The following is a 68,815-nucleotide window of genomic DNA, read 5'->3' as shown; positions in this document are numbered from 1 at the left end:
TTGGCAGGCTAAAAGTCAATCAGAGGCATAAACGTAGCACAGAGAAAGAGACTCAGCTTAGCAAGAGAGCAGAGATTGTCCCTGACCACATGACCTTTATGGTCCCTTTCACAACCTGAGCCACCAGAAGGAGGAGACGGGACGTCTGAGATGCCTTTTCTGTTGTTTGCCTGCTTGTGTGTATGTCAGGAGCGGTGTACGTGTACGGAGAAGCTGTCTGTGACACTTAAACCCTCTCACCATCAACTCTGTCCACAGCCTTTGCAGCCTTTAGTGCTGCGAGCAGCTCGGTGGTAAACGTGTTGCTCTGCTGTCTTTTTCCCAGCTCTTATCAGCCCAGATAGCCCTCAGATAGACACTCACACCCGCACAGTGAGAGGCTCAGCTAGCCACAGCAGCTGATGGAGCTGATGCAAGGCCGCTATGACGACAAGAGGACAGGGCCTTATCTGTCGTCATGGTAATGGCCGTGATGGAATGATGACAATCTGCTGCTGGTTTCGTATTTTCTTAGCGTGACTGCTAGCATGTATAACCTGTGCAGGCATGTGAGCGCAGAACGATCAGGTGTGCTACGATATCCACACGCAAGAAAACTAGAAAGTACAAGACCGTAATGGCGTGCTTTGGCAACTGTGTTGGACGTGTTGGTGTCGAGCGGCCTTCTCAACCAGGGAGTCGACACAGACAAGCAAATGATCACGGTCATGCAGAAACCGCAGGGAAGTGAGTTTATGTCGCTGGCCCGTTTTTTGACTCATCGTGCTTTCACCACGGTGTCTTTTCTTTCCGACAAATATGACAGATGCATATCAAGCTGTGCAGCCTGCTCAGGGGAGATAAGGACCAGTTAGGCGCTGGGGTTGCAACATCCCACTGAGCCAATGAGTGAGCACAACGCCTTTTTCATACCGATCCTCAGCAGATAGGCCTGCAGTGAGAGTGTATGCGTGTGTGATGCCCCTGATAATTTCTGTCTCCACTGAATTCTGGCATCTACTGTGTAATGGCTGCAGGTCTGCTGCATGTGCTCCCGTCCTGGTTTGAAGTAAAACAAAAGTTAAATAACGAGGGACTACGTCTACTGCATAGATGTCAAGGTTATCGAGGTAGTGCATGCTACAGATAGAAGTGGTGGTAACTGTAACCTCTGCTTAGACTTAGAAAAGAATCAAATGTTGATACAGTGACAGATGTCACATCTTTTTTGTCGCCTGTTTGGATGTAGCAGAGCTCTTCACATCCACAGTTTTGTCCCTTACAAATAACACTTTCATCGTTCTCATTGTGGTCCTTAAATGGTTTATTCATATCACGCTTTTTTAAAATGAAGCACACTGTCTTTCATTGGTTGTTCCATCCTCTTGAAAGTGGCCTGTGTATGTGTCCCTGTCAGTGTTTGTGTATGCCTGTCTATATGAACCTGACTAGTATTGGGTAAACAAAGCCATAGACACAACAAAATCTCGTACTGCAGATAAGCACTAAGAAAAATCATCCAGGAATGCCCTCACATCATGTTGTGTTTCTGCGTGAATGGCGAGAGCTGGACCGAGGCGAGGCGAGGCCGACTGGCTCCTTCTGTGGGGTTTAGCGACCGTGTCAGCATTTCTCTGGTGTGCCTCTGCATACAGGAAAACTAGAAGCACCTGAATACCTCAGTGCATTAAGAGCGGCGGTGCTTTGTTGTGAGGACAACTTGGTCCATGAGAATGAAGCAGGCTTGACAGTGAATTCAGGGCAGCCACAGAGCAGCTCTGTCACTTAATCCACCACACAAGCAACCATCGTCAGTCTACAATAGGGAGCTGAACAGCTTGGGATTCTGAGCAGGGCACGGCAGGTCTCTGTGGGCTTCTCCTGTCCTCCACAGTCCTCCCGTTCTCTGTCTGGTCATCACTCCCTGAGGGAGTGTCCAGAGGATCCATCCAGGGGTAGGCACCTGGGTCCCATCCTCTCACTCCTGGCCACTGGCCAAGGTGCCCTCGACTCCCCCACTCATGCCTTTCTCCAGTTACCTACCGGTGAAAGCGAGTGGAGTGGCGGGGCGGGGGCCGGGAATGGCGAGGGACATTATATGGGCGCGGAAGAGGATGGCTGGTCCAGACGCCCACTCCCCTGAGCCCTCCCAGGCATTAGAACTGTACTTGCTCCCCGGTTTGTCAATGGGAGCCTCCAGATGAATGGGCTCATTTGTCCTCAGACAGTGGGGATGAATTTGTCTGTCGGAGCAGGTGGGCAGGAGGGCCTCAGCACAGCAGAGCACGGCATGAATGAGAGCTGAACACTACCTGTCCCAGGTGAACATCCTGAATGCTCCCTGTCCCAGGTGAGAGGAGACTGACCTCATTTTCAGGGTGAGTCGAGGGAGGGGAGCTCTGCATGTCCACACCCTGCTTCTGACAGTTACTCTTTTTTTTTTTTTTAGCAGATTACAGCCACTCGATTACTGTGGAAAAGAATGTGTGAACTGACCAGAGTGGGAAAACGGTCAGATGACTGATGCTAATTCATATTGGTCTTAGTTTGAATTTCTGCAAATTCATGTGATTAGAGGAGCTGAATGGTGTCAGGATTTTGTATCCGCCTCATTTCAGCAGGGATTGTGTGCAAACAGAGGAACCCAGAGACATTAGCATGGCAGTAACACCCCGTCAGCAGAGCGAGGCAAGTGGATACCAAGTTAGAGAGGGGATAATCATCTGGGAGTTCAGCATAGCAGCCACAAAGACCTGTAACTCTATGCACTCATAAACATTTTTCATTATCACTACACTCTACTCAGAAACCTTTTTTAAACCACAAACTGTGGCAATAAGGTCTATCTCAGTGATATGAAACACTTTCCCTGTTACTTTCACTTCTCCACTTTCATATTTACAAGCTACGCCACTGATGCCGGAGAAAAAAGTCAGAAAGTCGTAATAATGTGTTTCTAAATAAAGTCAAAATGTTATTTTTCTTCCAATTTATTTTTTTTAAGTTTGAGTATTAAATGGTAAACAAACCTACATTTTCTTCCATGTTTGATGCTACAGGCATAAAAAATGTCAGCCACTCATCCCAAGGAAGCTTAAAGGGATGTTCAGATTGTTTGTAATGTTTAGATGGCGGTCAGCCCACTGCCAGTTTGGAGAAGCAGGCAGGAGACTCACATAGATGCTAACTAATATTTCAGCCTCCTAAAAAAAAAGGCCCACCTAAAAAACAATAACATAAATTTAAGAGTATGTGCTTTACCTTGCAGTCAGACGGCCCTTTCCCACAGAACTGAAGCCGTTCTCTTAGCTTGTTGTAAACCCGCCAGACTCCATTGACAAAAAGAGTAATTTTACCTTGCAGAACAGTTTGCTGGGTTACCGCTGCCTCAACCTCTGAACCACAGACACATTAGTGTGGATCTGAACTAGCCCTTTAACCAAAGTCACACAATAGCGCAAGCAAACCAACCGATCGAGGCAGCGATTACTGTGTCCTGCAGGGTAAAATGACTGTTTTTTCAATGGAATCTGGTGGCTTTGAAGCAAGCGAAGAGAAAGAAAGAACCGCTTCTGTTCCCCAGTGACAGAGCAGTGTAAATATTACAATTACAGCCTCAAACACAGGTTGGCCTGTTTTCAGGTGGCTAAGATACTTGTCACCACATCAGTACATTGCTTAGCGACCTTGGCGGGACTTCTCCAAACTGGGGGCGTACTGACCAACACCTACTGTAAGTAATACACCAACTATTGATTAGCGCCTCACATAACCACACTTAAAATAATCCAAACTATCCCTTTCATATCTCTTATGGTCAGCGCTTGTGTCTGTGCAAAGTTCAATAGCTCAAATAATCCAACAAATAATTAACAAATGTATAATAGCACAGCCAGTGGAAGCCTGATGATACCTGACAGGATGAAACCTTGCAGAGAATTACTCTTAAACACTGTACAGACCAAACACCCCTCATAATCAATCTCTTTTTACTGTCTCTGTCAGACCTCTATGGTCTTAATTGGTCCTAATAGTGCACCATAACTATTTCCTGTTTGAACTTCTCACTTCCTGTTTTTTATTTTTTCACTGCTTTGAAAACATGCCCTCAGTCAAGCTTGGCATGCAGCTGTAACCTCAGGTCGCTGCCTTTCAATGACGGGCCTGAAGGGGGAGGAAAAGAAAGGATAGCATAGCGGTCATCGGGGAGACATAAATGATGCAAGATCAAAACACTTTTGACTTTTTCTGACAAATTTCTGACATTCTGAGAGATCGTTGGTGAGATTGAGCACTCTGACGCTGAGGATGCAGTTGTTTCCTGCCAACAGAGGTCATCAGAGATTATCTGCTGTCAGCTTTGCGTCTCTTTGAGTGACAGCTATTACTGTCAAAGTTTTGCTGATCAAATCGTCGCTACATGGTGCGGTTGATTGATTTTAAAAGTGGTAAGAGTTATTTGAGTATCTGCTGCAGTTTCTATGAATAGTGATCACCAGGTGTTTTACTGAATGTACCCACCTTTTTCCTGTCAGAGGGGTATTTCTATGAATTTCTCTTGATCCATGAAAAGAGGAAGTTCACGCGTGGGTCTTCACACACACTCATTACATCTCGGGAGCCACACAAGAGCTTAGTTTAGCTTATTTCATGCTTCATCACGGCGTAGAAAAGCTTAAGTTCTTTTCTGGGGAAGTCAACAAACAAGCAACTTACTGTGTGACTGAACTTTAAATAAAGTTAGGAATACATGTCCCGTGTTTGTATTATCTAAATACTGTTCTGTCTTGCAGCCTTAATATCCTTCTAGGGGTCTGAGGAAGGAGGGATGCTTTTTTAGTTAGGCCCAGGCAAAGGTCAACCCCCGTTGCAACACACACACTAAGAGACCTGCATCTGAACCGCGCTCCACTTCCTTTCATCTTCTGTGTCTCTCTCCCTAACTCAACTTTGCGAGGGGATGGTCGGGATACCTTTTGATTCCGCTAATTCAATTTGATGCAAAAACAAATACGCTGGGGGAGTGGGAGACGAGACAAGAAAAGAGTGGGAGTAGTGTGGGGGGGGGGGAATGAAGAGATAGAGGGGAGTAACATGGAGCTCCGAGAGGGATTGAGCGTTGGTGGTGGAGCTGGGGATGAGGGGGCTTGTTCGGGACAAACGGAAGAGCAGAGTTTTAAAGAAAAGGAGGTAGGGAGTCAAGATGAGTTGAAACATCCAGTTCCAGGTTGAAGTCATAAACCTCTCGGTGCTCTGATCTAGGTGGCCACCATGCTCACCCCGCCGACGCATCCGAGATCTCTCCTCTTCATCACTTCTATGGAACACCACTTTGATAGTGAAGATAAGTAACATCCTATTTTACGGCTCTTCTTCGTGTCACATAATTCACGATGTGAGTTAGGAGTGGGGGAGGTCTTGGTCACTGTAGCTGTTGGTCTAATGTGGCTTAGTGAGTGAAAAGTACACAAAACCCTCGTATTGCAGAGTCTGAATGAATTTAATGGAGTAGAAAATGGAGCAGTGATGGCACACGTTGACTACCAAAACCCTTAGCCAAGCATTCGTTTCAAGAGCAAGTGTGCATGTCATGTGCCTGCTACCTAATGTCTCTTCAGGCCTGGGAGACTAAATGTTGCTCTGCTCTAAACAAACACCGCCTCCGCGTCAGGCAGGAGTAGCTTTGTCGCTCACCGTCCTGTTATGCATGTACACATGCGTGTTTGTGTGTGTGGGGGTGTGTGTGTGTGTGTGTGTTTGTGTGTGTGTTCAGACGACGGCAGCTCTGGGAGTCGCTGGCCTGGCAGACTGCTGTATTATTTTTGGGAGGGCTGTCCCTTCCCTCTGGAGGGCCTCATTGAAGAGCGCTGGCTCTCTCCGTCTCCCCCTCTCAGGCTCCGGGAGTCCGGCCAAGCCCGGCCGAGCAGCCTCGCTGGCTGCAGCAACACACAACCCACCGGAGCCGTGGCCTGTACACGGCCCAGCACCCACAGCGCTACGCTACACACAGATGGCTTGACTGCTTATTGGCAGTGGAGCGTTACGTTTTCACTGGTGTTCAGCAAGTGGATCAGGGGGGGTCCCTCCCACCCCCTCTCTGAAAACAGACACTCAGATGCAGCGCTCCAGTCCTGTCTCCATGCGTGAGCAGCCAGTCGGCGATGTGGGTGCTATGGTGCGGCATGAGCTGACAGCACGGTGCTCCGGCACAAACGCTGGCTAACAAACCGGCACCTACGTAAATCTCTGGATAAATATTATTTCCAATTTGAAGCGATCAAGCCTCTGGGAAACCCCAGCAGATCAACCTCCACAGCAGTCTAGCAGATGTGAGCAGGGTGGAGGGTTCAGGGAGGGGTGGTAGTCCACTTTTAGCCTGGGCTGTTTAATCGGATGGTTTGTGCTGTGGGCGTGTGAGGGTACGCTGAACTCAGTGATGATGACCTCAAATTGGCCCTAATCGAGCAGACTCATTAGTGGCTGGCTACGTTCAACGTTCCCTCAGCCCCTTTATTTTACTTTAATCGTCCAAACGGGAAGGAGAGACAGAGTGACCAACACAGACAGAGAGAAAAAGAGGAGAATAAAAACCAAACAGAAGAAATGGGAGGGTGAAAAAAGATAAACAAAACAGAGAGGAGAAAGAAAAAAAAAAAAAAAAAAAAAGAGGACGAGATGAGGGAGCAACAGAGTGGACGCCTGCTTCCTGGCTGCCTCAGCTGCGTGCACATCTGTGTGAGAAGGGTCTAAGCAGACCCCCACGTGTTTGCTCAGGTCGCCTGATTGCCTTTCCTTCCTCCTCTCTCTCGCTCTCTCCCACTAAAGACCTGCTGTCCTTCCTCTCACTCCAATCACCACAGCCAAGAGAGAGAGAGAGACGAGAAAAGGCTCCCGCTGAACTGCACTCATGACTCAGTATTTGCCACATACAAATTCACTAGAAAATGTGCCTGTTAGAGAGGACGCGCATGGGTTGTTCGGTTCAATAAGGGTGTGAATTAGAGTTTGTGTTTGTTTTTGTTTTTTTCCCCCCCGAGTGTGTGCGCGCATGAGCATGTGGGTACGTGCATATGTATGACTGTGTGTGACTCCGGAGCCCTTCGTTGGAGTCTGCTGTCTGGGTACAATGGTCCAGCCCGGGGGCCAAAGCTCCACAAAGAGGCCTTCTCTTAACAACAAGCCATCACAGATAGAGGAGGAGCCTGACCAAAGCATTACCACGCTTAAGGGATCACAGAGCCTCGCTTGATGCATCTGATATCACTTATGATTTTAATAATCAAGCGCTCTTCATTAAAAGGAGTTAGTGTGATGCTGGATGCTCGTGTGTGTGTGTGTGTGTGTGTGGGAATGATAGAGACAGACTAAACTCAGGAGGCAGTGACAGATTATACTTTAGTATTAAACTTTATTTCCTTTACTTTTGTGAGATGGAAAAAATGATAAAAACATACAGCTCAAGGACTTTTCATCTAAGATAGGTCAGTGTTTTTCTTTACGTAATAACCATGAAATTGAACTCATAACAGTTTCCATGTGTCGTTGACGAAAGCTTTAAGAGTGAAAATAAATTATCGTAGCAATAATTATAACATCAAATATAACAACAATAATAGCAATTAAGCATTTATAAACACTCTATTTACTGTGTCTTTTTTCCATAAAAGTCCATTATTAAAAACAGGTGAGCGTTGTGGTGGTGTACAATCCAGCATGTGAGGAGAGCACTGGTTTGTGGGTACTGTAGTCTGCGTCGGACTGGTTCGTAACAGAGGTGTAGCTGTCGGCCACTCTTTAGACTTCCAGCGCTGGAGAGTTTGTTCTGTGGACGGCAGCCCGGGGATGGACAGGGTGCACGTATCTCAGTGTATAATGAGATAGCCGTGAGGTGAGAACAGCGGTTCTTTTTAAGACCTCCCATGAGTCTCCTGTTACAGGGTCAAGGAGAGGTGGGTACCAAAGTGACTTAGTAAAAATAAGCAAAAAAGAATGACAAGCGTCTCCATTCACTCCATTCCTGTTAGCCTCAGTCACCCAGGGACGAACGAACCCCTCGTCGCATTAACTCTTCACAGAGTCCGCTAAAGTCCTGCCCTGCAGCGTCCCATCAGTGAGGTCAGGCATGACGCGACCTTCAGTCATTAAGACCGACTGAAAGTCTCTCCCCTCCAACCACTGTACATGACGCAACGTGTCCACTCAGCTTTCGACGCGATGTGGAGGCCATTTAGTGTTAATGGCGGCGTGGCGGCTCCTACGGGCGGAGGAGTTCTGCGTCTGGAGGAGCTTCAGTGAGGCTCAGCCCAGACTGGCGAGCGATTGGAGTGGTGGGGGTGACCGAATGAAGGGTGAATGGGCGTGGGAGTAGGCAGCATGTGTCCGGAGTGGCCGAAGGGGGGCAGGTGACCCATGTGGGTCATGTGGCTGAGGCCTGGCGCGCCGCCGAAGGGAGAGGCCTTGTCCTGCATGCACTTGGAGAGCTCGTCGTAGCCGTCCCCTGCTCGCTTGTTCCTCTTGGACTTGCTGGACATCTTGCGGTTGCGTGTCTGGATGCCTTCCTTCTTCATGGTCAGGGGTCTGTTGACCTGTGGAGAGCAGCACATTAGCTCAAGACAAGCCGCACAAACGCTTCATAGACACTACTGTCACATTACGCTGCTCAGAAATCTATTGTGCTTTTAGCTCCGGCTTGTTTACGATAATTCAAAATGTCACCAGAAAGATGTCACATATTGCATTTCCAAGTCGGATTGACATGCTTTTCTTTCATGGCAGCCCAGTGTTAGGAGTTACACCAGTGTGAAATGGATGCTATAAATAATGAGCAGCTGTTTTGCATACATAGCTCCATTATAAGGCGAGTCAGGGGCGTTTTTCAGCTTTTGTCTAATTTAAAACCAAACAGAAACGTCCTGGTCAGTATGAATGCATGTGGATGGAGCTGAAAGGAGCAGCCTCAGACAAATCCTCATCAGTGTAACCGACGCCGTTACACTGAATGACAGTCCCACCCTGCAGCCTCTCCGGGGAGTAACGCCCCCCATTGAAACAACGATGGATTAATAAAAAAAAGACGACCGGTGGGTTCTGCTCGACAGGGTGAGCAGGCTTTGCCTGCACACTCTCACAGTCTCTCTGCTCCTAAATCGATAGGAGCTGTCCGCCCACTTGACCAGTTAACGACCAGCACCGCTCTCCCCCTTCCTCCCCCCCAACCCCAAAACCCCACACTTGAGTGCATTTTTTTCTTTTTTTTGTAAACTTACATTGTGCAGTTTGAAGTAAAGGCCGCAGGCGTTGCACACCGGGTCTCCGTTCCCGTTGCGCCTCCACAGGGTGGTGGTGGTGGTCTGGCAGTTTGCGCAGCAGGTGCCTGCACGTCTAGCAGCGGACTGGAGGAAGCAGAGAAAATACATCATGAATAATGAGCCATTCACGCGTTGTTGGGGAGGTCAGCGCGGGCTGCGGGCTGCACCGAACACAGTAAATATCACGGCCATGCTGCCTGCAGAGGGCTAATAATCTGTGTTACGTTATCAAAGCCACAACACCGACTTTGCATGCAGGTTATTTGTGATTTCTGCCTGAGCGCAGAACCAATAAGAGACATCAAGTTTTTCTTAAATTAAACGGCGGCACGTGGATTTTCGTGAGGTTTCTACTTTGACCGCAGAACCATGTGCAGAAAAGCATCAAAAGGACTGGAAAAATGACTTAACTCCTCTATTAAATCAGTCGCATGTACGCAGACCGCTACGACCATGATCAAATTTTCCTATTTGCGCAATAAGATATGGGGACATTTTTCTGGAGAATGCCTGATTCTGTACACCCCACGCCTGCCGGTAATGATCATATTTAATGAATTAAAAATAAGCACGCTGGTATTAACAGGTTATAATGCACGCCTTGTGTAAACCCTCTATTTATCCTGATCCAGGGGCGGGTGAGGGGGGGGGAGCGGGGCTACAAAGTCGTGTAAGACCCGGTGTCCTGCCTGGCAACGTGCTCCTGCGTCCATTGCGGATCAATTCTTCACACATAATAAGAAACATTAGCTTTACATGCAAGAACCCTCCGGCTGTCTTGCTTTGCAGGCAGCATCCAGTTTTGTGTTTTTTTTTCTTCTTGTAATTAATTTCAGGTGGACTCGTTGCTGCAACAACAACAACTCAGGTCATTTTTCCTGCGAAATAAAATACGCAACTTTTTTTTTCCTTTCTTTTTTTTTTTTTTTAAATAATAATAATAATATTCAAAAACAACTGCTGCGCGTGTAACACCGCAGAAGAACATAAATCCATTTATTTTCCAGTCCCCGCCCCTCTCGGTCTGTCTCTTCACACATAAGCGGCTCCTCCAGTGTTGTGATAATCTCTTTACAGTATATGTCAGTCTGGCTGTGGAGAATGCAGCGCGCTGGTTGAAGGCGGAAACAGCCGGGAGCCTGACTTCCTTATCTGGGCCGGGCAGATATCCGGATAGGAAACAACTGGATGCCCCTTTGAACACAACTCTGAAAAACACTTGAGCTGAAAATGCAAAAGCTACAGCCACACATGGGCCGAGCCAGTGGAAAATCTAATGGGCTGCTCACGAGGAGGAGCGACGTGGAAAACGCGAAAATATACATGTCATCAATATATATATATATATATGTATTTATAAAACTAAAAGGATTTGGTGGTTTTAGAATATCTTTAATGATTTAAAGATGTATTTGCCAAATTCTATAAACCCCTCAGTCATAATTATCCAGGGTAAATAAGGGATCCCTCTTAATTAAACCAGCACTAAACTTTTTTATTATTCAGTATTTGCTGTTGAAGTAATTAATTTGTAATATTTTAGCTACACTTCTTTCTCTTTAATTGTTATTATTTGTTTTCTGTTCATTTATGTATTCAGTCACCGATACAGACATCAGCCCATCAGGTCCTGCTAACCAATTAACCACTGACAGAGAAAATAGTTTTAATCTATTTATTTAATTCAACTTAATGTTGTTTGTGGCTATTTTTGAATGTCCAGACAAAATCAACATGTCTGGATTTGTTTGTTTGTTTGTCGACAAAGATTCAACTTCAGTAAGGAAATAAAGAAATAGGAATAAAACAGTTATTTCTGTTAAAGGGTTCAAAAAATACTATAATAATAGAAAAAGATTAAAATAATGCATGTGCACTTAGATAGATAGATAGATAGATAGATAGACAAACTACATGTGTTTATAAATTGCTTCATAAATAACCTTTAAAACCATAAAATAAATAATCTGTGGCTCAGAGAAATGTGTCCGGCTCCTGCAGGGTTAATGTCAGAAGTGTCTGTGCAGCTCTGCAGCAAAATGTTTTGTGTCCTCGCTGCTTTTCATTTACTCAAGCATGGTGTTAACTAAAGCAGCATGGGCATTGGTATCAGTAACAGTATCAGAAGTACCAGCAATAATGATAGCGGGAACAATGGCAATAGTAGCAGTATTGTAACAGGCCATGAAGGCGGATCATCGGGGGGTGAGAGGGACAAACAATTCCAGGAAGATCATAGGGAAAATATAACTTTCCTGGAATTGTGCTGCCAGCATCTGCTTTGTGCTCATATTTGGGTGCCTTCTCTCATAGTGAGGTGATGGGAGGGGAGGGGGCGAGGACTCACCAGTCTACGTTTGGGCTTGATGAGCGGCCGGTTCTGGCCGTTCATCTTGTGGTAGAGCCCGCAGGCGTTGCACAGGTAGTGGCCGGTACCGTCCCGTCGCCACAGAGGAGTGGAGGTCGCACCGCAGTTTACACATTCACGGCCCTCTGCATAGAATTCAAGAGAGGGAGACAAGAGGAAATTTTATATAATTAAAAAATTCACTCTCTGTTCGAGGCGGCACGCAGCAGCTGTCCAACCGGAGCAGCTCGTGCAGCGCCGGACGACCCCAGGTGGCCCTGTAATATGAAGTCAAAATCTGTCTCATGACGGCGACGACGTCCATATCAGGGTGCAGGTGTGCCGAGTGTGCACGGCTGTCATGGACACAGACACCTCCATGTAAACCGATCCAGAGTGTGGAGGCCAGAGACGGCCAGAACATGTCCAGAGGTGTCCAACAAGAAGAATAAGACACACCATCAAATTAAGACTACATTATTCATCAACCCAGTGGGCACCCATGAGAGGAAACATAAGTGTGTGGTGGTGGTATTAAATGTGCCGGACAGTGTTGCAGCCTTTGCATGCCAGTTGTCTGCAATTAATAATATAGAAACGCCGTTCATCAATGTAAAGTTTGCGCCTTCCTCCCTGACTTCCTGCACGTTCTTGTGCTCTTCTATTAAAAAAAGAAAAACCTGCTTTTGTAGATATTCCCAGGCGCTCTCTCTCTCCTCTCCCATTCAGGTTTGACTGACTTCAAACAGCCTGTTGCTAAACCGACTCATTTAATTCAAGTATCCCTCTCTCCCCAGAGCATCATCTCATTATTCCTGTTATAATGCCAGCGACACCCACAGTCCCACCCTCGCTCTACAATGGAATTTGACCTGAGCACAAAAAAAACAAAAAAAAAACACTATGTTCCTTTTGAAATGCACCTCGCCTCTTCCTCTGAAGTGTTTCGCAAGCCTTGCAACCACATTAAAGTGGTTCATTAGCACTTAAAATATTCACCAGCAATGACTGATGCATTATTTCTTATGCAATGTTTAAAGTGTTGAAATAAGAAAAGAGAAAAATGGGAAGCTTGCAAAGGTAGAGTGCAGAGGAGGAGGAGGAGGAGTCCTGGTTTGAGGCTAGTTCAACAGGAAGCTACAATACTGTAAGGTATATGTGCTGACAGCTGAAATGTCATTGTGGCATTTTGTACAACAATCAATCACCATTACTGGCACTGGACACCGACTTTGATAGATAAGAGCCTTTTTAATGCCGTAGCTGATATGTTTGTGTTACTGATTCAGGCAAAGTCTGGCCAGCTTCTCTCTAAATGTCACCGTGTAACATTTCTCTGCTCCAACAGCTCACATTCGCTCAGATTATCAGGCAGCGAGCGTTCCCCAGGTGCATCAAAACACACGGGCAAAATGGATGACAATGCTGATAATTACATAACTACATTTGGAGCAGGTTGTTAACAGTTTAAGAAGTCTGTCCTCGTCTTTTCTTCTTTTTTTTTTTTTTTTTTTAGGCCCATTAATTCAAAGTGTAACAGCTGGAACAATGCAGGGAAATTGCAGACCCATTACCAGACTGAGCTGTTTTTCAAATGTCTGCACATTAATGCCAGACATAAAGTTTCATAAACATTCCCCTGAAATATATTCCTCCCAACACATGCAGCCTATTGAATCAGGTGCTCATCCAGGCAGTCAGATAACACACCGTGTTGCATTATAAACACATTTTCCAGCTTTGAGGAAAACCAATTATGTGCATTTTTAATGAGGGCTGCTCATATTTAGAGCATGCATATAGTAGTGCAGCAGTGTTATTAAACACACTTTCATCTACACACAGAAGCAGATCCATTGTGGACTCCACTTCATGTCAGAGCACTGGGCCAAGGCCATGCTTAAAAACACAAACAGCAGGACTCTGTCGCCTGTGCTTTGTTAGTGCTGGAGGGGGGAGACGTGGGCGGGTGGAGGTCGTGATTTGTTCACTTGGAGGTATACAGGATATGGCAGGAGCCAGGGCGTCGTGACTCCTTCATTTTTTAAGTGCAATAAAGGCCACATTTGAAAGAAAACAAGCCGATGGCACGAAGGAGAAGCCCTCTGGCTGTCTGAAGGCAGAGCTGTGAGGACGATCTGAGTAAATCGATTTAAAAATGCTGCTGAAACATTTAAAAATATATATATATCTAACAGCGTTTAAACTCTGCTCAGACAATAATAAGGGCTTATTTTTTTCCAAACCAATAACAACAACAAAAAGATACACCCTATATGAATAATTGATTAGTTTAATGGGGTCTAATCCCACTTTCTTTTCTTTCAAGAAACGTCTAATCATGCGCATAAAGGCACCACAGCTGGACATTCAGTAAATAGTTGACCCCGATTAGTCTGATGAGTTTCACCCAAATGGTTGATTCCCCTCTAAAGTGGCCCCGTTGAAGTGGATGGTGCTTAAAAGTGGCGGAGGAGTGCGATGGGACAGAGATAAGACTTGTCAGGGCAGGTTTTTAATGAAGTGGAAATTAAATCTCTTTTTGTGAGTCACCCGCCGGAGCAACAAATCATGTTTGTGGGAGTTAAATTAGTGCAAACCACTGTTGAGAATTAGAAATTAAATAAAAGGTAATACATAGTAACACGTGCGCAAATTCCTGCGCGTTAATGCGCGCACACGTCTGTAAACGGAGGGTGTGACAGCAGAGCTGGCTGTAATAATATTAGTACACGGTGACAAACAAAACATTTGTCTGCTGATGATCGATTTTGTAAACTACAGTGTGTAACTATAACGATCTAATCGGGCCTTATCGACGGTTTTGATCTGATGTGAGGGAGAAAATACACACGTGAGACTCACCTGAGCTCGACCTGGCTTTGCTCTTGCATTTGGGCGTAAAGCTGGAGGAGGACCCGCCGAGCAGGCTGCCGGGGTGGAAGAGGCTGCCGCTGTACTCGTGGGGGGGCAGGGAGTAGGCCGGGTAGGTCGGGATGGGGTGATGCGTGGCCGGGGCCTGGCTGTTCATCGAGGCCAGGCCGCTGCGGAGCGGACTACAGCTCTCCATTTTCATGCCGTCCGCCAGCGACACCTGGTACTTGATCGACTCCTTCTCGTCCATCCTGGTCGAGGTCGGAGAGGTTGGTCCCGGGTCCGGGGACACGTCTTTCGGTGGGGTAGGGGGGAAGCTGTAGAGGTGCGGGCTGGAGTGCGACGCCGGAGTGAGCGACGACACCGGAGCCGTGCCGGTGCTGCTGCTGCAGGGGTAGCCGGAGCCGGTGGTGTGCAGGCCGGGTTTGCTGAAGTGGCTGACCGCCCATGCGTTATGGTGGTGGGCTGCGGACAGGGCTGCTTTCCCGGGGTCCAGCCAGGGAATACCAGGGCTGTGGATGAGGTGTGGTCGGCAAACCTGGTTCCCAGTGAGGCGAGCTGAAATCCAAAATAATGTGTTTTTTATTTTTACGCCTCTTGGACGCGCCAATCCTGCCCCCAGTTTGCAAAACAAATACATTTACCTTACCTGCTAAATACTCAGAATTACTCGAGTCAGACATTTAGCTTCAGATGGCCACTGGTAGTTAATTTAAAATAACAGTAATAATAATAATAATCTCACAAACGGTTAATTATCCAAAAATAGTTTGCCATTAAATGACAGCAACCTCACACGTCCTCCCAGTTTAAGACAGAAGTTTTAGGGCCTACTGACAAAAAACACAGCGAAAGTAGCTCCTCGTCAGGCAGTATCTTTTCATCGGCTGCAGCTCTCGGACTAAAGATTGTTATTAGTAAATTTGCGGTTTTTATTTTATATCCGGGAAGTGCCTCTCTCTCTCTCTCTCTCTCTACTCTCTCTCTCTCCCTCCAGAAACCCCTGCCCCAACACAGAGGGGTTAAATGACATACTTCCCTTTCCTCTTGCTGTCATTTGCTAGAAATGAAATTCCTTTTAAGTTGGTGAATTGTCCCAGAAAAGTTGAGACGGAGTTTGTTATGCATGTTGCTGCACACTGCATGAATTGTTAAGCTTATAGTTTCTGTACCAAATTAATTTACTCCACAGCCTCACACACAAACACACACACACACACAGCTTATAATTCATGCTCTGTTTGGACATTATATAAAACCCTAGAAAAACATGCTATTTTTTCCCCCACAGCGTCTTTCCTCTCTTTCCCATCACACTGCTGGCTGCGAGCCTGAGCGCTTCTTACCGTGTGCTTGGCTGTACGTGACCCTGGCCCGGGAGTTGGTGTAGTAGGGGTTCCCTTGAGAGTCCAAGTGGTTCAGAAACATGTCAACTTCGTCCTGGGGCAGTAAAGGCGCCATGGGCTCCATGTAGTTGTGGCTCAGACTGTGGTGGTGTGAGTCCGGGTGCTGGCTGTTCAGCACTGCGTGATGGTGCGCCATCCACCGAGACTGATCGGCCGCTGCGACCTCCATGGCTGAGCTGGCCGTGTCCTTTCCTCTCAAGACGTCTCTCTGCTTTGCCGGGCTACTTTTAGGCTACGTTTACCTCCAGGGTAAAGAGAGTTATTAAATCCTCCTTATAATATAGTTCCTGAGCTGTGAAAGCCTCGGTTGTGTTTAATAACTTCAGAGATAGAATCCTTAAATAACCCGGTCTCTTTTCTCCTCAGTTATACCTGCAATGACACGAAAACAAAAACGTTAATTCAGCACTGTGGTCGCTCCACTCCTCCTTCCGTGCACACATGAAGCTTTTAAATATATTTTTATCTAACCATAGCAGCTTGCACGTGAAATAAACTTTGCACACTTCAGGCTCCTAAAGATTAAAGGTCGAAAACAAAGTCTCGGTGTCGAGGCAATGCATCCCGTCTCCGCTTAAAAGAAGAAAGAAAGAAAAAACAAAAATACAAATGTGTCCTCTGGAAAGGCTACCTGTTGCAATTTCGATCAGCTGACGGCAAATGCAGCTCGGATGAGTAAACCTCCTGATCCATGCAGTGCTCAGGCTCATTAATGAGATGTGGCGCAGACTGATGCGCCTGGCGCCAGTAAATTCCCATATCAAGCCACGTGGGGCGGAGCCTCGGCCGCAGCCAATCACAGGCAGCGCTGCCACAATTGGCTCGCCGCATCCCTTTTCTCCTTCTTTCAATTTCCATTTCCCTGCACCGAAAAACTAAAAGACTTATCAATCAGCGGCGTAATTTCTCGGGGGTCTTTCTCTCTCATGAAGCTCGCACTGAATGAGCAATCGGCCCCTGATAATCTGCTTTCTTTTTTTTTTTTTTTTTTTAGCAGCAGCAGTTATAAGCCTAAAGACAGACATCCAGCATGAAGGGGAATTCAGTGCGCACAATGCATGGCTTACTAATATAAAGGTTTGGAAGGAGTGAGCTACTGTGAGTCGCCTTCACCTGTGTGTGTGTGTGTGTGTGTGTGGTACGAACACACCTGCAAAATATTTTAAGAATAAAATCCTGACTTTTTGGGTGATATTATGTGGCACTCATTTGCAAAATGTTTTATTTTTTTTCTTTTTCCTCCCTCTCTTAACAGTTCAAGTTGCTGATTGAGCCATACATCACTGACAATAATTGCAAGTGTTGTTTTTCGCATACTGCTGTTATGTAAATAAACATCACCTCTAAAACCAACAGAGGAGGAGTCGATTTATGACCCCGAAATCGGCCCCATTGTTGGGAGCGCCTAATTGTCTTTAATTAGTAGCAGGGCATTCCTCTTGTGAAAACAGCGGTTTTGTCTCGGGGACAGAGCAATCAAACGCGGTTTGCATGCTAATGGCGCCTCTTTACAGGCTGCTTGGTGGCACCAGGGTTGGGCGCAGAGGCCTCACCTGTGAAAACCAGTTGGTCATCGTCAAGGTGTCTCTTAACGCCCTCATTTAAAATTCACAACACAAACCAGTCCCCCGAATAGAGGCGTGTTGATTTTATTTGTTGTTCTTGATATTGTTATCAATATTATTATTGGCTGCCTTGAAGGACGCGAGCGTGTTTCTGCCAGTGTGGTTTAAGAAAATGGCTTATGAAGGTGGGCAGCGTGTAGATGTAGATAAAACTAGAAACAAAAGCTCTTATTCTGTTCTATTCTGTTCTAATTAGTGGCAGTACGTGCGTAAAGTGGTTAGTCCGTGCGCACAAATCCATGCCTGCGCCCATAAAGATATAGGTCTTCTTGTGTGTGTGTGTGTGTGTGTGTGTGTGTGATTGACAGGGAATAATTGGTGGGTGCACGGAGCCCAGACTGGCCGCCACGCTGACGCCTGGACCTGACGTCACAGAATCACGAGGGGGGCTGGGAGTTTGCGGGTGTGTCACGTGAAGCCCCCTGATACCTGGGAAAGAAAAAAAAAAAAAAAAAAAAGTCTCCAGGTAAAAGACCCTCTCATAGCTGTGATGACACGATGCCCACATGCAGGTCATCAGGGCGACAATCACCTTGTTGTACCTGCCCTGTAAATACAAGTGTGTGTGTGTGTGTGTGTGTGTGTGTGTGTGTGTGTGTGTCAGTCATCAGTCATTAAATCACTGGCATCTTGCCAGGCAGGGTGAGTTGATGAGCTCAGCCCTTTGAGCTTGTCAACTCCTAAAATCAACAAATTAGTGCATGTGTGTCAGCAGAATAACTGAGATTCCAGTTGGCAGGTGGAGTGAGAACACGCTCACCTTAACATTACCTTAATAAGACCTTTTATTTTATTTTATTTTATTTTTTTGCATTATAACGCAAAAGGGATCAGTCATCAATAATAAACACCATCTGCACGTCTAATAAAAAGAAGATGTTTTAATTGCCGTGAGCCCGAAGCAACAACGACTCCCCCTGTTCCGGCGTGAGCGGATGCAGCGAGTGTTTTCTGGTGTTTCTCTCTGTCCTGCACACAGTAACATGTCAGGAACAGCCTGCAGTGGTCAGCCTTGTGTTTTCTCTGCGTCGCCTTGTGGCTGTGCTAACCGCTGGGCCTTGGAGAGTGGGTCAGGCTCAGGCTGTAGCTGCTGCAGCAGCACGCCTATTGTTGTTTGCATGTTTGCCAAATGGATTACTCAGCAGGATTTAGCCCTCTGTAATTTATACCTTCATTAATCCCATTTGTATCTGTGCTGGAACAAAAGATGGGAGAGGGTGACGGAGGGTTAGCGGAGATGGTGTGTGTGTGTGTGTGTGTAGTTGTGGAGGTGGGGGGGCGTTGCTTTCACTCTGTCTTTCTCAAGGACACAGCAGTATTGTTTCACCCAGGGATGCTATCCTAGACCGGAGAACACTATCCCCCCTCACAACACCTCCTGTGCTGGGTGAGAACTGTGTGCAACAACTGCATCTCCATGCAGCCACAGCGGCTAATGAACAACAAGATTATCATTCCGATCCGTGCTGTTATTAAATGGGATTGGCTTTATCTACCTGTTTGTTCCCACTGGGCACGGTCATCCATCATTATCCAGAGTGGAGGTGTGTGACTGTGTGTGTGTGTGTGTGTGATTGGGAGGGGTTTGGGGGGACGGTGTGAAGAGCTACAGTGAGTCTTGTGAAGATAAGCAGAGCCAGAGAGAAGAGAATGACACAAACCAGCTGAAGCATTATTGTCCCCTTTACTCACGGCTAATTAGATCGAGCCAGGGCACTGGGGTGGCTTTACAGACACAAGCACCCAGACACAAGACCATAAAAACCGCCGGGAGAGGGGCCTGGGCGCTGCCGTGAGAGCAGCACTCACTCCCATTTGAGCAGTTTGAGCTCAGAATAATAACATTTCAGAATAGGGCAGGAGATAACACACAGACTGCACACTTAACAAAAAGGATTATGGGGCAGATTATTCTTAGCTTTGCAGCCAAAAAAACTCCTATTGGGGCTGTGAGTACAGAACATTTTTGGAAAAGTCCCCCCCCCCCAAGTGCAATGCTGTATGTGTAAGAAATACGTGTCACAGACTAGTCCACTCATCAATTAAAAAAAAAAAAAAGTGGCTTCTCCTCTGCACTCATTGAATGTAAATATCCGTGTGTGCTCAGAGCTTCACACAATCACTTCATGTTTGTTTTGTCCAATAAAGCCTCATGCAGACAACAGCACAGGTAAGAGGTGGGCGGGAGGGAGGGAGGGGAGGTGGTGAGAGTTTGGGGTGAGGATGGGGAGGGAGGGGGGTGTAAAAGGTGCCATGTATTCACTCCAGCTCCTGCATGCCTGTGGATGGAGCTCCACCATTGTGGCGATGTGATTGCTCTTTCTGCTGATCAAAGATTTTTCCACCATTGAGCGTTTTAAAGCGTGACAATTGAACACTTCTGTCGTCACTAATATCGTGCTGATGATTCTCTAATCCATTTTTTTTTTTTTTTTTTTAATTCCCACCCCTCAGGAACAGAACACCTTTCTCAGTGGCCTACATTAAAAACTGATTATTGATAACACTTTAGACATATTATATTATTATTGATAGATTCTGTGTTAATTGTAGCACATTTTTGGACTCATTTTTTTATTGCATTTACTCATTTTTAAAGCTAATAGCTGAAAAGATAAAAGGGGAAGCAGGCTGTGCCAGTTCATCACAATGGACAAGGCTGCTTACTGATATGCTTCATGCCTTTAATTCAGTATTGTGCCTCTTGCCAGATGTTAATGCAGCCTCTTCTAGTTAAAGCTGTGGCCGCATGTGGAGATAAATATGAGCTGAAATTATGAACGAAGCTAAAAAAAAAAACCCCAGCAAATAACATTCTTTGTTAAACATGTGGCTCAAACAAGATTGCAACAAAACAACCTATGATTTATATATATATATTTTTTTTTTTTCCATCGACGAGAAGATTTTTTTTTTAAATCCAGTTACTACACCCTGCCTTTAGAGTGTTGTTTTAATTTCCCGTAAGAAGATTTAAAAACGCCAGATAGTGTGAAAATATGGATAATTCACTTACCTGCTCCAGTTTTATATGAGAGCAGAGTGGCAGCGATTTCTGAGTCAAACCAGAGACGGTGTGTCCATCGGATTTACGCGCTTCGCTCCAAAAATAACGGCGCAGGAATAAACGTCCCGATGGGAAAACTTGTCCAGGCGAGTCCTGCTTTATTATAATAATAATAATAATTACTATTATTATTATTGAAGGAGCAGTCGAGGCCAAACGGGGCTCCGTGGTGTCATTACCCGGCGGAGAGCTGCGTGTGTCTGCTGCGCTCTCTCCGTGTCTCCCCCTTTCTCTCTCGCGCTGTATCCAAACCTCTCTGAATATGAGCAAAAACTTCAGTGGCCGCTCGAGAGGCAGCAGCAGCAGCAGCAGCAGCAGCAACGTAACGGCACGTCAGCCAGCAGCCTGTCTGTCCGTCTGTCTTCCGGGTCCCGGTTAAATGGACAGAAACTGGCAGCGGTACCTGCTCCCAGGAGGTGATCAATAACGTGGCCCGTACGTGATATCAGGTGCGTCTCTCAGCCATTGCTGATGGAGCTTTGGGCTTTCAGTGGATGCAGGCGGCGGACATCTTTCACTCCTCTGAGCTGAAAGATCATAGAGAAACTGAATAAGTGGCTCCCTTGAGTCTCTTCGGGGCCACTGGACGTCTCAGGTGTGAAATAATGGCTGTAAACAAGCTGCCTTTTGTCCAGTTATTAGTTATGTTGTGTTTCTTTTGTTTTTTCCTTCACTTTAGTGAAACCAAAACCTGCTGCTGTTATTGACTTTCATAGATTTTGCTTCATGTCCCCCTCCATCCCCACGCGCCCCCCTCCCTCGTGTTAAATGTGTTAAAGAAAAAAAAAATCCTCCCCCCCCCTGCACACACACACACACACACACACACACACACACCCTCCCTTCTTCTTCTCTGCCTTTTTTGTCGTTGCTTTATATCCCACACAGTAACAACAACTTTGTAAAACATGCAAAGCCCCTAAAATCTCCTGCACGCGACCTGGGCTCGTGCGCGGCTGCTGCAGCCAGGCAGGTGCAAGGGGCGCGAGGACCTCTGCAACTCGGGGCTCGTGCTCCCCAGAGTACACACACACACACAATAAAAGAAGAGAAGAGAAGAGAAGAGAAGAGAAGAAGAAAAAAAGAAATGTGAAGTCTGACTGAATTAGTAACATTTGTTTCAGTGTTAAAAATCACCAGAGCAAAGAAGTGAGAGCTCAAAATATCGATATGTGGCTCCCAGTGGACCTCCACGGGAACACTGAGAGACTTTGCTCAGTGTGAATAAGGAATAACCTGTAAAGGTCTTCATGGCCTCTCAGGATATTCCACACATGAAGCCTAAAAGTAGAAAAATCTCACTTTTAAAGTTTGTCCAGGCTCATATATTGTTATTATCTGGAGAAAAAAACAGCATTGACTTTTGATTATTTGGCCTTTTTACACGCAGACTATATAAACTATATAAACTCAATACAGTCATATAAACTATATAAACTCAATACAATCATATAAACTATATAAACTCTACAGTCATATAAACTATATAAACTCAATACAGTCATATAAACTATATAAACTCAATACAGTCATATAAACTATATAAACTCAAGACAATCATATAAACTATAAACTCAATACAGTCATATAAACTATATAAACTCAATACAGTCATATAAACTATATAAACTCAATACAGTCATATAAACTATATAAACTCAAGACAATCATATAAACTATAAACTCAATACAGTCATATAAACTATATAAACTCAATACAGTCATATAAACTATATAAACTCAATACAGTCATATAAACTATATAAACACAATACAATCATATAAACTATATGAACAATCAGGCCACACGAACACACAAGAAAAACTGGTGTCAACATTTGTGCCTTTAAAAAAAAAAAAAAAAAAAAGTAGTTAATTAGGATCTAATTAGTTGAGAATTATGACAATGGGCTCTGACAACAATTCAGCACAGTTATCAATCAGAGTTATCAATCAGGTTAAAAGCAGGTGGCCAAATAAATGATATCAGTTTTATTTTAGGAGAATAATTAACACTAAAAAGACAACCTCCATATTTAGTCTATTATTATTATGATTATTATTATTATATTTAAAATAAATCTCTTAGGATCTGTATCAATAAATCACATTCACAGCATTATAGACTAATGTTATATCTGCACTTGTTTTGTTAATCAATTTTCTGCATGTTCTGCACGAGACTCTCTATGTGTGTGTGTGTGTGTGTGTGTGTGCGCGCGCACGGATATTATATGCACACTGCATTAGATGCCAGGGCCCTTCTCCTTCTGATTATTACCAGGGGTAATATTTCATCGGCACCACGCAATCTTTGTTCTCTGTGAAGATAATAAATGGCCTAATCGTTATCAGCAAACCGCTGGGGGTGTCAGCACCGACCGAGGCTGGAAGCGGGGTCCAAAGTGCTGCTGAATAAATTGGTGTTCCTTATCTCTCACTCCCAGATTATCGCCGCCTTTTCAAACTTGCACAACAAATACATTCAATGCATCTAATGCATCATTTGTGGGGGTGGGGGGGTGAGGAGGGGAGGTGGGGTAGAGGGGGGGGGTCCCGCAGGTTGATAGAGACAGATAGGCGCAGGGAATGAGAAATATTTACACGTTTTACGCGCTGCAGCGACACTGCCAATATAGGCTCCATTTGGAGTCTATTGGCCAGACTGTTGGCACACACACTTTACATATCAATACAAGCTATTATTAAACATCCATCACTGTGATATGATGCCTGTCTGTCTGATCAGACCTATCACTGCTGCAGGACGGAGCCTCCTTTAGATTTACAGGAAATGTTGTACAACACGGCTCATATAAGGTTTCTCTTTCTTTCTTTTTTTTTTAGACAAAAATAATAATGTAAACAATATAATCACACATTTACAAACTTAAAAAAACTTACAGTTGATTAAGACATATTAAATATACATATTTTTTAGGCTGTCTCTTGATGACAGCATAAATAAAATACAGATGACGGTATAAACTCAATTTTCAGCTCTATTTGGGGATGATTCCCTCCTAACAAACGCATCGAAACACGATATCTTTATCTTTAGTTTCACAACAGGCTGAGCCGCTTAACACGCACCGTTAGTTTCCCCTGATTTCGTTTTGTCTGGTCAGTAGGCCTCCTCTTCCTCCTCCTCCTCCTCCTCTGCAGGCCTCACATCAGGCCCGCCTTATCGTTTAAACTAACTGCAGTGGCATTTTGCTCACAGTCCATGTTTTTCCCAGTAGTTTGGCCCATAAAAGACCTACTACATTTTATAATTGATGTCCAGCGAGTGCAGTTAGATTTAAGGGGCGTTCACTGACTGACCTTTTTCCGTGTCTCCTAAAACTGAATTTATAATTTCAACAATCTGAGGCTTTGAGGGACGAACGAGGCAGGGAAAAAAATGTTTGTGCCTCTATAATGCAGCAGCCTATTTATGAGTGACACTTGTGACCAGAAAAAAGAAAAAAAAAGACATTTTCCAACACACACACACACACACACACACACACAGTCACACACACACACACACGCTCCCCTTTTAATACCGTGGCATCTCCACCGGCCCCGGTGCTCTGATGGTCTCCAAGACAACCGAGATAACGGTGCAGCAGTTTTCCATATCGGTCCCGGAGTCTATTATAGCTCGGGATTAGCTCTCTTTCCGAAAAGGTCATACACAAAGTCACCAAACCTGCTTTTTTTTCCACCCCATATGGTCCCCGCGTGAAGGCGCACTCATAAACATGCATGTGCCATTTCAGTGGAAGCCATTACACTAATGGCACTGCGCATTTTCCTGCGCTTAAATAAACTAGTAATACAAATGAGAGCGCTTCTGAGGAGACAGCGGAGCCCGGTGTCCCCCTGTAGCACCGAGGCGCAGAGAGGGAGCTTCACACTGCGGGAGAGGCGCAGTCAAGTCACGCAGAGGGGGGGGGGGGGACATGCGCTGTTATGTAGCGACCCCTGGCGAGCAGAGGATGCAGTAGCACCACTACAGCAGCCCTCAGTGTGCGTGTGTTGCAAATATCTGCATGGATGACTCTGAGGGATTGAGCATTGTAATAGCCAAGCAGCCCAGAGAGGGAGGGAGGGAGGGAGGGAGGGAGGGGAGGCTGCAGCACAGCTGGAAAGTTCCAGCTGGGATTCCCGGTGGCTGGACAGGAAGTTAGAGGAGCTCTGACAGGAAGTGTGTTCTCAGGGAGGGCCGGCATCGGGTGGAGAGAGAGAGAGAGAGAGAGAGAGGGTGATGTTTCCTGTCGGCTCTCTCCACATGTTTAGACGCCTTGCTCACTCTGTCCACCCTTCTCCCCTCCCTCCTCTTTTCTCGCTTCACTTCACACCCAACGCGAGTACCCACCAGTATACAAATACCTTAAACAGCATCCGCCTGTGCTGAATTATAGGAATGCTATTAGAGGACGGTGGTAAGCCAAGACAGTAGATCATGTTTGCAGGGCAGGATTGTGTCACAGGATGCAGGTGTCACCACATGAAGCGAAACTTCCTGCCCATCAAAGCAGCCAGTGCCAGTTTAATGGACTCGCATGCAGCAGCCCACAACAGAAAGCGAGTGCGTGTTTGTGGAAAGAAGGGAAGAAAATTCAAGAGAGAAGGATGGCAGAGGAGAGAGCAAGTGGGGAGGGAGATTGTAGGTAGAGATGTGATGGAGCGATATGTGGATTGCAAGAGGAAAAATCTCTTTGTCTCTCCTGAGCTCAGTGGACAATCAAAGTTTCCTATCAGCTCTGGAGTAGGGGAAATTGGCTGCCCTGGGAAGGAGAGGGCCACTCTCACAGCCAATGGGAAGTGCCCCTGTCACTCTAATCAGCTCCAATAGAGAAAGTAGGAAATGTGTGAGTGTGAGTGTGTGTGTGTGCTGTTAAACAGAGACCAGCTTTGTTTCACTCGCCTTCATGTGATCCAAGATGATACAAAGTCTAAAGTAGCGTCAGACCTTCATCTGCCGCTTATCCGCTGCACTGAGGGACATGTATGAGCCACGTGGGTGCGTTTTTTGGCAAAACTTGCCCTGAGAGGCATGACCATCAGTGCTTTGATGGAGCGCCATGTGGCAGAGATCAGTGGGTCTTAGTGGGAGCTGTGGACAGTTGCACACAAGGGCGGCAAGGGAAGAGGATTACTGTCTCATCGATACAAATCCATACAGAGAGGGAGGCTGACATCAATATGCGCGCAGATATAGACAGAGCACGGGGGCTTTGAGCAAAAGTGTGCGCGATGTAAACATCTGCGCGAGAGGAGCACGACCGCGGACTTTGAAGCTCGCCTTTTTCGTGCCATCCGTCTCTCTTGCCCCCGCCTCCTCCGTGCCAGACAAGAATGCGTCTCTCCGCACCCAGGGCCCAATCCTCCGTTTGAAGTCCCATCTCCATCTCTGCGCTCCCTTCCCTGTCCTTTCCTTCCTCCATCTTCCCGTCCGTCTGTCTTATCTGTCAGCCCCGCTCCTCCCCGCCGCCTGCAGCTGCGACGAGGACCACAGACGCCCTCATTGTCCCTCCTCTTCCTCGCCCTCACGCTTCTGCGGCCGGCCAGATCACACCTGCCACCTGCACAGGACGCAGGGCCCCGGGGGCCGTGGCCACGGGGGCTTTCATCCATCCCTCACCTCGCCCTTCAGAGCCTCTCATCCCCTCATCCCGGCACCCTGTCACTGAGGAATGGCCGGTGCAGAGGGCCAGGGCAGGGCGGGGACACAAGAGCGGCTGTTGTGAGGATGTGAGCTTTGAGCAGAGCCAGAGGGAATCAGAGCAGGTGAGGTGTGTTGGAGGGCGAGTTTTGACTCTAGATTGGAGTCATATTTCTTCTTTTTGATGACATCCTTTTAGGGCCTCTGTAGCAGGACTGACTGAATTGAAGGAAAGTATGTCGTGAGGAACGTGGGCCAGAGTGTGTGTGTGTGTGTGTGTGTGTGTGTGTGCATAATAACATTGTGACAGTGAGGGTGGTGGCTCTGTCTCAGTGATTTATGAGAGTGTGCTGTGAAGGGTCTTCTGAGCAGGATATTGTTCCCTGACTGGTGACTTCTGCCTCTCTTTTATGTGCGTGTGTGTGTGTCTATGTGTGTGTATTTTAGAGCTAGAAAGATTAAGAGGGAGAGTACTGCAGGTGAGCCCTCAATGTAATCAATCACCACCACGTCACAAGCCCCAGAGCTTGTGGATTACCCCTTCAACTGATACCTAGTTTGACTCCACATTTTTTTGCATATTCATTATTTTTCTGGCAGATAAAGAAAGAACACACTCTGCATCATTACTATACTTCAGGAAAGGAAGATAATAATCAACTTCAAGCCTGTGGGGGGGGGGGCATGACAGCTCAACCACAGGGCCCAACCAGTCCAACACCCTCCTGCACAAACACCCTCCCATCCACCCTCAAACACACACTCACACACTCACACACACCCACACACACACGGTTTGCCACATCAGGATACAGTACTGCACATGAATTCCGGTTTAAACAGTATTCTGCCCGGCTTACAGCAACAGATAAACCGCAGTTCTTCTTCGACCAGTAATCACATCCTGGGCCAAGGGACGAGGCTGGAACTGAAAAGGCTGTGAGGCCAATCAGCCGAACACCACAAGACGATGCTCTGTCAATAATAATATAACAGCCCAGAGGGGAAGAAAAGGCATCGACAGGAGCCTTAAGCTCCAGCTGTGGTCAGTGATGCCCCTTCATGAAGCAGCTCCAGCACTATCGTTCTTGTTAACGGCAGCATTCTTTCGTTAATGTCAAAGACTTTTCATTGAGGGCTCTACTGTGGCCTATTTTGGCTTCAGTTATGACATCTGCACTTCAAAGGCCTTTATTCTTACTCAGGATATGAGCCAGTATGTCTGAAATCTTTAAGAATTACACCAAAGGAAAAAAAAAAAGTTCTCTGCTGAAAGTGAAGAATAGGACACATTTATCAAGCAGCTCAGTCCTACTTATAAAATGACGATCGTGCGATTGATTACGTGTGTGTGCTCCCAGCATGAATAGCTAATCAGAGAGGTTAGAGCCTGCTGCTCTGCCCTACAAAGCCAATGACAGCATATCAGAATCAGACTTTTTTCCAAATCTGTTGCAAAGAGCCCTAAACAAACCGTTTACAAACACAGACGTGTTCATGTGTTGTGTTGTGGTATTTTATTGTGTAGCAAGATACAGTTCGCTTTGCACAAATCTAAAATAACTGAAGTAGTTTAATGTATTTGAGTAAATGAACATGTTTTCTTTCTGTAGGGTTTATTTGGCCAAAGAGAACTTACTCTCTGCTGAGTGTAATGATGCCTCTGACGAGAGTCGAGGTCTACGACAAAAGGTTCACGAGTTATCAAAGGAGGGGGGCAAACCATCACCAATAAGAGTGTCTGTCTGTCTGTCTGTCTGTCTGTCTGTCTGTCTGTCTGTCTGTCTGTGTGAGTGTGTGTGTTTATACCATGTTTGTGAGGACATTCCTTGTGGTTCTCACAACTTCTAAGGGCCATTTGAGGGTTAAGACTTGGTTTTAGCGTAGCTTAAGGTTAGGGTAAGGGTTGGGGCGAGGTATTTAGTTGTGACGGGTAAGGTTAGGGTAAGGGGCTAGGGGATGGATTACGTTAATGAGTATAAAAGACGAGTGTGTGTTTGTGTCTTTGTACAAAATGTAGCCATGTTTCGTGTTTCCATTTGGCTGCTTTTCCTCCTCTTTTTTTTTTTTTTTTTTTAACAACAGGCCACTCCCTCCGCCATGCCCCCTTTTTAGCCAATTGGCATGAACAGAAACACACACACACACACACACACACACACACACACACACACACTTGACCTTCATGACAAACTTCAGTCTCCAAGGGCGAAAACTGTGGTCACCAAAGGGTGGGAATTTTTGGTGGACGAACCAGCCAGCAGAGCAAACTATAGAGCTGCTGGTCACGATTAATGACGCCATAAATGTGTGTAACAGCATGTAGATTTTGTCTAAACTAGAAAACTCAGTGACTCTAGTTAGCCAGAGGTCGCTTTAGCTAAAGTTAACTTTCCACATTTTCCTGCTTCCTGTAACTGAATAACTAATTTTGATGCTCTGACATCTGAGTAATTTAGTTTTTTTGTACCACACAAATAAGACATAATCATAATGAAGAGGAAGAGCCTTAAAACTTCAAACCCTTTTTTAACCAACTTCCCTGTTTCTGTAGTTACTGCTGTAACTGTTGTGAGGAGGTGTTGTTAGTTAGTAACTTACAATAAGGGTGATTTAATACAAGTGTAAACCAAGGTTATTATTAGCTAGTTGTTATTTAGTTATTAATTAGTACTTATTATTATTATTATTAGTCAACTAAAACTAAACTGAAAAGTAAAACTAGGTGTGAAAAAACATGTCAGTTAACTGAAATAAACACTACACATGAGAAAAAAAGGCAAAAACTGTTGTTACTAATTAAGATTAAATAAAAATATACAGGAAATGTGGTTCCTGTTTCAGTCTTTGTCAGTTTCATCTAATTTGGTGACACATGGTGGGCGTTTTTGGGGACGTTTATTTAGACTGGGACGTCTACATGACTGTGAGTCAGCTGCCTTCACAGAGCTGTGTTTATACCTCCCATATTATTATAAAATACTAAAATAAGACTAATACTGACACTAATAAATAAAGCTAAACTGAAACAAGCAAATCCACTCTGGAAACTAACTGAACCTAAACTTAAAACAAACAAAAAAATTTAAAACTAAATAAAAAGACTAATGAAAATACATAACAATAATAACTGTTTTCTGTGGATTGCAGCCATTATGGATCCACTCTGAACTCAAACATATATAAAATATTAAACTTAACTCATTCTGTAAACTGTAAAATGATTTTTTTTCAGCCTTTTAAGAGGATCCTTCGATCCCGTCAGTCCAACACTCACACTCACAGTGACCTGGCAGCATCATGGGGAGACGTGAGCTCAGTGGTTTGTCCGTTTAGTCGCTGGTGCCGAGGTGGACGTGTATGAGCAGCAGCAGTCCGCCCGCTGTGAGAACGAGACTCGGCGGCTCTCCGAACTCTCTCTGCAAGTACAAACACACAAACAAAAATGCCATTGTGTGGCCTTTCACCAGCACTGTGCATCATTGCTAACAGACATTGTCTTTGCTTTCCCCCTGCTGCGTATTTTCAGAATGATTATTGTATGGCACATACAATATGTTAACATCATCATTGTGAGGGGAACCGGGCCTGTTATTATGGAGCAGGAAATGACCTGCCGGGACCCCTGGTGACCTCAGAGGGAAAGCGGTGACCTCGGACTGACCCCCGTGTTTGTCCTGGGTCTCGTCTGTGATGGAGGCAGCTCGGCGAGCTCTGCTGACTGGGGAGGAGAGGCAGATAGGTGGGGTTGCTCTGAAATGAGCAAAGCAACAATGTGCTGGAAATTCCCTCCGAGGTGCCACTTTTAAAAGTCACAGCGAAAATGTGGCTGATTTTTATTTTGGGATGTTGGGATGCTTTTATCTTTGTGTCAGCAGAGTGTCTAGAGGCACTGACAGACTTTAAGTTCAGAGAAGTTTTGTTGAAGAGGAGAAAGAAAAAAAAAAAAAAGCCTCTAACATGATTAAGAGGTGGTTGTTGACACAAGTGCGCCCTCTTTTGACCAACTAAGGGCACTGCTTCCCCAAATCAATGAACACACCAGTCATAACCAGAAATAAAGTATGATCATCTGTAATTCTATCTGTACAATCTATAATTTTTTTACATCCACTAATTTAACTTCTTCATTTTACATGTTTTTTGTTTTGTTTCTGCTCAATTTGTTTGTCTGCTTATTATCTTGTTTTATCAAAACTGTACAAACCCCCGACAGAAGGAGTTTCGAATGCACAAGTGAAATGTAAGTGACATGTATTCACTCAAAAAAAGATAATTAAACATTAAAGAAAGGCATTGGCACCAGAGCAATGACTAGAGGGGACTCAGGTGCCACATTGCTGCACCACATTTGGACAAACTGTCAGTTAAGGGAAGCAAATATTGGAACGACCAGTTTCAATAAGGGGGTGTCGCACATAGACCACTTTTAAGACCCATCTTAAAGGCATCTGAAATGCTGGTAAAGGCTCACTCTTAACCTGACTAATGCACAATGTATTCTGTGTTCTTTTTGTGCTTTTGCATCTTTATATTTGCATTTTAATTGTGTCACTTTTAATGTTTCTGTCTTTTCTTACCTGCCTAGAAACTACAAATGGAAATTAGCATTCTTGCTAACTCTGGCATGTTTACATTTAGTGTTTTTATACTGATGTTCATTAACGTTGCCTTATTAAATAGACAAAAAAAATTAGAAAAAAAACTATAAATTATATGTAGTAATAGTATATAATTAACTCCATTTTCATGCACCTCCTGTATAATCTAAAAATAAAAAAGATGCTTAATGATGTTTCTCAAAACTTTATTTCAAATTTGACAGCTTTCCATATCATTGCCCATTTCACAATCATCTGTGTCACGTCTCCCATGTCTTTTCTCGCATACAACCTAATCTCATGTCTTCACTAATCTCAATGTCCCCCCCCCCCAAAAAAAAAGAAAGAAAAAAAAAAAAAAAGAGCCACTTACAAAACAAAAATCATACAAAATGTAGAAAATAAGAACGAGCATTTGGGATGACACAGAATCAGAGCTTCAAATTTGTTCAAATATAAACGTCAGTCAGGGGCGAGTAGAAAAAAGTTGCAAGTGCAAAAGAGATGAGACTTGAAAAGACTTTCACCTTGATAAGAGCAAGAGATGATTCAATCTTAGGATACGGCATATGTGAGTAAAGACATGAGACTGAAAACACTTCAGCTATTCATTTTTTTAAAAAAAGGGAAAAAAAAATAAAATAAAATCCTATAACCACGTGTACTGTAGATGGGGAGGGGAAAAAAACCCACAAAGTCCAGATTTGAACATGAGGACGAGGCGTCATGTCTGATCGAGGTGTGACAAAGTTTAGGTGTCAAGTCAAAAACGGACGAACAAAAACTTGTGACGTAGCTGCTGTGGAGCCGAGCAGGCAGTGACCTGGAGTTTATCACAAGGCACACGTGTTTGGATAAACCCATCACTACCGTCACACGACACGTTAGTACATGTCTGGTTTCAAGGATGGCAAAAGAAAAAAATAATGTGTAAGCATTTGCGTCACATTTAATTTAATTCTCTTTCATACAAATGCTCGGTTGTATGTTGTAGCAGGGGTGGTGTGTGCGTCTGTGTGAGTGTGGCAGGAGGAGTTTACAGGGCGTCCAGCAGACTGTCGATGCGGCTGACGAGCTCCTGTCTCTTGCTGGTCAGAGTCTTCTCGCTCTCGATGTAAGCCTCCTTCTTGACCTTACCGGCCACCAGCCGCTCCGCCTCCTGGCAGGAGCGGCACACCAGCTCCTTCACCTGGCCGTCCAGCTTCTGCACCTCGCCGACCTGAGAGCACAGAGAGAGGGAGGGGGAGGAGGAGGAGGAGGAGGAGGAGGAGGAGGGTTACGAGCCGCGCTGCAGGTACAGTTTGTTTAACAACAATACAAACACACGTCACTCACCTTATCAGCCAAGTCGGAGCCCTCGGCTTTGAGGCGGGCCTGCAGTGAACTTATCTCGTTGGTGAGAGTGCGGTGGTCGGCCTCCAGAGTCTTCCGGCCGCTGTTGAGCGCCCCCGTGTCGCGGGACTGCTTGTAGCGGTTGACCACCTCGTCCATGTGCCGGTACAGACCCAGACGCTTGTTGACCAGAGTCAGCACCTGCTCCGTGATGGAGGCGACCTTCATACGCACCTCAGCCGCAGGGTCCTGAACAAAGGTGAAAGATGTTAACCCACATTTAAAAACGGGTCCAAAACACACACACACACGAGTGAAGTGACAAAAACAAGTTGTCTACATGTATCAGCAAGTTGAATTTAAAACTTTTTAATGCACTGGTTAATCATTTAAGACCAATTTCGCAATAAAGGATGAACGTCAATGTGAAGATATTGTCATACAACTAAGGCAACATGACAATAGAAGAATATTTGCTGCAAAATGTTTATTAATGTGAAATAAAATTATATTTTTAGTGATATTTAATCGCTACCACCATCTTAGAGACAGAGTCGCACATGTTATGTGTTCAGTGAGGCCAAATTGTAACAGGGAGAGCATTCAATAAATACATTTTTACTAGTTAATACTTTTAAGGCCTTTTTAGTTAATGTGAATTTAAGACCCGTGGCCGCCCTGAAAAAGATGCAGAAATATGCAGAATATTTGCCAAAGCTGAGGAGCTTTACAGGCAACAGAAATCTGGCTCCATTTATAGAAAGGCATAAATGTTGTCGTACCTTTGTGATGGCAAAGTCCAGGCGGACGTAGATGATGACAGTGAAGAAGAGGATGTAGAAGGCTCCTACGACCAGGAGGGGCTCCTGCAGCATCAGGATCTTATTGAAGTTATAATGAACCTGGTAACCACAAGAGAGGTTTATTAAATCAGACTTGAAAACAAATTCAAACTCACACAACTGTGACGTCGGTGTAGTGCAGCTGAGAGAAGCACCAAAAGAAAGTTTTTTCTCTAAACTAAAATATTGAGAGCTAAATAACCTAATTTCTTATGTGGATAATTTAAACTATTCAACTTATTAGTTATTGACAAATTATTACTCTGACAAATCAAGCCATTAATAAATACAGTAGTATTTCAAAATACAACCTCTGTTGGTTACAGGTTACATTTTATACTTTTCTCTGTAACATTTTATCGTCAAGTGAACAGACGCAGTGAGGATAAAGTTCTGTAAACAATGTATTATTAAAGTACAGTATAACCATGCAGATATTCATAACATTAGCTTAGCTGCCCAAAAGACTGATACTGTTAGTACATACTGTTCATGGAGGCCTGAGCCGTGTTCCACACAGAAAGTTTAACAATTTATCCATTAAACATTTCAGAAAAAAAGTTCTTTTTACCCCAGAACATAAGAAAAACCTGCTCCTGTTTTCACTCAGGAAAGTTATCAGATAATAAACCTGCTTCTGGGAACAGTTAACGTCCTCAGGAGGGTGTTAAACTGAAGGTGAGTCTTGAAAACTCACGGCGGGTATCTTGTGTTCAAGTTTTACATTCTGGCCTGAAAGTGGCAAAGTTACAAAGCTCAGAGGTCCCAGTGAAATCATTTAATCAGACTGTAAAACTTCTGATTACTTGAAGTCATTTATCTTAGTGCAAATTAGTTCATTAACATTTGTCAGAGCTGAATAAAACCCGTCTACATGGCAGCTGGAGGCTGTAGGCAGGAGAGATTGTGGCCGACCCCTCCCACCCTGGACACAAACCTTTAGGGAAAACACCCACAACAACAGTTTCTTCCCGTCTGCAGACGCCTCATCACTTACCCCTCCCCCCAAAGATACCCCAGCTTACATTAACGTACAGTCTCCTCATCAGACTCGATGCAGTGAACATATTGTCTTTATGTCTATGGCAACTTTTGTCTCACTTTGGCTGTTATTTTGCATTTTCCTGCACAAATTCTTCAACTTAAAAACATACAGATGTTTTTTTTCATATTCGGTACTAAAAATATTTATACATTAGATTTATATTTCTTGAATTCCAGTAGTTTTTTCCCTTTCTCTGTATTTATTGTATGCATTGAACAGACAATAAATCTGTTTACATGTGGTTAACAACACTGTAGCAGCTATCTGCATGTAAATCGTCTCACCACGACATCCTGGATGTGATGCTCCACTAGGTTGCTCTTGGTGGCAACCAGCACTGGTCGGCCAAACGTGTCGAGGTACGTATAATGCAGCTGGTCTGGCATGCGGTCAATTTTGTAAGGTGTGTCCACCTGGATGTTTCTGATAGGACATGAGAGAAATGATGAGAAATCAGCATTGAGCAGTGCAAAGATCTCCACCAAAGCTGGCGTGCTGTAGATGTGCTTGCAGACACTGACCTGGCCCCCTCCGGCAGGATGATTTTCACAGTGAGGGAGTCAATGACCTGGTCGTCATACACGTGGTCAACTAGCCTCATCTTCAGTGCATACTGGTCACCTAGAGGACAACATGATGCAACACATTAGCAACACACCCTGGGGTTCGGTGCCTCCCCTTCCAGTGGGTCCCATAGGAGCTTATTTCAGGAAAAATATGTACGATGGAAAACAACGAGACACATTTTTGATTCCATTTGAATTGTGCCATGAATTACACACATGATGAAAAGATATTTTCCAAGTGAAAAAAGTACTATTTAGTTTTCTGTGAAACTGCTCAGAGAACTGCATCCTCTCATTCTGAGAAATATAACATCTGTGTTTAATATAACGTTTTCTGTCCTGATGTGTTTAATCCAGTGACTTCTAGTCTTTTTATCAGCCTGGATGCCAAAGAATGACACAGTGACTTTATTGTAGCTTTAGCGGCGCTAATATGACTTTTGGGTGTGTAAACTTTCTAATATCAGATTTTCAAAAGTCTTAAACAGTTTTATGACTTGACTTGACAAACACTGTGACACATGACGCCCCGTGGTGATCCAGAGAAAGTCATCCTTCTCAGCTAATGAGGCTTGTGTTTAAACAGGAAGCCTGGGTTCAAATTATGTTGACATTATGTTGCCCTTGAGTTTTGTAGTGGTCCTTCACACCATGCGTAGGAATCAAAGTTTCCTCCTATGTTTGGGTTTTTTAGGGTTATCAGCCCTCGACTCACCCAGGGTGTAGAGGTACTCGTAGCTGGGCAGATTGTAGCCGATGATGTAGTGCGTCTTCCAGCCTCCGAACAAGGGGAAGCGAGGCCTGACCTCCACCTCCACCGAGTCCTCCAGAACCTGCAGATGGGAGGTGGAGATGTTGCCGATCTCATCTCTGTAGTAGACGTCCTGGGCCGAGGCGGGAAGGATAGTCTGTTGAGGAGAAAGCATATGTAGTCGTCATCATCATCATCATCATCATCATCATCATCATCATCATCATCATCATCATCATCGTCACCTTAACAGCAAATCACAGGACAGCAGTTTGTGTTCAATACCTTGAAGGATTTAACGGATGAGATTCCGCTGTCTGACTGACGCTGATAATCGTAACGTGAAAAAGGGCCCTTCAGGACGGCTCCAGTGTGCCTCAAGTCGATGGTCTCTTCCACAGCAATGTTGCCCCAGTGAGAGACCTCAATGGTCCGAACGATGCTACTGATGGTGAGGAAGGGTGTGTTGTTTTCATAATGGATCTTCATCGTATCCTGGACAGTGAATAACACACACAGCACAGACCGTTTTAGCAGCTTTCTTGCGGCTTCACTCGGAGCTCGTCAAACCTGGTCAGAGCTTTACCTCGCTGAACGGAGCCACGTCACGGTACGGTCCGTACTCGACGATCTCGTCGTTCTTGCTGGGGTTACCCAGCTTGGTGTAGCTCTCTACAGTCTTGGAGGCCAGACGGACTCGTGTGCTCTGGCTGCGGGTGGGGTACGGGGAGTACAGGTAGTGGTTCCCCTGGAAGACCACCAGCTGGCGCTCGGCCTGGGTGATGTGTGTGGGGAACGGCTTCAGGACGTGGCTAAACGTCATCTCCACCTTCACTTTCAGCTGAGCGCCTGCTGCCAGACTGGAGGGCAGCTGCACTTTGTAAAACTGCCCACTGTGTGAGGATCAGACATGACAGAGAGGATCATGGGTAAGAAACATTTGCATAATGATGTTGATGCTGCTGCTGTAAAACATCACCTCAGAATCTCGTATTCAGTAATTCATTGGGGGATTATTGAGAAGAATTGTTGCAAGAGGGAGTGTTTTTATTACTTCATTTACAAAATACTGGTAAATTACTTGAATATTTATAGTTAAGTCATCTAACATGTTCCCAAGTTTTATGTTATATCTTGTAGTTTGGTCTTATATTTCCTTGGTTGAATGAATGTTGGTTTAAACACGTAAAAAACAGTCTGGTCCAGTGCCCATGTAAGAATCTGATCTCTCACCTTTGGCCATGAATTGTTGTCTGCTGGAGTTTAAGTGTGCCATCCTCCTCTTCATCACCCTTCACCTGTGAGAACATGGCAGTTTTTAAAAAAAATACAGGACAGGTGAGATGTTTATGATGAAGTGGATGACAGTTCCTTGAGGAAACCATGTGTAGTTTATAATTCTGTGTAAAACAGATCATTGCTGCAGCTTCATTCACAGTGGAGGGGGCAGGCCTGCGCAGTCACATACGGAAGTGAGCTGCCCAGCGCATACGTGTCATTCAGCCACTGACAGAGCGTGCAGCGCTGCGGAAGTTAACATCCTGCAGTGATAACGATGCGAAATGAAGCTGTCTTACCTGAGTTAACACCGTGCAGCATAAAAACACATACATCATGAGATAAAAGCCAACTGCGGCTGTTTGACATGTAGCTTGCAGAGCCCGCAGCACCTCAATGAATCACATCACATCACATCACATCCAGCTGGCTAGCCATTAGCTGCGACTTCATCCATTCAAGTAGCACACAGTAACATCAAACTGTAGCATGCTGATAACCTGCGCACTGCTGCTGCAGGTGGTTTAACACAAAGCAATGCAACGTTTGAAAGCAGCAGTGTTTTGCACAGCCAGGATCATATGCTGTGTGGTGGCTAGCAGGCTAAAGCTAACGCTAGCCGGCGTCAGGGCAGAGGTGCTGGCGTCGGTTCCTTCGCCGGTGTTTGGCTCACCGTAGCTCCGATGTACGCCAGGTGAGGGACCAGGTCAGCCTCTACCGCCAGCACGAAGCTGTGGGCGGCGGAGGGTCCCTGGTTGGACAGCGCGATCTCCGCGGTGATCTTGGCCAGATGAGTGCTGAGGTCCACGGTCCTCTTCACCTCCTCGTTCACCAGACCGTCCGCGCTAACCTCCGAGCTCACGGCCGCCAGAAGCAGCAGGCAGGCGGCGACGAGAGGCGACTTTCGAGCCATGTTTATAGAGAGAGAGAGACAGACCAGAGAGAGCTAAAAGATACGAGCGGAGGGGAGGGAAACGGGGAGCAGCGAAGAAAGGCCGCCGCGCCGCTCTACAACAGAAAGGATGACGCTTCACTCAGCCCGGCGTGATGACGTCAGAGCGCGCTCTATACGACGCGCCGTGCGTCAGATACAGATTGGGAAATCCGAATCCCAATCCAGTTTATGATAAGAACACAAACAAGGAATTTGAATAAAAACACAACTGGAAACAGGGACAAAGATGAAGGAGTCTGTATTCATATATTAAAACATGTAACAACAAGAGGAATTATTATCAAATCTTACTTTATATACGTGAGGTAGGTGGATATGATAGTATATGTATAAACTATTCAGTATGGAGGCATTTATATGCAACAATTATATGTAAATGTACATCTGTGGTTAAACTACAGTATATAATTTAGAATCTGTAGGTGCATTAAATGTCTTAGTGTTGCAGGTTTATTGACACTGTGTTAACTGTTGATCAAAGCTATGGAGGATTCCCTTTTTCTATTTGCATTTTGAGAATAAAGTTGAAATGTGGGAAGTATGTCAATTTCCCCTTATGCCTGGCCCTGCTATTAAGGTCACCTGGTGGGCATCAGGTAAGGTGTGACAGGGAAGCAGTGAGAGAAAAAAACGTTTTCAATCTCTTTTCTATACCGTTTTCAACACGTCTTTTTGTGACTGATTGATCAGATCACATTGATCATGTCCTGTGCAGGGAAACTGTTCTTGTGTTGTTTCTGGGCTCTGCAGCACCTCTCAGAGGGGAGAGGTTGGATCATGTAGAGTCCATAGTGTGAGGAGATTTGACTAGAACAGAAAAACAACCTTTTTTTTTAAGATAAAACTGTTTTATGATAACCAGAGAAACGTCTTGCCTCTTCATTTGGGTCCTTACTGTGTTGTTTGAGCGTTAAATGTTGCAGAGAACTTTCATTGCCTGTTTAAGGCACCACTGTCAGAAACATTTGATGTAGCATTTGAATATTATATGGGAAATTCCACTGGTAAGCTAACAGTCGACCAAAGTGGGAACAAGCACTTAAATTGTCCTTGTAAATCTAACAGAAGTGAATGTTCAGCAGCTGGGTAGCATATTTCTTGCCTGAAATTCCCTCACTAACAGCTTTAGGTGGACTGCTCAGGAGAAACAAGTCAAACTTTACATGGCTTTCTGAAACGTCTCTGTTCATACAACAGTAAGCGCCTTGCATTGTGGGACACAGTAGGTGAAGTAGACTGGTCCCATGCATGCTGCAGACTTTGCTTTTGTTTGCAAACTGTATAAGACAAACTACATTTTGTCCTATTCAATACAAACTGCCAGTCTAGTAGGCCATTTCCAGTACAGCCCTAGTCTTTTGTTGTGTTAAGGCTTTAGCCTCTTATGTTACTTCACAGGTGATTTTTGGTTTTTGTGTTTGAAGTTTATTCTTATTCTTTTGGAGCTGTGTGGAACAAAAAGCAGTTTCCCCCTGGGGATTATTAAAGGAATTCTGATTCTGATTCTGATTAAAGGAATTCTGATTCTGATTCTGATTCTAATGACAGTTGGAATAGTGACCTCACAGTTGGTTGGAATGGTGACCTCACAGATGATGTCACATATGATGTCACCAGTTGTCATACGGAAGTTTGTATATAGACCTTGAAAAGATCAAACCCACTGAGTTGGAGTCGACCCGCTCCCTTAGATGGGATGATGCAGCGGGTGTCCCTCGACAAACAGAGGCCTCGAGTTGAGCCGCCGAGTTTCTGCAGGGTGTTCCCCCCGCTGTCAGATTCACTCGGCGTGCAAGATCGGGTATAGGGGAAGCCAAGCTTGACTCGTTTCCGTAGCGCTGCCTCTGTTTGTGTGCCGCCTGCATCATTCCATCTTCGTATTTACATTTCAAGTATGATTTTTTTATCTGGACTCAGGGCTTGGTTTGTGGACCGCCACTTTGAGGCCTTGAGTCCTGCTGTACAGGCGTCGCCATATTGTTTTCATGGCCCTCGCCATCTTGGTTTTTAAGCACCAGAATAGACAAACTGCAGCTAGTTTGTTTAAGGAAACAGGACAGGCAGCTGAATCCACGCACAATGTGATACAGACTTTCCCTACTGTACTGCTGTTAGTTTGACACCATTCATGGCCAGATATCCTCTAAGGAACAGCTGAGCAGTCAGACAGAATGAAAAGAGCCTGTCAATCAGACCCAGTATCATTACCATCAACTTTCTAAGAAACCAGTGGAGCCTACAGGAAGTCACTGCAGCTTTAAATAGAGCCAGGCTAGCTGTTTCCCCCTGTTTCCAGTCTTTGTGCTAAGCTAAGCTAAGCAGCTGCTGGAACCAGCACAAGTGTAGTCTGATCAGCAACTACAGCTGGTTTGTGTCTGTCCATCACCCACAAGGTGGTCCCCTGTCACTGCCATGCATTGTTTAAGCGTGTCGGTGGGGTTGACACTCAGATTGGATTATCAGGTCATGTGTAATACCTTAAACAAATGGTCTTTTTTAAAACAATCATTCATGCATTGCTGTAAATGTGCCAAAAACACTAGTTTTGGTTATGGTACTTACGCTAGAACCTATAAACCAAACCTCCATTAATAACACCTATATGTCATCAATAACGTCTGATCATATATCATTAATTTCCTTATTGATTGATGACGTGTGTGCCGTTGCGCACAAGGCGTGTCCGCCCTGCGTCTGACGTCACGGGGCTTGTTTTGGAGGAAGTGGACGCAGCTCGGCTAACAGCAGCTAGCACGTTAGCTTCAGAGGAAAAGCCAGCGTCAACGGGAGCGGGGCTGAAACGGACCATTGTACCGACCCGCCTTCTGCTTTACACACACCGGCGGCGGCAGTGTCGATAAGCAGAGTTAGCTGCGAGGCCAGCCGGCGGAGATTATTCGGCTGTCGACGCTGTGAAGGTGTTGTTTTCTCACGGCAGACATTTGTAGGAGCCGTTAGCCTGCTAGCTAGCCTGCGCGTTAGCTAACGCTTCCAACCGAGGCAGAGGAAAAGTCCACTTTTGACATTTTTCTACCGCAGGATCGTCGCCCAGGTTGGTTTGTGGTGGCTTTAGTTATTGTTTTTTACTCACTATATATGCTAACGGCGCGGCTGTCGTTAACTAAGATTCACATTTGTTATTAAAGCTTCATCAGCTAACTAAACGTTAGCTTAAATTAAGAAGTGTCACTGCTGTGGTGAGTGTTGGTGGACACGGCATCTTTTGCTGATTTTGAGAGATTTAGCATCTAATAATGATACTTTCCCCACCAGATCTATAATAAATCTTTAATTTGTTAGTATGTCGTTAGTTTTCCAGCATCCGATCTCCAAATGTAGTGTTTGTTCTGCCTTGCTAGCCCCTTTTACAAGTGTGTTTGATGTTTTTGTGGACATCAGTAAACATGTTGAGACAGGACACCGCTGCAGTTTCAACAGTGGAAACACTAACTCCCACACAGGCCGACAGGTTGATCATATTTATGGATTATACCGGTGTATGTGTGCGGAATGCAAGTCCAGCATTTGCTGTGCTAATCACGCCTGCCAAGTCATGGTTCCGTTAGTCCTGTGTTTTAAAACCATGTGATCAGTCCCTGACACAGTGTCATGGGGTGCAGATTATGAGAGCCGCACCGATAGCTCTGTGCTAGTTTCACCTCATAACAGCCCCTGAAATAGACTCGATATGTGGCCGTAAACATGGAGTGATGAGCGGATAAAACCTGCTGCTGCTCTTTTTCTTCTTTTTTAAAAAAAAAAAAAAAAAAAGATCTAACCTGAGTTGAATGAGGAGAATTAAAAAAACCCATCTGCAACAGGGTTTGGACTTTGGTCATTACAGCTGTTGGAAGTGGTTTGTTATTACAAAGCTCACTCAGCCAAGGCCAGAAAGGCTTGTCGATGTGTTTGATGGGAATTATTGATCAGCCATGGATTTTAGCACGAAAGATCATCTGATGTGCTTCTTCATCGATAAACAGAAATTGAGATGCACTTGCATTGATTTTTTTCCATCAAGGAGGGCAGTGACATTATGTGAAAAGACAATGGAGGGGGGTGAATTTAGAGATCATTATAAGATCGTTGATCTTATCGAGAGCTGAGGATAATGGCAGGAGGAGCTATAATCAGTGCATGTAGTTTTCCACATTTAACAAATGAGATGTCGGAGCTTTTAATTTGTAGTTTTACTCGAATCTGAAGGTGTGTATGAAGGTAATGATTAAAGGAGAAATGCAGACCTCAGCTGGGAAGTCATCATGATGCACTACAGTACAGACATGTAATGATTAACGCGACGTATGTTCAATATGTGTCTGAGAACTACGTGTTCGTTCTGTTTCTGTTTTCAGTTCATTGTTATGTTCAGTTTATAAATGCACAAGAGTTGTAACTTGAGAATGAAACAATGCAGGGTTGTTTTTTTCCCATTGAGTGTTTTATCAGCGGCATGAATATCACAAAATCTGTGTCTTCTCAGCTCAACAACTCTGATACTTCATTGTTCAACGTATTTTGTAGAGGAGAATAAAAAGCGCGGTGAATTGTTCCTTTCATGAATTGTATTTCGATGCAATGCAGCGAATTGTTATACGCCTGTTATTGTATTATTCTGTCTTTGTCAAGCGAAGGGAAGTCAAGTATAAGAGACTTGGTTTCACTCCTGATGGTCCCGTTGCTCTGGACGCACGCAGACGTTATCATCTTTAAGTGAGACCTGTAGATCCGCATCAGAAGGGTCATCACAAGGGCACGGCCGTATCTATCTGGTTTTCTGTCCTTTCTAATCTACTTTGTTGTCTTCGCAGCTGTGGCACAATGACGTCAAGGAAGAAAGTACTACTCAAAGTCATCATCCTGGGAGACTCCGGGTGAGTGATCAGGCTTTTCTCCTTATCGTTTTTCCTTTTCTCCTCATTGTTGTCCCATCCCTTCAGCTGTGAGGCTCTGGTACAACAATAAGGAGAAAAGCCTGACGGTTCACTCTAAAGAAAACACTTAACTTTGGGGGGGGGTTTGAATCCAGACTGATGATAATGTGCTCACTTCAATACAGCAAGCAGGGAGCTATTTTTGTGCTTCGATTCCTCACGGTGACTTTTGCTGTTTCTCATCTTTCTGCCCATCATGCTGTGAATGCAGTTCTGATTTTTCTTTTTGTTTGTTTCTCGCCAGAGTTGGAAAGACCTCACTGATGAACCAGTATGTGAATAAGAAGTTCAGTAACCAGTACAAAGCCACAATAGGTGCTGATTTCCTGACGAAAGAAGTCATGGTGGATGACAGACTTGTCACAATGCAGGTACTGAGGGGAAAAACACGACAATGCCACAGTGGCTCGCTCTCATTGAGCAACACCTACCACATCTATAACAATTACAAAATACAGAAAAAGATAATAAAATGTTTTGATATGAGGAAAAAACTTATTAACTGTTTTTAATGGTGGAACACTTTGAAAAGATATTATTTCTATGCATTACTTTTCTGTACAAGCAATTCATTAAAACATTTATCATGTTTACTTTAAATGACCAATTAAGGAAAACACATTTTGAAGGCTTTAACTTTAAAATAACTACAATTAATTTGTAACCGGCATGTTTAATTCAACCCCAGAAGGATCAATACGGCCCACCTGTTAAAACTATTAAAGATGGCCAGTCTGTTACTTGAACTCACTACTGTAAACTCTTGGTTAGTTGAGTTCAGGCTGAAAATAAACTTAAGTTTAACTTGATTAACAGAGCTGGATAACTTTACTTTCCTTTGGCCGTAGCAACAAAGCTATGTTGTTTTTTACACAAACATCATTATGACCAGTGATGCTGGATTAAAAAGTCATTTTTAAAAGGCAAAAACCAAAAATATCTCAATGATGAACACAAACATCAACAAAAATCCTTCATTTTCTGACAAGTGTCTTGTATTTTACCTCTCTGGCTCTGGATTTCATCATTAACGGTGTAAGCACAGGTAATTAGGGAGATCTGGTTAAAGTGAACCACGTAAACACTGCAGTCAAAGTATTACTCTAATCTCTTAATGTACGATAATCTGATTATTTTGTGCCTGTTGACACACCATCTCTTCTCCTCCTCTCTGTCTCAGATTTGGGACACGGCGGGTCAGGAGAGGTTCCAGTCCTTAGGCGTAGCGTTCTACCGCGGAGCAGACTGCTGCGTCCTGGTTTTTGACGTGACGGCACCCAACACCTTCAAGACTCTAGACAGCTGGAGGGACGAGTTCTTGATCCAGGCCAGCCCTCGAGACCCGGAGAATTTCCCCTTCGTGGTGCTGGGCAACAAGATCGACTTGGAGAACAGACAGGTGGGTCCAGACCATCACATTTCTGCTTGGGTGCCGTAATCTGCCTGAAAATGCTGTTCAGACTTTAAAGTAATGGAGGAATTTTAAAAGGACTTTCCTCCTTTTGTGGTCCAGGTAACAACCAAGCGAGCACAGGCTTGGTGTCAGAGCAAGAACAACATCCCATATTTCGAAACCAGCGCGAAGGAGGCAATCAACGTGGAGCAGGCCTTCCAGACTATTGCACGCAACGCCCTTAAACAGGTACCGGACGGCGGAGAGAGCCGGCGCCTTGTCAGCGCTGAGAAATAACATTTTCCAGCTCAAGTTTCTGTGGAAGCTGTGGAATGCCACTCAACTCACTTGTCTCATTTCAGGAGACCGAGGTGGAGTTGTACAACGAGTTCCCGGAGCCGATAAAGCTGGACAGGAACGAGCGAGCCAAGCCGTCAGCCGAGACCTGCAGCTGCTGAGGACTCCGAGGATCCTCGGGGGGGCAGGGGGGGTCGTCACTGCCCTCGCTACCCTGTCTTGCCTTGTCTATATACCCCCGTTCCCATGGCCCACTGTGTTGATCCCTAATGCCCGACATACAAGCAGCATCCCACTCATAGAGTATACTACGACACACAGAAACATGCTGCACTCACTTCCTTATGTATACAAAACACACATTTTATATAAAATACGAGTCTCCTAGCCCAAAGAACACCTTAAGGAAACATGATGGAATTTACTTGTATGATGCTTATTAACTTCCCAGTGTTTCCCCATGTACTTCTTCATGGCAGTGGTGCTTTGGGTTTATCTCATTTTAGGTTCCATGTACTATATCGCTGCTTTGACACCCAGTTTTGGTTCTAACTGCTTTTATTTGGATACTTAAAGTGGTAAATGGAAGCATTAGCTCTATACATGTTTGTGTTGACGAGTAAAGTTGAAAAAGTTTTGTTGGTTTTTCTTTTAAATCTCGAGTTTCTTTAGCAGCGGTGGTTGTTTTCTTTACTTTACAGGCCGCCGCTGCTGCATGAACTGAAGAAACACCGCTCCCCCAGTTTTACTCATTTGTGTTGTGGCTAAAATTTGTTTCACTCAAAAATACTTGTTACCTCATGCAACCTTATGTAAACGGACAGGGAGTCAGAAGTGAAGTAGTGAGGAAGGTGCATGTGTGGTCACATTAATAAGCTGCCTGCTGACTGACTTTAATTGGCACAGAATTGAAAAAGCAGTTCCACGACAAATGTGTGCAGATTTCTCTTTTTTTTTTTTTGTTGTTGTTGTCATCCACAATAACTTTAGACTCGTTCAGGCATCTCGTTTTGGAGCCGCAATAAATGCAGTTGTAGCTCAGGTTGGGGACATCGTGTGAATCCAGACCCAGCGCCCTGATGTTCGTGCTGTCCCTGATACGCTATTCGCTGTTCCACCACTGGGGAGACGGAGGTTTCGTCTTTGTAATTAATTAATCTCTGTGCAACATGTGACGAGGGAGTGAATCAGATCCAGGCAGCGCGTCATTCTACCTGATAGTCGTGGAGAAGAGGGTTTTTCTCAAGTATAAATATCATTCATAACTGAGAACTATTAGCTAGTACCTTTCTTTTTACTGTCAACTATTGCAAGACTTTGTATATTTGCAAACCACTCAATCATTGCGTGGGGAAGGCAAAAAGTTGTGTTGTAAATCTCCATATCTGACTCTGCCGGTCGCTCGTGTTGGCAAACAATTTAAGTGCTTGACTTTCTTTTAACCGATCAGATCTTTAACTGTCTGTTCGTATTATGTTAAAACTTTGAAATGCATTATAGATTACAAGATAGCATACATACTGTAACTTTGAAAGAGGAAAAAAAATGTGTGGGGGGTGGTGGGGGGGGGAGTACTGGCATTCATCATTATTATATTGTTAATATGATAAATGCATAGCATCTACATTGTTTCAAAATGTCTTTGCGTTTCAAGTAATAAGGGTAATAAAAATCTTGAATAAAGCATACTGTGTTTATTTCTGATATTTATTAATAACACTTACTATCTGTGAAGTTCTTACAGTCAGAAAACACCTGAACATACCTTTATTTCAAACCTGTTGAACTAGTAAAGTGGACTAAATGAGGCCTTAATGGTCTTTTAAACAGTGCACAGTTCATTTCTTCACTTGGTTCTTTGTTTTTTGCTGGTTCCATGAAGCCACTGCTGAAGCGCTCCTGTGGACCTTCGCCGACCCGCCGCCTTGCTTTCCTTCTCGTCTTTGATGTCACGCGTGCTGGGCTCCTTCCTCTTTGAAGCACTGCTCGCCAGCCAGCTCCTCATCATCTTATTGCTGCCGGTGGGCTTGGGCTCCTGGGGGTCAAGGGTCACATTTACCAGACAGCTGACATCAGATCCAGGGTTTGTAGAGATTATTAGGAGTAACATTCAAGGTAACTTAACTAAAAAGACTTTTCTCTTCTAAATTACTAAATATTCAATTGTGAAAAATAAAGTTTACAGAATTCCTTGATACCCACAAACAATAAATATTCCCACTTCGCTGTGTATATTGTATATTCTGATCATGATTTCTATCTGGTGTGAGACGCCCGGAGACAACAAACAAATATGATGATGGAAAATGTTTTGTTCAAATATCCAAAGATTTTTTTGTTTCATCAGTGATTGTGTGGAGGAAACACTGGATTATGTTGAAAATCAAGAATTATTCAAGGAGTATTTTGGCATTCAAGCAAACCTTGAAAACATAAGAATTTTCCAAACTGAACTTAAAATACTGAAGTAAATCTGATACCCTCTTGCTGTTCAGATCCACTGGCTGAAGGCACTCTGGAGAGTTGTTGCGAGAGTTGTTTACTAGCGAAGAGACGGGATGAAAAGTCAAAATGTTTTTAGACTGGAGTAGATTCAAGGCGTCCACGGACTTCACGCTGCCAAAATTGAGCCATCTCCTGACTTCTTCCTCTCCTTCCAGGATCGCTGGCATCCTAAAACACAAGAGTGCATTAATTCAGGATTTCACAAGCACAAATAAAAGCCCAAAGTGTCCCACGTGAGCCTTCCTTACCTGTTATGGATGCTCTGCAGGTTAGGGGAAGCGTTCACAGTGATTATGCTGAATGTGTAAAGAGGTTCTCCACCACCAGGAGGAGTCCAGCAGTCAAACAGTCCGGCCATAGTCAGCAGCTTCCACCCAGTCCACTCACCTGCTGCTTCTCCTCTCTGGACAACAAGTAGCAAAGAGCAGTGGGCATAACCAGAGTGAAAATAAGCAGGTTTTATGGGTATGGTTGTCATTTTTCACACTCCTTTGCCTGGCACCAACATCAGAAGTAAAGTGAGTCTGTTTGCAGAGGAGCATGACACTGTGAGTGCTTAAAAAAAAACACCTGGTGGACATGTGCACATTTTTGCTTTGGCTCTTCTCCCACACAGGAAATTTTCAGCAGTGGTAATTTCCGCCACAGCTGCATGCTCTCTGCTTCTGTTCTGGATGAGAGCACAGGTCTGTGATACTTCTGTCGCTACAATACGAACCTCGGTCATGTCAGGGGAGGCCGCTGAAGTCGCAGGGTCCTCCTGATCCCCTGCTTTCTCCCGACCGGGTCCCCGAGTCTGAGGGAAGTATATGAAGAAAGGCTGCTTTTCTTTTTCCTGCTTCTTCCACTCATAAAACCCATCAGCCAGGATGACGCAGCGCTGTCCTTTCATCAGCGGCTCCTTTGGGGGGACGACACAGTGGTTAGACACTCCTGTGTGCATGCACCAGTGGGCAAAACATATGACACAGCTTAGCGGCGCCTCAGACTGTGCACCTTGTAAGATTTCCTTCCCAAAATACTCTCACTGCGGCAGTTGCTGGTGCTGTACTGCATCTTGCTCGGGTCGTCCTCCTTGAACCAGGAAGGCACCAGACCCCAACGCATGGAGGCCAACACACATTCATCCACAGGAGCATTCTGCAGACACACGACACATGAAGTGAACACAATATCACGAGCACCTGGACAATACAAATCTATCCAATGCAACTCTGCACTTCATACAACTAGGGCTTATTTTTATTATCGATTATCATTTTCTCGATTAATCCATCAGCTGTTTGGTCCACAAAATGTCAGAAAATCCCGACACACGTTGATCACAGAGCTCAGGGTGACGATCTCAAATGTAAGTAAGTAAGAAAAGTAAAGTTTATTTAGTATAGTTTCAGCACTTTTCACAGAACAACGTGACAAAGTGCTTTACAGGAGTAAAAGAAAATTAAAAACGAGAACATATTCCCATTTGAGAAGCTTAAATCAGAAAATATGGACATTTATTTCTTTAAAAATCACATGAAATGATAAATCCATTATTAAAATAAACAGCTGATTGATTAATAGACTGATCGTTGCAGCCTTACATAAACCTTTTAAAAGCTAAAATCTTTTAGCTCACAGTTTGTGTCCTAAAGTTACACAAGTTAACAAGTTAACTCATTGTTAGACAGGTGATGGATGCTTATCATCTTAACTATATACTTTAAATTATAACGTGCACTGCTACATAACTCCTTTACACTGTTCTCAAACTGTGTCTCATCTACTCTTATGCTTATTAAAGAGTGGCACACTCGGATGTTCTTACCTCGTCAAAGTGCCTCTGGGACAGCAGGACGGGGCTCATGGACTGGGGGCTCTTGTTGTACGAGGGTCGGTACTTGTCCGCGTCTCCATCCCTCCAGCCGGGCTGCCTCCGCCTGCCCCCCCGGTCTCTGTAGGAGCAGGCTCGGCTCACCTCGGCGGGTGCGAGAGTACAAGCGGTTCTTCCACACATTTCACGGCTAAAAGAAGTTTTTTGTCCCACCTGAGAAACGCAAGTGAAACACGGGTCAAAGGTAAGTAACGCTAGTAGCACGGTGCTAGCATGTTAGCTTAGCTGAAGTTCAGGAGACAGAGCTCTGCTTACCTGATATTTATACCTGGTAAAGTTGCTCTTATTGTGTGTATCGCTAGTGTGTTATGAGAGTGTGTGTGTGTGTGTGTGAGTGTGTTTACATCCCTGTGTATGTGTGTGTGTGTGTGTGTGTGTGTGTGTGTTTGTGTATTTGTAGCCCAGGACTAGCCCGGGCACAGCCTGGGCGTCAGTACACACGTGACTCTGTGACGCAATCACGCTCCTCCCTCCCCGTGTGCCCGAGCCAAGATGGCGGCGAAATATTTAAAACACAAACTAAACTGAATTTAACAACACGAGTTCTAAGATATTAACTTTTTTTTTTTTAAAGGAGTATTTTGATCTTTAAAACGCCAGTGAACGTAACAACACCACAACGTGCTAGTGCTAAAATAATTTCAGTGTTAGACATAAATTAAAAAAAAAAATAATAATAATAATAATATATATTTTTTTTTTTATCGCACATCGTTAATAAACGAAATTAACGTGAATACATGTATACTTACAGGTTTGTTTTTTTTTGTAATAGATCAAATTGAAATGCTCTCGGTGTGGTGTTAGCATCGGGAGCTAACCATGGGGTTGTCATGGTAACGGTAAACAGGTGGAGAGTCTGGCGGCACCGGAGTTCATACACCTGTGGACCTCGGCAGGTAAGAGGAGCACACACTTCACCATCCATGATGTCAAAGCTTTGCTTAACATGAGACAGGCTTACTGTGACGTGTGATGATTTTAAAAAAGCAGGTGATGACACTTCAAGTTTTAAAAAAAGACTTAGTGTGAGCTATGCATGCTCTGATTTGTTTTATCTCTGTGGAAAACAGTAGGATTTTAATGGGCATTTCTGTTTTGTTGGGTTATGCTTCTGGTTTTGGGCTTGTGCTCAACAGGTAACTGAAGGAAATCAGACCGAGTATCACACCCCACCTCGGGGTGTTGGGTACGAACCTGACAGGTGCAGCCAAGCTGTCTCCTGCACAGCAATTTGACCCACTTTAGGCTCCACTGCTCTTGGAGAGAGAGACTCATCTATGAGACCAGCGACCAGATATGTGTGACACCTCCACCACTGTTTTAACCCTTTCATATGCCCACAGTGTTGCTTTAACACCTTTACACTGTATGACTAAGTGCTGGACTGTGCCCTCTGCTGCAGATCGCATCCGACCGAACCATGAAGCGGAGCAAAAGAAATTCCTCCCCCTGAAGAATGAGAGGCGATGTTAGTATGGAGGCTACCAGATCCAGACAGGAGGGACACCAGGCTGCTGATGGACGCTGCACACCGTGTCCAGACAGCGGTGAGAGACGGAGGGGAGCACGGGAAACACTATCATTATCTGGGGAACACCAAGGACCACACAGATAGAACTGAAAATAATCAATTATTAACCAAAGTGTGAGTAACACGTGTTAATTTATGTTTTCATACTGTTAAAATTTACAGACTGGGCCTTTAATTTAAGGGGAAATTGTGGGACCCATTTTCTAAACTGAGAGATGTATCACCTCACACCTCTTAAAAGGACTGCGTTCATTCATGGAGTCGGCTTATAGATCACGAGCGCTGAATTAATCATGAGGTCAAGCTCAGGACAGAGCGGCAAATGTTTGAACTCGGGGGGCCTTAATATTAAAGTTTCATGACTTTGCTCTTTTTGGCTCCAAGCTGAAGACGTCAGGCTTTAAGCTTTAGTTACACCGTCTTTGACATTGGCTGTATTACTTATATTTGACTTATGTTTTATGCATTTGGGCACATCTCTTATTCATCAGCCAATTTGTGGGCATTTTATATATATATAATAGACGCAAATGTAATGTTGCAGAAGACAGAAGAAGATAATATCCATAATAAACCAAAAGCTAAATCCATAATCATTTGACCAACTATAACATGAAAACAGAAACGACCACAAGCGCTGACAGCTGAGTTTAAAATGTTTATCTGGAAATGTAAACATATTTCATATCATATATAGGTGTGTGTTTCCAAAAGAATAATGCTGAAGTGAAGTACAGATACTCGAAAAACACAGTACAGTGCATCCCTGGATTAACAAATATAAAAACAATATAAAACAATATAAATCACCTTTCGGTACCTTTGAACGCTGCATAATTTGCAGAGTGAATTTTATTTTTGATACTTTAAGTATTTTTTCTGGTAATAATAATAAGTACTTTTACTCAAGTAGAAATCAGACTTCAGACTTTTACCTCTAACAGAGTATTTTTACACTGTGTGTTACTTTTATGTACCCAAAGGATCTGAGTATGTTTGTGTGTGTGTGTGTGTGTGTGTTAGCTGCACCTCCTGAGGACAAAGTTCGCCACAGTTTCGTCAGCCTGCCTGGTCCTAACCCAGAGAGACTGAGGACAGCCAAGGCCCTTGCTGACAAAGCTGTTAAGGTCAGTTAACATTTCTGGTGGTCACATAAAATAAATATCCGACTGTTCCACGAAGCCGTCCGTTGTTCAGGTGTCTGCTTTCACTCCTCTCAGATGCATAAAGTGTTCTCTGTCCAGGGCCCTTACCCTGTCATCAGGGCAGCACTGAGGGCCAGAGGCTGGGTCGAGCAGCGAACGCACCGCCCAAACCACCAGGGTCACCAGCGCCACAGCGACGAGGGCAGAGCCAGCTCTAACGATGCTGGGGACAGCGATGATGATGAAGGTGAGCCAGATGCAAGTGTGCCTGTTCTTCTTCCTTCTAAGTGTCCGTAAATATCTCTCTGATGATTGATGGTTAACATCGCTCCTCCTCCTCAGACAACTCAGACGACGTCAAAAGACATCAGGATCCAGATGGACTTCACGATCTCATGGTAACACTTTGTTTGTGGCTGTAGGTTTTAAAGTTAAAGTTATTTAAGGTTACAGTCTTGAAGATGTTTAGTTAAATAAGAGTCTGTTAAGTCACAATCAGAATGAGTCTGTGGCTCTGGTGTTTCTATGAGGTCACTTTTGTTTGGTCTTTATTATGCAGTCAAACAGAACAGGTGTGAGAGCAAAACTTTTTATTCCAAGTGAAATAATTAAAAGTGTATTAGTCCAAATCCAAATAGTTTTGAATCCAGACATGTTGAAGCCAAAAGTTTTACTTGATGTTGAGCTGAATCTCCGGGGGCAGGACCAGAAAGGTGTGAGACAGCTGACCTTCAGGTCGACTGGCCAATAGAAACAGAATCAGAATCAGAATCAGAATTACTTTAATAATCCCCAGGGGGAAATTGCTTTTTGTTACACACAGCTCCAAAAGAATAAGAATAAATTTCAAACACGAAAGTAATAATAATGGTAATAATGGTAATAATAATAATAATGATACAAATAATACCACTACTACTAATAATAATATATAACAACATGTACACTCAGAGTGAGGAGCTGTATTATAACGTGACTTACATCAGTGTTATTCAGCGAAATTCAGCTCAACAGCAAGCAAAACTTTTAGATTCAGAACGTTTGGATTTGCAAGCAAAGCTTTTGGATTTGTGTCAGTACCTTTTGAATCACAGCTTTTTCTTGCAATAAGGCATTTTTACACTGCAGCAGCAATAGTTTTGCATAGTAAAGATACTAAAGTGACTTCACACTTTTGTCTACGGTTTCTGTGAGCACTGCGAGGAAACGATTCCTGTGGCCGAACAAAGATCAGTGTTTCACAGTCTGTAGATACTACAGACCATGAAAAAGAAACAAATTCTATGTTTAGATGAAGACAAACAGTTAAAACTATCAGCACGGACACTGTTCAGATCCAAAAACACACCTGCAGTTACCACTTATGTCCTTAGGGGCCGCCAAAGAGAGCCAAATGGAAATCTTCGAGATTGTTACTTTAAATTTCAGCAGATTCAGCTCATTCTGTCTCTTTTCTAACTCCACAGTCTCGCCTGGTAAGGAATGAAATGGTTAATTTCCATTGGACGAACCGCAGAGACGCCATCAACACCAACAGCCTGCACAAAGAACAGATTACCAATCATTTTGCGAAGGCAGGCAGCTTTTCCACCAAGGTACTGTAAATGTGTGTTCTCTTATTATTTCTTACAGCAAAAGCTGGTTCCTGTGTCATGTCCACCACCAACACTGGCCTTTGCTCTAATAGGTGGGGCTGTGTGTGAACTTGAGGAACCTGCACTGGTTTGATTCAGCCGACCCCGACACCTTCTTCCCCCGCTGTTACAGACTAGGCGCACAGGATGAGAAGCATGCTTTCATCGGTCAGATCTGACTTCTCAGCTCATCAAACTACATCACACTGATCTCTTCCCTATGTATTTGCCCTCAGACAAAGCTTAGAGCCTCTCTGCCTCTGTCCTTTGTGTAGAGGACTACAGGAGGACGGCCTGCACCAGTCTCTTGAAGTACGTTGTGGCGAGCGAGCAGGATGTTCGGGGAGAGGGAACGAGCCACAACATTCAGGCTGTTCAGGGTAATGCCATCTGTCTGATGACTCAGTGAGGCTGAATAAAGAGAGAGACATCTCTTTCTTATTCCACCACCCCAATCCGACATAATTACTGTAATGGTCATTTTAATGGCCTCCAAAAAAACAACTGGCAACTGGTTTGCCTTCAAGAACATCTGTGCTCATCTGCTGCTGGTTTATTGGAGCTGAGAGAAAATCAGAGATGCAGCCTTTGTCAGTAACTGTGGAGCATAAAGATATCAGGGAGGCCAGCTCGCTAAACATTTTGAAAATAAAGCTAAAACTTAACTTTAGCCTTAAACTAGCGATGAATGTATGAATGTATTTTCTATTTCTGGACTTATTTTATTATTCAATGGGTTTTATCCTCATTTTTATATCATGCATTCTATCTATTTTTACATTTATTTTTACTTTGTTTTATTATTCATTTAATTTCTGGTTTTATTTTCCATCTTATGTTACATGAATGTCTTTAATACATTTTTATATTCTTTCTATGTCTATTTTCATGTGAGGCACTTGGTGTATGTGAAATTTTTGCTGTAAAACACATGTTGCATTTCATTTAAAGTTTATTATCATTGTTATTATCATTGTTATTATTATTATTATTAGTAGTAGTAGTACTGTTGTTGTTATTGTTATCATTGTTATTATTGATCTCAGATCAGAGGAAACGAAGCAAACGGCGATCCAGACCAGTCGTCCTTCCCCAAATGATTGACAGCGCACTCAGAGTGTGTCAGGATTTCCTGGAGAGTCGGGAGCATTGTGACATAGACATCAGTCTGGAGACACCACAAACACTTACAAAGGAGGAGTGGGCAGAGTTTATTGATAGTTACTACCTTGTTGTTAAGTGAGTATAGTGTGTGTGTGTGTGTGTGTGTGTGTGTGTGTGTGTGTGAGAGAGAGAGATGTGTGTCACCACAGTCCGTCCCTCTCTCTGGTTCCTCGCTCAGTGGCGGAGCAGAGATCGAGAACAGTGATCACTACGTGACCCGCTGTGAGGCCATGCTGCAGAGGCTGGTGGAGGTCAGTCCACAGCTGGACATAGACGGCATTCACAACATCTGGATCATCAAACCTGGAGCCAAGTCCAGGGGCAGAGGTGAGAAGTCAGACCCTGTCAGTCACTTCATACCATCAGACCAGCCACAGCTCTAACTGGCCTGCTTCGCCTTTTAGGTATCAAATGTGCCAAGCGTCTGGATCAGATCCTCAGACTGGTGGACGGTGACCCCACCCTAATCAAGGAAAGCAAGTGGGTGGTGCAGAAGTACCTGGAGCGGCCCTTGCTGGTCCACGGCACCAAATTTGACGTGCGGCAGTGGTTCCTGGTCACCGACTGGAACCCTCTGACCGTGTGGTTCTATAAAAAGTGCTACTTGCGCTTTTCCACGCAGCCTTACACGCTAGATACACTGGACAGGTGAGGCAGAGATACTGTTGAAGGGAGGGAGGGGGTGAAGATTAAAGAAAGAAGCAGATGTGAAACCAGATGAACGTTAAGTTTGAAAAAAGTGGAAGTGAGAGAAAGATACAAAGTAAGGGTAACCCAGCGTACGGTTGTGCCGGTCAGTTCTGGGAGATAACTGTCTGGGTATATACCTCTGGGTATATTTAAATCTCTGTATTTGCTGTTCTGGATATTAGTAACATTCAAATCAACCCCAAACCTTGAAATTGCTACTAAAACACCTGCCAACATTCAAGAATATACAAGCGTCCTCCTGTAACCTCTTAGAATCATAGATGTCACGGCTGCCTGATTACTTTACATGTCTAATTTTGCGCTTCGCAATCAGATTTTTGTGTTTTTATACCTGTTACTATCAATGAGTCAATCAATCTTTATTTATAAAGCACCAATCTATAGTAAATGTTATCTCAAGATACTTTACATAAAGAGCAGGCCAAAGGAGACCCTACGATTCAAAAAGTCAAAATTAAGGATTCAAGAATCTCCACATGAGCAAGCATCAGACGGCAATGGTGAGAAAAACTGCCTTTTTGATGGGAAGAAACCTCGAACAGAAGTTAGAGGAAGAAGAAGAAGATACCAAGTTAGTAACAGCATTAAAGGGATATGTAGCGTACAGATGGGGAGGTAGAGGAGGAGAGAGGAGCCCAGTGCATCATGGGAAGTCTCCCAGCAGTCTAAGCCTATAGCAGCATAACCAGGGGCTGGTCCAAGGCCCTAAACTATAAACTTTTAGCCGACTCTTAAACGTAGAGAGAGTTTCTGCCTCCTGAACCCAAACTGGAGGAAGGTTCAACAGAGGAGGAGCGTGACAGTAGAAAGCTCTGGAGACTTTAGGATCCACAAGTAAGCTGCATTCTGGGAGTGCAGAGCTCTGGTGGGGTAATAAGGTATTATGAGCTCTGTAAGATTTGATGGTGCCTGACTATTGGGGGCTTTGTATGTGAGGAGTAATTAAAAGTGTCTTTGTCTGACCACATGGTAAATATTACTATAGCCAAAGAGAAGATTCATTAGAGGTGGTGTGCAGTAACAGACGTGTGACGTTTCTCTTATGGTGTCGTCTGTCACCACTGATTTCCTCTCCCGTGTCTCTCTTTACGTCGTCCTCTCAGCTCCGTCCACCTGTGCAATAACTCCATCCAGAAGCACCTGAGGCCCTCCAAGCATCGCCACCGAGGTGTCCCCGCAGACAACATGTGGTCGGACGACCAGTTCAGAGCCTTCCTGTCCAGCCAGGGCCGGGAGGCTCAGTGGCAGACTGTGGTTGTCCCGGGCATGAAGAGAGCTTTGATCCACACACTGCAGACGGCTCAGGATCTGATGGAGTCACGCAAAAACACATTTGAGCTCTACGGTGCCGACTTCATGTTAGGTAGGATGGGACCACTGTGAATGACGTCACAGTATTTTATACAGCCTGCATTAGCTTATGCTTAAAACAGCTTTTTCAAGTACTCAGAGCATTTAACTCTAACTTAAATCATATTTTAATATCTTTTAGGGAAAAGCTATTTGGTGTGTGTAGGTTTATGTTGGAAAGAAGATGTTTAATGTTATATTTGTATTTGACATATTATTTTGACCCAAACCATCGTCTGTTCCTAAATGTAACCAAGAAGTTTTACTCCCAAACCAAACTGTGACTGAAAAACTGATAATAATAAAAGAAAATTGAAATATATGTTAACAAACACATTTGAACCCTTTTCCTCTGAATCATAGTCCCATAACTAAACCATTCACTACCACACCCTCATTAAACTAAATGTGTATCGTTCTTTATACAGTTTGACCAGATCGGGTCTAAACACCTGAATAGTCGCCTGTTTGGCCATATTTTTTACTATGAAAACAAAGGGAAGTTGATTCATTTGTTCCTTTGTGTTTCTCAGGTCACGACCTGCGTCCATGGCTGATAGAAATCAATGCCAGTCCCACCATGGCTCCCTCCACCCCCGTGACAGCCCGTCTCTGTACCGCCGTGCAGGAAGACACATTACGAGTCGTCCTGGACCGAAGAGCAGACCGCTCTGCAAACACTGGAGACTTCCAGCTCATCTATAGACAGGTGAGGAAGAGGTTTTCCCTTCAGGCCACAGTGTGCGTTTAGCCTTAAATTATGAGTTTGACTTGGTTGAAGTACTTTAAATGTCACTGTTGGTCTCTAGGCAGCAGTGGAAGTGCCACAGTACGTAGGAGTCAATCTACTTGTTGAAGGCCTCAAGATCAAATGTCCCTGCCCACTTCCTCCGCTGAGGTCCTCCAACCGCTCAGCACCAAAACACCGGGGCCCCGGCAGGGAGAGGGAACCTGCAGCAGACAAAGTAAAGCCGCTACCTAAGATGTTACTGAAGAGTGCAGAGACTCGGCTCAAAAACACCAACAGCGGGCCTCCGTCTCTTCCTCTTCCTCTTCCTCTTCCTCTACCTCTTCCTCTACCTCATGAGCCACCTGTGCCCGTCCCCATTGAAACCCTCACGCTCCACCTGCCAACGACTGTGAATAGCTCTGTCCACCTGCCCGTCTGTGCCCAGTCCCACTCCATATTTTCGTGGAAGAGGAGGCCAGAGCTGTCAAAAATGTGCTCAGAGAAGATGTCTGTACCCTGCGGCACAGAAAAGCACCGGAGTCTTTCTTTGCCTGTAGAGATCACCGTTTCAAAAGAGTCCAGACCAGCAGCCACCAGCACAGTGAGTGCCTAAAAACATAAATAAAGTCAAAGTACTGGAACAGATTTCCATGGCTCACTTTCTTTTATAGTTTGTATTTAGATTTAATAAGTTGGTGTAACACAACAGTTACTGTACATAATCCACAGAACAAGTTGTCAACAATTCCCTTGTAGATTAAAGGGACTAGTTCATGTTATTAAATGTTCACAGTAAAGTGTTTGGAGGGAAACTGTTTCAGTTACTGTTGAATAAATGACCTGTGAGCATCGGAACAAAATCCCTCCATTATGTTGTGATGGAGTCAAAAATTAAAACAAATTAAAACTAAACAAACTGCATGTTTTCATCACAGGTAAGTGAGACCATGTGTGTTGTTGTAATTACAGCAAATTGCTTTATGCACCCATGATGCTACTTGAACTAAGAAAAACTGTAAAAATGTAATTTTGATGCAGCATTACTGTACTTTTTTTTTTTTTTTTTTGCAACCTGCTCTCACAAAGTAAAACCTTTTTCCTCGAGCAGCTGTCAGTATTTATACACTGAATTTGCTTAAACTGCAGGTTAAATTAGTGTGTGTCTGTTATGGAAATGAGAGGACTGATTCATTCATACCAGCTCTGAGGAAGAGAAAAGAGTCAAATGGAGCAAGAGAGGAGACACGTGCCACTGACAACAACTTTTATTGATGAGGAAGCACTAATAGGAGTAATGTGGTTTGGTTTAACCATTATAAGCATGAGGAAAAACCTAACATGTCTATATGAGAGTCAGCAGTCATTGCAGGGACTAAAGGGCACAGGAAGGACAACGTTTATAGGATGAAAAACACTAAATCACATTGGGAAATCTACAAGGAGAGACAGGAAGGAAGAAGCGCGCAGTCTTTTAATTAATATCTTAATAGTAACAGCAATAACAGACTGAATTTATCACATTTTTCTCTGCCAGTCTAATGTTACCCACTGCCGTCCAGCAGGTGGCGGTAGTGCGCCTGCAAGTTGCTTTACCAGCCGCCATTAAACCCAGAGAAGAAGAAGAAGCCGACTCTCCTACCTCTTGTAATCGTACCGAGAAATGGCGGCGTCCGTGTGCCGAGTCGGGAGCACCGTGGGTCGATCCCTCGTCAAAACCCGCAGTGTAAGTACGGATTTTACGACCGAGCAGAAAAACAATCTTGTCCTAAAAGCGATGTCAACGCGGGACGCCGGCGTTGTCCTTGTTTTGCCGCTCCGCTGACCCCTTGCTAACAAGCTAACTAGCTAACTAGCTGTCAGCAGTACTGAAGCAGGAAGAGGGCTAGCTAACCTGTTAGCATCCGTTAGCAACCGCTGAACGCAAGGTCAACTGTCAAATGAGGCAGCGCGTCCGGTAACAACCGCTTCATGTGTAAATTCAACTTTATGTACGAGTTATTAGATCAGCTGGGCGTCGTCTCAGTCGTCTTCGGGCAGCCACAAGGTCAGCAGCTGTAACATTGGTCACTTGTCCTCAGGCGCCCTCATATTGCGGCTAAACCTCCTGGCTAGCAGTGTTAGCATTGTTGGGGGACAGGGCTGTAAGACTTTACTACTGGTTTGACTTTATCTTTATCAGTTATCAATAGTTTTAGTAAAACAGAATCACTGCACAAACTGTTCCAAACAGGCGTTGTCATCTTGGGTTGTTCTTGGGAGTCATTATGAGAAGTGAAAATACCATTTGAGTGATTAAGTGGTTTCCTGTTGATCTCCCATTATCCCACAGTGAATGGTGGTGGTTTTGTTAAAGTAGTCTCATGTTTTACATCTAAGTATGACAGAAATCAATATTGGCATTTGGATTGGTCTAATTTTAGCATAACAGAAGGTGACAGTGGTGTCAATGTCAGCTGCCTGCCACAAGTTAAGATGTTGTGTCCAGTAGGACTGCAGCTAATGATTGTTTTCTTGATCTTCATTTGGTCCATAAAACAGTGAAACATGTCCATCAGTAAACCCTGAGCCCAGTATGACCTTCACAAAGGTCTTGGTTTGTCCGACAGGTAGTCTGTAACCCAAAAATGTATAATAATAATAACAAAACCAAGCAAATTTTAACATTTGAGAACCTGGAACATTATTTTTTTTTTTCTGGAAAAAGGGCTTAAATGATTTACTGATTATCAAATTAGTTGCAGACTAATTCTCTCATAATCAGCTGATTATTGCAGCTCCAGTCCCAAGTCAAACATTTCTACTCTTGCTTACTAAGAGTCCGTTTAAATTGTATTTTTGGTTCACTGTATGCAGCACAAAACTCTTTAAAATGACCTAGTTTGTAATTTCTGAGATCTGCTGCTAACTAACGCACAGAAGCTGAAACATGGTCTCCTGTGTTGTACGAATAAAAACAGAATATCAGAAAGCTGCAGCTAATGTTTATAAAAAAAAGTACAAATATGTGCAATGCAGGTTAGTAGTAATGTATAAAATATATTATGATGGATGAAAATTTATAAAAGTTGGTCTCCAATGTGCTCAATGTGAACATAAATGTGTATTTAAATGTACGTGAGTTATAAATGACCCTCTGTGTCTCTGCCCCTCCAGCCCATCCTGCTGTCTCTGAGACGTGGACAGGCCTCAGTCAGCTATGCCCAGAGCCTGGTGGGAGCCCCTGAAACTCGCCTCACTACCCTGGACAACGGACTGAGGGTCGCATCTGAGGACACTGGGCACGGCACATGCACTGTAAGAACACAGTAACAGGAGGTCTATTTACAACCACCTAGGAGGTTGTAATAGAACTCTATGGTCATACCATTTCACTGTAAGTGAATGGTAATGGGTTAAATGAGAGTTGTAGGTGAACATTTCTCCTAGTTTTCACATATCTTCCCTGTCATAGGTTGGATTGTGGATCGGCGCTGGCAGTCGCTATGAAAGTGAGAAGAACAACGGAGCAGGCTTCTTCCTGGAGCACATGGCTTTCAAGGTAGTACACTTCATGACCTTAAAGGTTCTCTGTAGACTAATAAAGCTTGATTCAACAATAAAGCTTGCAAGAGTAAAATGCCATGTTGGGCAAGTAGATTAAGCAACTCTTTTTTTCTTAAAGGCCTAAAAATAATAATATCTTCTGCTGTCTCGTGTGACTTTAGTGCCACACACTTCTCCCACTTGGCTGTGTGCCACAGTTTGAGAATCCTGGAATAAATTATTCCTGCTGCTGCTTTTAGTTGCCACAGACTTCAGACAAACTTGAAAGTGCTTTGCTTGAGATCAGATGCTGCAAAACCAGAAGACTGAGGAGAAAGTGCTCTTCTGGGAACAAACCCTTTAATTTTTGTTAGCGCCTGCTGTCATTTTGGTACGCTCACGTTAGTACGAGCTAGAGGAGCTCAGGGAAGCGGTGGCAGTTCTATATTGTAATCAAAGTTACATGACAATTAACTTTAGGCTTCAGAGGAATCAGTGTTACTTGCTATGACAGCATTTCCTTCCTCATTATACACTCCTAAGGCTGATTGTTGTTAAGTATGAACATCCATGTTTACCAGCTAGCACTCCTCTTCTTCCCCGCCTTTGTTTTGGCATTATTGTCACCTGTGGATCAGTTTAATAGAATGAAACCATCTGCAGGTTTGCAGCCTCGTGCACATGCATGAGATAAACAAAACAAACACCCTTTAAAAGAACTGCTCAGTACTACTAGAGGTTAAAAACGTACTTTTAAGTCTCCTGTTGAACGTCGTGTCTGTTAAAGCTGAATGCATTTAAAATAAACACTGCTGTTGCACGGTTTCGTCCATTCACCTTCCTTTTTCGCTCCCCCAGGGAACCAAGAACCACCCTCAAACAGCCCTGGAGAAGGAGGTGGAGTCGATGGGTGCTCACCTGAGCGCCTACACCTCCAGGGAGCATACTGCATACTACATGAAGACCCTGTCCAAAGACCTGCCCAAAGGTGAGATGACCACCTTGTGAATATTGAGAATTCCCTAGTTTTAGTAAGACCCTGATTAACCTGAGACATCACTGTAAAATAAGAATTGTAAATGTGTTTAAGGAGCCTGGGCCCTAATTTTTTTTTTTGCATATTTTTGGTTTGAAATGACGGGAACGTACAAAAAGTTTTGGAATTGGTCCAGTAGTTCGCCCCAGCTGGCAGCAGTGAATAAACTACACAGGCTATAATGTAAACCTCTGGTTCAAGTGCATCCACTAAAAGTACTTGATTTTGCCACTGACCAAAAACAATCATCATATCACCTAGTTGAAAGCTACCAGATTCCAATGACAAAAACGGTAATTTTACCTCACAGAGTTACTTTGTTAGAGCTACTGTGTGACTTTAGTTCAGATCCAACACAATATTTGGGTAACACATGATAACTCAAACAGACGAACAGATCAAGGTAGCAGTAGACGAGTGTCAGTGGAGTCTGGTGGCTGTGAAGAGAGCAGAATAACGGCTGTTTGTGGTTAAACTAGAAGGATCTTCCAGGTCTGTCTCTGTAGGGATCCTTTCCATGATGCTGTCAGGCACTTAGAATAACAATCGGCGGCTGTCAGTGGAAAAACAGTGGACGTACTTTGATTGGGTGCAGTTACCCTTAAGGATTATATTACAGCCATTGTAGCACATTTCATGGCTGCTGTCTAAGGTGATCTACTGGACCAACGCCAAAGCTATGTACAAATAGAGTTATCTTTAAACAATAAACGGACTAACTCACTTTCTTAGCACAAAGTGTGTGCATATCTCATCTTAGTTGTGAACAAACAGTTTTCCTATGTTTTCCCAGCTGTGGAGCTGCTCTCAGAGGTGGTGCAGAGCTGCTCGCTGAACGAGGCAGAGATCGAGCAGCAGAGAGGTGTGGTGCTGCGTGAGCTCGAGGAAGTTGGGAATAACTTCCAGGAAGTCTGCCTGGACCTGCTGCATGCCACAGCCTTCCAGGGAACCCCCCTAGGACACAGTGTGCTGGGACCCTCCAGCAACGCCAAGTAAGAACACCTGCACGTTCACACCCATCCGTTTAGTAAGTGCTTTTAATCAAAAGCATGCTGCTGTCAACTGTGGCCTCACTAATAGCACAACACTCTTAATTTGTCATAATGTAACTTAAACACTTTTATACTCTTATTTAATTCTCCCAGGACTCTGACCCGCCAGGACCTAGTGGATTACGTCAACAGCCACTACAAGGCCCCTCGCATGGTGCTGGCTGCTGCTGGTGGTAGGTCTTCCTCTTCCTCCTCCTCCTCCTCCTCCCTCACGCTTCGAGAGGTGTGCTGGTAGCCTGTGAGGTTCTACTTTCCCTCGAGATTCATCTGATGCGTTTCCTCCACAGGTGTGAACCACGAGGAGCTGGTCGGCTTGGCCAAATCTCACTTCAGCGGACTGTCTTTTGAGTATGAGGGAGATGCCGTCCCTGTGTTGTCACCCTGCCGGTTCACAGGCAGTGAGGTGAGATGTGTTTAAGAGTGCTTTTTGGGATTTATTACATGATCTCTTGTTCCACTGTTATTTCACACAACAATTGGAAATCGCATCTGTAACGGAGTAATGCAGCTGTTGAGACTTTGAGAGTGATGAATTACAGCTAATCCCACCGGGAGCATCTGCGACGTGGCTGCCGGAGCTGATCACGGCCACAAATTATGTGGTGCGTCAAGTGGATCTCTATTCCACTCAAAATACGTGCCTGATCTATTTTTAACAACATAATCAGAGGTCAATTTTCAAAATAAAACACCTAGTGCAGATTCATGATCATCTATTCCATCACTACTAGGGATGTGCAATTCAAGCAAAAATACTATTTGATAGTTGCTGCAAACTATTAGCAGATTATTCAAATGACGTCTTCCCTCCATCAAGACTAAACGCTGCAACGAGAGGCGTGATCTCCCCGGGAAGAGATGAGAGGGACGCTAACCCAGCTAGTACCTTATGCTGCCACTAGCAAATGTCCAGTTGCTGGAAGAAATGAGACTCAGGCTACCTAAACAACAGAAAATCAGACGTTCTGCCCAAATCTTTACACACACCTGACTTCATCCCAGCACCCTGTATCAACCTACTGCTCCCAGTGTTCGTACTATGTATAGAATATACTTATTAAAACAAGACAATAGTCGTATAAACAATTTATTTAAATATTTGCACAAAACAGACAAAATAAGAAACTTGGCTTGCTTGCTAGATTTAGAAGCACAACCAATTAGCCAGGTCAGATAATTAGCCAGGCGAAACGCTCCTGGTGAGAAAAGAACTGGACAGTTTTGGGGTCACAGTTGATCCTGGTCAGTGACAGCATGGACAGGGATGTTATTTTCACCATCACGGTAAATAGTTTGGTCTTATCTTGCTTCCCTTCCTCCCCTCAGATCCGTATGCGTGATGACGATTATCCTCTGGCACATGTTGCCATCGCTGTAGAGGGAGCCAGTGCTGCCAGCCCCGACATCGTGCCTCTCATGGTGGCAAACTCCATCGTCGGCAGCTTTGACCTCACCTATGGTGGTGGAAAGGTTGGTGAAATTAGTTTTTTATTTAGTTTATGCAGCAATGACGACAAATGGTGAAACTGTGCCTCCTAAAGTGAATTAATCTTATTGGTGCAGCTGTGTCCCCTTAAAGCTTTGCCCACTTGAGGTTGTTCATGTCTTGAGTGGCCATTATTGAGGGGTAGACTATGGTCCTTTGTGAAAACCTGGGTCAGGGGTCTCACTCCTGCCTCTGGATCTGTCGGAGGAACACACCCTGAAATACAGAGCAGCACTAAAATATTGGTTTAGTCGTCAATTTGATGGCATTTGCGGCTGTAAATCTGTCCAGTGTCACTGAAAAAATGATTTTCAAACTGGGGAAATCCTTTTTAGAGGATTTATTTTATTCATTTTATGTTGGATTAAGTTGTTGAACTGTATGCACTTTAAACAAGAGCACTTCTGCTGTGGTTGATCAGTACGCCGTGTTCAGAAAGATTGGTTTTAATGTTGAATTTCTTTTTTTTTGGAGGTATTTATGAAAAATGACCAAATTGCTATGTTGCTACTACCACATCCCTGATAATCTTAAATATTTTGTAGTTTAATTTACTTGAAGCTAAATGTATAATTTTTAAATGTTACAACATAACATTATTCCCAATTTTGTTGGATATTAGTAAAATGCTATAATCAACCAGTAAGTGGGATGGAAGACGTACTTGTACTACACTGGTTAGTCTGTTACCTCAGAAAATAAGTTTTAATTTCATCATTCATATTTCTCATAACACTGTACTCTAATCCCACTACCTGATACTGGTGTGATTTTTAATCTCGCTCTGATTTTGAGGATTATGATATTAACGCCCAGTCTTTCCTCTCGCCTGCAGCATCTGAGCAGCCGTCTGGCTCGACTGGCAGTGGAGGAGAAACTGTGCCACAGCTTCCAGGCCTTCCACTCCTCCTACAGCGACACCGGCCTGCTGGGAATTTACTTTGTGACTGATAGGTTCCACATCGACGACATGATGCATTGGTCCCAGAACGCCTGGTCAGTAATGATTACAGGACACACAGAGAAAACCATAACTGTATTATGTCACGTTTTAATTATAAGACAATGCTCTTATTTCCTGCCCTCTTTGCTCCCTGCAGGATGAACTTGTGCACCACGGTGACCGAGAGCGATGTAGCCAGAGGCAAGAACGCTCTGAAGGCCAGTCTGGTTGGACAGCTCAACGGTACGCAACGTGTCTGTCGTGCATTCACACAAACGTACACACAGACTCCTTCGAATCACAAGTCGACTTACTCGTCTGTCTTTTAGGAACAACACCAACCTGTGACGACATCGGCAGACACATTCTGAACTACGGGCGGCGTATTCCTCTGGCAGAGTGGGACGCTCGGATCGATGTGAGCCGACACTATTTCTACAATTAAAAAGACACTCTCACACTATTTTAAAATCATCTACTCTTGTCTGGCCTCTAGTTCTGACTTCTCTCTCCACATCTCTCCTTCCAGGCCGTTACCCCCAGGATGCTGCGTGACGTCTGCTCCAAATATATCTACGATAAGTGTCCCGCTGTGGTAGCTGTCGGTGAGTTTTTAGGGCTGGTTTCTGCTGGTCGATACGTTTTTATTGGACCAAATTCTCATTAGTCATACCATCGCTGATGAACAGTCTTCTTGAGCCATTATTTCTGAGTACCACTACTGAAGGACTGGTGCTCGATTAAAGAAGGTGGCAGCAAATCTATCAGTGTCTTTAATTCACCTTTACTAATAACAGGCCTTATAGTCTAAAATATTTATTCACTAAATGCTGTAAGTACAAAATGCTTGTAGATTTGAATGCCTCTATTATCCCTTGATGTATTATATGAACATTCCTGCTGTCATCCTGTTACGTCTGAGGTTTTTACTATTTGTATTTGCTAACTTTGTCCCCTGGTGACCACCGTAGCATCACCGTTAATTGCCTGTTGGGGATAAAAGTCGCCCTAATCTGAATCTGTCCCTCTCTCCGTCAGGCCCCGTCGAGCAGCTGCCTGACTACAACAGGGTACGCAGTGCCATGTACTGGCTGAGGTTTTAAGAGAAGTTGTCGTGTTGCTCCGAGTGTCCCATGTTTGCTCCTCATCTTCCTCCTCGACCTCACCCCGCCTTCCTCCCGTCATCACTGCGAGAGCGACCGGCTGAGGATTGTTCACGTGTTGGTTTGACAGCACGGGCCGCCGTCCATCCTCTCCCTTCTCCCCGCCTCCCTCCCTCTCTCTCTCTCTCATCCCGCCCACTGATCACTTCTAGGTAGCCATGAAGGGGGGCAGCCAGTCTCCACATTGTGAGCCACACATCCATTAAGCACATGATTGTACTGCACGGTACAGGGTCGTCACCTGGTCCTGACTTGGAGAGGGGAGGGGAGAGAGGGCGGACGTGAAGTAGTTAAATAATCATCTGCTGGACACGGTACAGCCAGTACTGAACACAACCAGTTTGGAGCAAGAGAATATTTATAATTTCTGTAACATTTGTTTCTGTCCTCTATTGTACATAACAGAAGCTCTCATTCCGACAAAATAAAATACTGTAAAACATCAACCTGCGGTGGTTTGTCTCATTCACATGTGCAGCAGCACGTTTCTAGTATACAACAGTTTATACTTCACTTTAATTACACGGATTTTTGGACTCTCGATTCTGATTAGTCAGTTACGGCACTTAGTGGAAGCAATGACGTCACTTAAATCAATATTGTCAAATTCGTGATTTCTTTTGCATAACGGCGTGTAATTAGCAGGATAATGTACAGCGAGTGGCGGCCATTATTGCTTCATGTGGGAGTCCTGCGTCACCGTGTCGGAGTTCATTTTGCATTAGTGACAGACTCCCTTTGCATAATCACTCAATTTACATATTAGATGTAAATACACCAGTTTTAGTGTCCTGGACAGCTGCAATGTTGAGTTTTAGTAAACACTTAAAAGGTTTGTTAAAAAGTTGGTGCCAACAAACTTTTTAATAAGGGATGATGTGCAGCGAGCCTGTCCTGAAATAACATTATGTTCAGTATCCTGCTTATTACAAGGCTTCAAACTAAAGAAATCAGCAGTTTGACACAAACGCTTACTTAAATATTGTTTTATTGATTTAGAAATTACTTTATTGCTTCCACTATCAGAACGACGTCCATAGCAAGAAGAATATTCAACAGAGCCGCTCTATAAAATACATTAAGGACCCATGATAACTGTTTTAACTTAAGTTTGTTTCTTCTTACTGGCTCAATCTACTGAAATACATCCGAATTTATTTGCTTTTTATTACAGAATCTAGAAAGTAAAAAGTAGCACAAAATACTAAATTACAGCACTTGAGTAAATATATTTTATGGGCAAGTATATTTTCTAAAGCCATTAACACCTTTTGTCAGAAGCTTCTGAGGTTCTTACAATTGAAAATCTTTCTGCATAAAGAAAGTATGAAATATATGGATGTGATGATAAACATAATAAAAACAGACTAAGAGAACTGATGATACTGAAGTGCTGTAAATGTAGTTCAGTAACTCACCCCTGGTCTGTCGCTCCGGCTGTGGTCTCACACAGGAAGTGTCGTTTGCCACCTCAAACAGTGTCGTCCCAGGAGTTCGGCCAGCCCTCCTGTCCGATGCTCAAGATCAAACTTGGCTGGTCTTCGGCTGTGGCTCAGAGGTCGAGCGGGTCGTCAATCAATGGGAGGATCTGCAGTTTAATCACCGGCTCCTTCAGTCTGCATGTCGAAGTGTCTTGGGGCAAGACCCCAAACCCCAGCTTACTGGGTTGGCGTTTTCTTTTTTCTTGAAATGAGCAGGTTCACTTGTGTTTTCTCAGCTGACAACAAGGTGTCAGCTTCTGTTGTGTGTACTCTTTTCCCAGAAGGGTGAAGCTTTGAGAGAGAGAGAGAGAGAGAGAGAGAGAGACGATCACACCACAAAAAAAATCATCAAAATCATCCAGAAAACATCTTTGGTTCCCTCCAGTCAGCCGTTTGGAGTCTGTCTGCCAGAGTCTTCTTGAATTTCTGCTGATTCCTCACCTGAATATTCATCAAGAGCAAAAGATAAACAAGAGGTCAGGTAAATATCACATTTTAATTAGAAACTGACCTTCATGAATTAGAGAAAATAACTATGGTCTCTACATCATCTTCGTCGTTATCAGCTGCATATGACTCCTCACCTGCAGAACTTACATATAAAATACATCTGCTCAGTGTGCTTGTTTAAAAGCCACCATATTATCACCTGGGTGGTGTTATCCTGTACATTATCAAGTCCACAAACAAATCTTAATACTTCAAACACTTAAAAGAAGCTCCTCACAGGCTGAAAGACAACTTTAAACCTCCAGTGATTATATGGGTTATGCTCTAGACTTCTACACTTTTCTCTCTCCTTCCTCACCTAAAACTGCAGTCCCTTTTTTTCCCCCCATCCCCATGAGCACATGCTTGCTTGGCTACTGTGGACACAAAGGTGGCGAATGAAAACCGGCACATTTTCGCCTCCCAAGTTACCATAGCAACCCTCCACTTCTGTGTAAACTGTTGCTGTGCAGGTTTCTATGGAAACATGGGAGCAAAAATGAACAGGAGTTGTTTTTTTTTCAAATCAAACATTTAGTTATTTCTTGGAGGAGCTTTTTTTTTAATATAGTGAGGAAGTAGAGCTGAGCTGAAGTAGGGAGGATGGATGGAATATGTAGATGAATCGTGTCGGCTGACAACATGAAGACGGGGAGGAACCGGGACGACACTTGGTGGGGGAGCCATCTTTTCTAACCATCTTGTGGATCCTAAATTCAGAGGAGAGAGTTTGGGGCGGGA

At 44.2% G+C, this 68,815-nt stretch overlaps 6 protein-coding genes across 9 annotated transcripts; 3 read left to right on the top strand and 3 right to left on the bottom strand.

Moving 5' to 3' along the window:
- Window positions 1-7,367: 7,367 nt before the first annotated feature.
- On the bottom strand, window positions 7,368-20,620 carry gata2a (GATA binding protein 2a). 3 transcript variants are annotated; one of them, XM_070849977.1, is made up of 6 exons: window positions 20,556-20,620; window positions 15,855-16,286; window positions 14,500-15,066; window positions 11,635-11,780; window positions 9,246-9,371; window positions 7,368-8,564 (listed from the first exon to the last, which is right to left on the bottom strand). In XM_070849977.1, exons 2-6 carry the CDS (start codon window positions 16,081-16,083, stop codon window positions 8,268-8,270), a joined length of 1,365 nt encoding a protein of 454 aa, XP_070706078.1. In that variant the 5' UTR covers window positions 16,084-16,286; window positions 20,556-20,620; the 3' UTR covers window positions 7,368-8,267. The 3 variants fall into 3 exon arrangements, with proteins under 3 accessions (XP_070706078.1, XP_070706070.1, XP_070706087.1); XM_070849969.1 differs by lacking the exon at window positions 20,556-20,620 and adding an exon at window positions 16,546-16,629; XM_070849986.1 differs by lacking the exons at window positions 15,855-16,286; window positions 20,556-20,620 and adding an exon at window positions 15,158-15,201.
- Window positions 20,621-31,049: 10,429 nt separating this feature from the next.
- rpn1 (ribophorin I) lies at window positions 31,050-37,689 on the bottom strand. Its single transcript, XM_070842896.1, has 10 exons — window positions 37,348-37,689; window positions 36,630-36,694; window positions 35,983-36,289; window positions 35,682-35,891; window positions 35,361-35,553; window positions 34,601-34,700; window positions 34,364-34,502; window positions 32,975-33,094; window positions 32,196-32,441; window positions 31,050-32,079 (listed from the first exon to the last, which is right to left on the bottom strand). The coding sequence occupies exons 1-10, from the start codon at window positions 37,585-37,587 to the stop codon at window positions 31,897-31,899; spliced, it is 1,803 nt and encodes a 600-aa protein (XP_070698997.1). The 5' UTR covers window positions 37,588-37,689; the 3' UTR covers window positions 31,050-31,896.
- A 2,673-nt stretch (window positions 37,690-40,362) lies between these two features.
- rab7a (RAB7a, member RAS oncogene family) lies at window positions 40,363-45,936 on the top strand. The gene is made up of 6 exons (XM_070838959.1): window positions 40,363-40,681; window positions 42,441-42,503; window positions 42,808-42,934; window positions 43,744-43,962; window positions 44,077-44,205; window positions 44,319-45,936. The coding sequence occupies exons 2-6, from the start codon at window positions 42,451-42,453 to the stop codon at window positions 44,412-44,414; spliced, it is 624 nt and encodes a 207-aa protein (XP_070695060.1). The 5' UTR covers window positions 40,363-40,681; window positions 42,441-42,450; the 3' UTR covers window positions 44,415-45,936.
- A 47-nt stretch (window positions 45,937-45,983) lies between these two features.
- On the bottom strand, window positions 45,984-49,055 carry hmces (5-hydroxymethylcytosine binding, ES cell specific). 2 transcript variants are annotated; one of them, XM_070838940.1, is made up of 7 exons: window positions 48,890-49,055; window positions 48,569-48,787; window positions 47,755-47,898; window positions 47,477-47,659; window positions 47,007-47,161; window positions 46,734-46,926; window positions 45,984-46,288 (listed from the first exon to the last, which is right to left on the bottom strand). In XM_070838940.1, exons 2-7 carry the CDS (start codon window positions 48,755-48,757, stop codon window positions 46,100-46,102), a joined length of 1,053 nt encoding a protein of 350 aa, XP_070695041.1. In that variant the 5' UTR covers window positions 48,758-48,787; window positions 48,890-49,055; the 3' UTR covers window positions 45,984-46,099. The 2 variants fall into 2 exon arrangements, with proteins under 2 accessions (XP_070695041.1, XP_070695050.1); XM_070838949.1 differs by having other exon boundaries at window positions 48,903-49,055.
- Window positions 49,056-50,111: 1,056 nt separating this feature from the next.
- On the top strand, window positions 50,112-57,515 carry LOC139220345 (tubulin monoglycylase TTLL3-like). Its single transcript, XM_070852429.1, has 13 exons — window positions 50,112-50,184; window positions 51,192-51,295; window positions 51,389-51,560; window positions 51,656-51,711; window positions 52,780-52,908; window positions 53,001-53,115; window positions 53,223-53,327; window positions 53,994-54,186; window positions 54,290-54,438; window positions 54,516-54,759; window positions 55,926-56,185; window positions 56,706-56,881; window positions 56,982-57,515. Exons 1-13 carry the CDS (start codon window positions 50,112-50,114, stop codon window positions 57,513-57,515), a joined length of 2,310 nt encoding a protein of 769 aa, XP_070708530.1.
- A 1,007-nt stretch (window positions 57,516-58,522) lies between these two features.
- Window positions 58,523-66,550, top strand: uqcrc1 (ubiquinol-cytochrome c reductase core protein 1). The gene is made up of 13 exons (XM_070849112.1): window positions 58,523-58,625; window positions 60,056-60,196; window positions 60,354-60,440; window positions 61,283-61,412; window positions 62,254-62,452; window positions 62,606-62,685; window positions 62,800-62,915; window positions 63,839-63,982; window positions 64,834-64,994; window positions 65,099-65,184; window positions 65,271-65,359; window positions 65,471-65,546; window positions 65,980-66,550. Exons 1-13 carry the CDS (start codon window positions 58,563-58,565, stop codon window positions 66,042-66,044), a joined length of 1,437 nt encoding a protein of 478 aa, XP_070705213.1. The 5' UTR covers window positions 58,523-58,562; the 3' UTR covers window positions 66,045-66,550.
- The last annotated feature ends 2,265 nt before the right edge of the window (window positions 66,551-68,815 follow it).

Source organism: Pempheris klunzingeri, chromosome 2 (genome assembly GCF_042242105.1).
Source record: "Pempheris klunzingeri isolate RE-2024b chromosome 2, fPemKlu1.hap1, whole genome shotgun sequence".
Taxonomy (NCBI): Eukaryota; Metazoa; Chordata; class Actinopteri; order Acropomatiformes; family Pempheridae; genus Pempheris; species Pempheris klunzingeri.
This window is presented reverse-complemented; position numbering and strand designations above follow the sequence as displayed.

Excerpts from the sequence above, each read along its gene's own strand:
- gata2a (XM_070849977.1), bottom strand. The coding sequence starts at position 16,083 with ATGGAGGTCGCAGCGGCCGATCAGTCTCGGTGGATGGCGCACCATCAC. Across the intron at positions 9,372-11,634 it reads TCAAGCCCAAACGTAGACTG|TCCGCTGCTAGACGTGCAGG; the intron begins GTGAGTCCTCGC and ends TGCTTCCTCCAG. Across the intron at positions 8,565-9,245 it reads TTTACTTCAAACTGCACAAT|GTCAACAGACCCCTGACCAT; the intron begins GTAAGTTTACAA and ends TGCTCTCCACAG.
- rpn1 (XM_070842896.1), bottom strand. The coding sequence starts at position 37,587 with ATGGCTCGAAAGTCGCCTCTCGTCGCCGCCTGCCTGCTGCTTCTGGCG. Across the intron at positions 36,695-37,347 it reads TGGCGTACATCGGAGCTACG|GTGAAGGGTGATGAAGAGGA; the intron begins GTGAGCCAAACA and ends ATGTTCTCACAG. Across the intron at positions 34,701-35,360 it reads CGAGTACCTCTACACCCTGG|GTGACCAGTATGCACTGAAG; the intron begins GTGAGTCGAGGG and ends GTTGTCCTCTAG.
- rab7a (XM_070838959.1), top strand. The coding sequence starts at position 42,451 with ATGACGTCAAGGAAGAAAGTACTACTCAAAGTCATCATCCTGGGAGAC. Across the intron at positions 42,935-43,743 it reads ACAGACTTGTCACAATGCAG|ATTTGGGACACGGCGGGTCA; the intron begins GTACTGAGGGGA and ends TCTCTGTCTCAG. Across the intron at positions 44,206-44,318 it reads CACGCAACGCCCTTAAACAG|GAGACCGAGGTGGAGTTGTA; the intron begins GTACCGGACGGC and ends GTCTCATTTCAG.
- hmces (XM_070838940.1), bottom strand. The coding sequence starts at position 48,757 with ATGTGTGGAAGAACCGCTTGTACTCTCGCACCCGCCGAGGTGAGCCGA. Across the intron at positions 47,162-47,476 it reads CCTCCCCTGACATGACCGAG|AGAGGAGAAGCAGCAGGTGA; the intron begins GTTCGTATTGTA and ends CTTGTTGTCCAG. Across the intron at positions 46,289-46,733 it reads TGGATCTGAACAGCAAGAGG|GAGCCCAAGCCCACCGGCAG; the intron begins GTATCAGATTTA and ends CTTGACCCCCAG.
- LOC139220345 (XM_070852429.1), top strand. The coding sequence starts at position 50,112 with ATGGAGGCTACCAGATCCAGACAGGAGGGACACCAGGCTGCTGATGGA. Across the intron at positions 53,116-53,222 it reads TGAGAAGCATGCTTTCATCG|AGGACTACAGGAGGACGGCC; the intron begins GTCAGATCTGAC and ends TCCTTTGTGTAG. Across the intron at positions 54,439-54,515 it reads AGCCAAGTCCAGGGGCAGAG|GTATCAAATGTGCCAAGCGT; the intron begins GTGAGAAGTCAG and ends TTCGCCTTTTAG.
- uqcrc1 (XM_070849112.1), top strand. The coding sequence starts at position 58,563 with ATGGCGGCGTCCGTGTGCCGAGTCGGGAGCACCGTGGGTCGATCCCTC. Across the intron at positions 61,413-62,253 it reads GTCCAAAGACCTGCCCAAAG|CTGTGGAGCTGCTCTCAGAG; the intron begins GTGAGATGACCA and ends ATGTTTTCCCAG. Across the intron at positions 65,360-65,470 it reads AGTGGGACGCTCGGATCGAT|GCCGTTACCCCCAGGATGCT; the intron begins GTGAGCCGACAC and ends CTCTCCTTCCAG.